The sequence below is a fragment of the Columba livia genome, chromosome 1 (genome assembly GCF_036013475.1).
Source record: "Columba livia isolate bColLiv1 breed racing homer chromosome 1, bColLiv1.pat.W.v2, whole genome shotgun sequence".
NCBI classification, from domain to species: domain Eukaryota; kingdom Metazoa; phylum Chordata; class Aves; order Columbiformes; family Columbidae; genus Columba; species Columba livia.
In genome coordinates, this window is record NC_088602.1 from 73,349,846 (window position 1) to 73,419,808 (window position 69,963).

At 42.1% G+C, this 69,963-nt stretch overlaps 4 protein-coding genes across 12 annotated transcripts in view; 3 read left to right on the forward strand and 1 right to left on the reverse strand.

Moving 5' to 3' along the window:
- The window catches only part of GPR161 (G protein-coupled receptor 161), a 13,087-nt gene extending 547 nt beyond the window's left edge, over positions 1–12,540 (reverse strand). The window contains exons 1-9 of one of the 7 annotated variants that reach the window (XM_065062649.1): positions 12,218–12,356; positions 11,584–11,673; positions 10,799–10,853; positions 10,604–10,695; positions 10,095–10,498; positions 8,573–9,297; positions 6,965–7,069; positions 4,166–4,285; positions 1–2,194 (exon numbers count right to left, since the gene is read on the reverse strand). The exon at positions 1–2,194 is cut by the window's left edge and continues 547 nt beyond it. In XM_065062649.1, the coding sequence (XP_064918721.1) occupies positions 1,947–2,194; positions 4,166–4,285; positions 6,965–7,069; positions 8,573–9,297; positions 10,095–10,498; positions 10,604–10,624 (1,623 nt within the window). In that variant the 5' untranslated portion in view covers positions 10,625–10,695; positions 10,799–10,853; positions 11,584–11,673; positions 12,218–12,356 and the 3' untranslated portion in view covers positions 1–1,946. Of the gene's footprint in view, positions 2,195–4,153; positions 4,286–6,964; positions 7,070–8,572; positions 9,298–10,094; positions 10,696–10,798; positions 10,854–11,583; positions 11,674–12,217; positions 12,357–12,517 lie in introns of those variants that run through there. The other 6 variants (XM_065062645.1, XM_065062629.1, XM_065062665.1 and 3 more) reach the window with 6 other exon arrangements.
- Positions 12,541–14,302: 1,762 nt separating this feature from the next.
- Positions 14,303–25,190, forward strand: TIPRL (TOR signaling pathway regulator). Of its 2 annotated transcripts, none has more exons than XM_005511475.3 (7): positions 14,303–14,663; positions 16,823–17,002; positions 17,841–17,940; positions 19,088–19,219; positions 19,644–19,739; positions 20,490–20,552; positions 22,196–25,190. In XM_005511475.3, exons 1-7 carry the CDS (start codon positions 14,563–14,565, stop codon positions 22,343–22,345), a joined length of 822 nt encoding a protein of 273 aa, XP_005511532.1. In that variant the 5' UTR covers positions 14,303–14,562; the 3' UTR covers positions 22,346–25,190. The 2 variants fall into 2 exon arrangements, with proteins under 2 accessions (XP_005511532.1, XP_021155344.1); XM_021299669.2 differs by having other exon boundaries at positions 14,342–14,490.
- Positions 25,191–25,998: 808 nt separating this feature from the next.
- On the forward strand, positions 25,999–36,841 carry SFT2D2 (SFT2 domain containing 2). 2 transcript variants are annotated; one of them, XM_065062706.1, is made up of 8 exons: positions 25,999–26,180; positions 26,946–27,032; positions 27,342–27,427; positions 28,519–28,600; positions 30,659–30,694; positions 30,811–30,869; positions 31,634–31,663; positions 32,282–36,841. In XM_065062706.1, exons 1-8 carry the CDS (start codon positions 26,118–26,120, stop codon positions 32,319–32,321), a joined length of 483 nt encoding a protein of 160 aa, XP_064918778.1. In that variant the 5' UTR covers positions 25,999–26,117; the 3' UTR covers positions 32,322–36,841. The 2 variants fall into 2 exon arrangements, with proteins under 2 accessions (XP_064918778.1, XP_064918784.1); XM_065062712.1 differs by lacking the exon at positions 30,659–30,694 and having other exon boundaries at positions 26,000–26,180.
- A 7,748-nt stretch (positions 36,842–44,589) lies between these two features.
- Positions 44,590–59,217, forward strand: TBX19 (T-box transcription factor 19). Its single transcript, XM_021299717.2, has 8 exons — positions 44,590–45,055; positions 50,726–50,990; positions 52,886–53,020; positions 53,810–53,871; positions 54,913–54,974; positions 56,166–56,354; positions 57,222–57,354; positions 58,159–59,217. The coding sequence occupies exons 1-8, from the start codon at positions 44,685–44,687 to the stop codon at positions 58,391–58,393; spliced, it is 1,452 nt and encodes a 483-aa protein (XP_021155392.1). The 5' UTR covers positions 44,590–44,684; the 3' UTR covers positions 58,394–59,217.
- Positions 59,218–69,963: the final 10,746 nt, after the last annotated feature.

A 69,963-nucleotide genomic window follows, 5' to 3' on the forward strand; every position in this document is an offset into this window, starting at 1 on the left:
TTGTAATGATAATTATAGCAATAATGACTCCAGTGCAGGGCATTTCCTGGCAAATACTGGGATTTTTAATTTTTGGTTTTTTTTTTTTTAAATGAGTGCCCACAGGTGCCAATTTCTCTAACACACTAGAAGCAAAAAATACAGAAGAGAAGACCTCACCATTATTAGTAATTTCACTCCTGCATTATGCAAAGAGCCACCTTACGGGTGCTTAAGTGTTCTTGCTTTAAGAGCCTGTTCTTAATCAGCAAACCATGTACTGAATTTTAAGCATGTAGTTAAACCTTGCATAGGAATGTAAAGGGATTCAGACTAGTTCATGAAGTCTAGTGGCTTTGTCCAGAGATGGACATCAGCTTGTGCTGAAATATATTTCTGAGTTGGGAACACAGACAAATAGGATGTCTAAATACAGTACTGGACTGAGGCTCTGCCTCCAAAACAGTTTCCTTCTGTGCTTCCAAGTTAGTCACACACAGCCATAATTTAACAAGTGAACACACAGTTTTTGCCGAGATGGAAACATCCTGCCCCAGTCTGCAGCAAAAACCCACACAAACTGCTGCTGAGGAAAGGTGGAAGTATGGGGGAAGCAGACACAGCGCAAACACACACAAATCCTCGGTCCTTAAGTCCATTTGCTACTGACGCACATCCAAGAAATTATCTTACTTATGCCTCCCTCTCTTTGAAATGAGCAGTAAGGCAGGGCTGTAACCCCCACAAAGTATGGAAGGGGCCAGGCCAGGAAGGCACAAAAAGGCACTTCAAGCCGGGCATGCTTGTATGATCCACCTCATCTCTCGTCACCAAAAACCTTTCCACCTTTGCAGCTTGTTTCACTGCCAGCAGCTCAGCTGTTGCTGGGCTCCCCTTCCTTGGCAAGCAGGGCTGACCAGCCCTCTCACAAAGGCCTGACAAGGCAATGTCTGTACAGTGCTGAAGAATATGCAAAGTGCAATACGAAGTCCCCAATGTTCTTATTTTAGAGATTACTGAATTAATACGCCAAGAAATATATGCATTGAGGTAATGAGTTTAAATACTACATTCCCTCCTGATTAAAAAAGTAAGAAACTTGTAGAACTTTTCTCTCTAGACAACATAAATCCTGAATCTGTCACTGAAGTGGTAACACCTTATTTATATCCTTTCAAGCTTATCAGAGCCATAGCGCGCCCTTTTAGTGAAAGCAAAACCGGGGAAGTGAACTGAAGTTCTCTGCATTGAAGAACTCTACATTGATGATGTCCTCAAATACCTTCTCTGTGGTATTTCCAGGACAGGTCTGCTCCCACCCACTACATCCAGTGAAGCTGGTGTGTCATAACACAGAAGCAATGCACAATCCAGTTTCAGCTCTAGCATTCTCATGGCTAAACAGCTAGAAATACCTGCTAGCAAGGGTAAGGAGGACCATAATCTGCATGAGCCCCCTGAAAAGTTCAGGTTTTGTCCCTCAGTGAAGTTCATGCTCCATCATTATGGAGTTTGTGACAGTAAGGCCGTGTGTAGTATCCAATGCACCACCTCCTGCCCATGCACTCCAGCTATCGAGTGTAAACTGATCATCCCGCTGGTCAGAAACAGATCAATGCATTAAGGAATGTAACACTGCACATACTTTCCCTTTTAGATTTCTGTATCGTCTTTGGCCAGTACTGGACCCAAGATTCAATGATCTGGTCGATGACACCAAACCCTGCACTCCTATGCGCTGTGTGATAGATTTAAGACATAGCACAAAAAAATCAATAGCACCCCTAAACCGTAAACAAATACTGCTGTAAAATGCTGATATAAGTACCAGAATCGAGCTGTTTTTCAAGTGTTGAAAAAAACACCAAAAACATCCTGACAAAGTATCCTGGTTCTGTTGAAACACTAACAGCTGTAGTAGGTCCCACTTAGTGGTTTCATTGTGTTTTCTTACTTCAGTGCTCCTGTCAAATACCCCCTTCATCGATGCTCTGCAACTGAAGTCTTTGGCTAGCATGGGGCCTGATGCCACGCCGTGTGTTCATGCTGCTTCCAGGCAGAGTCCGCACAGGGAACAGAGCTCCTGGTAACGCGCTTTCCCCAAACAAGCTGATTTTCACATCAGCTTCAATAGCTCTTGCTAAACTAGATGCGTAACTGTCCAGAGATTTATGGACTTCAGCTTTTACATGAAGAACAGAATTATTTGCCGCTTCTGAAAAAGAACAAAAAACAACATATAAGAAAATAGATGCTTGATCCGAATGGCTGCACAAATGCTTGAAGATAAATATTGATCCTTTCCTACAGCTATGATCATGCCCTCTGCAAAATAACTACCCTACAGAGAACATTTACAAAACCAATGATACCCAGGGTTCCCAAACCATTCTTTGAACACAAAGCTTCAGAGTGACCTTGATAGGTCAAGCAGAGAAAGATTAACTCCAATTCAAGCAAAAAAAAAAAAATCAGACCTGATGAAGCAAAGTGCTTACACACAAATGCGTGTTAAGTGTGTGTTGAATGATTTTCTGAATCTGAACCTATGCACACATGATTTTATTGGTCTGAATTTGTACCCAGCTGAAGTCAATAGCCTGCTTTCTGCTTACTACCTCAAGTCCAGGATTAGAGAAAATGGGAATTGTCTGGCATCAGGCAACAATTCAAGCAGAAGACAAGAACAAACCCCTCAATTTGTCATTCCTCTACTGTAAGCACAACTTACAGCCTTACAGGGGTTCCCAGTGCTTTTGGACTAAGATCTTGCACTTCATAGATATGAACAGTGCAGTTTAAGAGCTATTTCATAACACATTTGAAGCCCAAACACCAGACTCTGTGTTTATAAATTAACAGTCCCCAAATTCCAAGGGCTTCTTCCAAGTAGTTATTAAAACCAGCAGTCTGCTGTCTTTAGGTTTAAATTTGTTCCAGCCACACTGTGGGACCCACTTCCATTTCCAGCACGGAGGCTGTAGAGCTTTCCATGCCAGGAGAGGTTGAAGATTGCAGTTGCAGACAGTGGTATACTTTTCCTAACCTTTTATTACCTTGGATACACCTGCTCCTCAGTGTTGACGTAATTGCTTTGGTAGCATCTATATACTTCTCTACCCACCAATATGTTGGGCAACACAGGTGTTCATGTTAAATGTAATCCTTCAATGAGGAAACTGAAATAATTTAATATCTCTGAGATCCTGAAAACTCTGAGACATACCAGGGAGGACTGCTGAACCTGGGGGACCTTTTGCACTAAGACCTTTCACTAAACTGCAAAAAAATTAAATGCCTGCCTCTACATAATCACTCAGAAAGACAACTGAAAATGTATGGTAATGTATTTGTCCAAAGAAATAATCAGCTTATGCTGGGAAGAAGGCAAGAGTGAGTTTTGCCAAAATGTCTGAAAAGAAGATTCCACATACGAGTCTTCTCATTATTTCAGAATCATAAAAAAATCAGACAGGTTTTACTATTACTTGCTTCTTAAATGCATTCTGCTAATTTTTCTATTGTCCACAATTATTTATTGTTTAGTAAATACAGTTATCATCAAGTGTTCTAATCCATATTTTTGTAACTATCAGCTTAAATTAAACCAACTTTACCATATTTTACAGATGATCACAGTAGCACTTTGCTAGCACAGAATCAACAAGTGAGTTGACTGGGAAAAAAAAAAGTGTATATGGTTCATCTCTTTTCACCCTTTTATCTGCTGAGAAACATACTCAGTAAACTAAGTGAAGTAAAAGTTAAGTTTAAAAAGTGAAACAGAAAGAAATTATATTCAAACCATTGTGGTCTGTAAATGGAAGAATTTAAATGACAAAGCTGAGATGAGGCAGCAAATGAGAAACACTGGGATGATGGAATCAAAGTACGAGAGCAGAAAAATGTGTTCCTTAAGAACAGAAAACAGACTGAAAACAGCCACCAGGTGAGGGGAATTGCAGAGAGGAGACTGCTGTGAAACATAAATGACAGGTATACAGGGAATCCCTGCTTCTGACTCTTGTCCTTGTCTGTGGCTACTTGAGAACTGGAAGAAAGACCTGATCTTACTTTCTGTTGTACCTCCACAAATGGTCAGGTCTGTCAAGGTGAGCAGTGGTCAGATAGGTTTTAAGGCAATATAGTTAGATCTGAGCATTTCCATACTTACCCCTAAACCCACCTTTAATTTGCTCTACTTCATCTTCAAAAGTCACCGAACTCCTCCTTCGAGGAGGATAAATGCAGTGCGGCACATGAAGGCCATCTGAGCTATAATCTTCAAGAAGCATTGTCTCGGTTCCTGAAACAAACGTAAGAGCAAAACAGAGTTAACACCGGGGTACAATCTTTAAGTGGTGGCAAAAACTTTTCAGTCTATAGCAGTTCCTTCAAAGATGTCTAAACCCAGCTTTTGTGAGTAACTTCAGCTTGAATTAAACACTGCACAGAAAAAGAATGAGGTCAGAGTTTTCACAGAAAGGATTTGGCAATCTTTTCTCATTAGCCATCTAAAACCTTGAGCAGCTCCAAAATGCTCAGCTGCAGAGCTTATAATGTCAATGGGACAGCAGACAGAAGTGAAACCTTACCTTCAGTAAATAAAGGGTGAAGTTAAGGGCAACTTTCCCCATTTCCTGAGGAAGACAATAGGCTAACAATGGCTGCCTGAGAGGCAGACAACCATAGCTGCCAAATGTCATGCTTGTAATCAGACCTGGATGGAAATGTGGAGATTTTTTTCTGTTCAGTTCAGTTTGTCTCTAATAACCTATTTTGACTTTCTTGAAGTGTATTTTAACACACAAAAATCCCTTGCTGGTTAGGAATGACTTTTGTCCGATGAGTTATTTTTTTCAGTTCAGGAGTAATTTTTTAATTTCACCTCCCTGCATTTGCTTTGCACCCTTCCAATATAAAACAGAGTTTGCAAGCATGAGGCAATTGCAGCTTGCCATGTCTGCAATGCTTTCACACATACGACAAGGCTGCAGCTTAGACAGCCCTTGCAATGCTGGTCTCTGCTCTACAAGGGAGAAGCAGAGCAAGCATTTCGAGGGGATGCTCAGTGCTCAGGGAAGCTGCTTTTGCAAGACTCAGCTTGCACACATTCGATGTGTGACACTTTACTATCAGTCCGTTTACACCAGTGATGTGACAACAGGCCTAGGACAAAGAGCCTTTGTAGGTTTCATAACTCATCCAGATCCCTCTTCACATCCCTCTTCACCCACTTGACTGCTTTTGATCCCCAAAATTATTCTTTTTGTGACAAGGAGGTGTTGCAGGACCCATTTTACAGAAATTTAAAGACATCGCTGGGGGTTTACCTCTAGACAACATACTTCTCCGTAGGTCTAGCCTTTGCTATATCACAATGAATTGTCAGCAAAGTTATACACTTTTTAAGGTGAAACTTGTGTGTTATGTCATGTCTCCCTCCAGCACACAAGAAAGAGAATGAGCTGCTGCCCTAATACACAGTCCTAAATAAGGTAAAGACTTTGTTGTTCTGTGGATCAGCTGGTTTGAGGCTGTCTACTGGAAACAGTAAACTCCTGCCTATCTCCAAGAGTACCGGATCCTCCTTGGAAATGTAGTGTGCAATGGAGGGGTGGCACAAGGAAGGAGGAGATACTTTCTTCCATGGAGCAGAATTTTAGCACTATTTTTTAATGCCCTAGTTAAGTGCAATTTTTCAGATGGGGCTAGTGAAGAGACTAGCCTTTTATTCTTACAGGGTGGATCTTTGTCCTTGGAATCACTGATCTTAAGGCAGCATTTCTAGCAATTTGGGCTCAGGTCTCAATATTTCGTGTACAGTTGACACCACTCAGATTTTTTTCCTCTCCTACTACTTCATCTGTTTTTCACAACACGAAAAGCCCGGCTTCTGTTTACCAGAGTAGATAAAAACACAACTGCATCACAGGCCACAGGATCAAGTACTGCAGGAGGCAGCACTGAACAGGGCTACAACTTCTTTCTGCTCTTCAGCTCCTCACATTAAAGGCATCCAACGAAGCAGTATTTCACAGTGGATCACTGTATATCCATTCCCAGGTTATGGACTGTACTCTCTCCATAACAAACAGTGGCACTTCTAAGAGCATTCAGTATGTAGTTCGTTCATTTGTTTAAACTGCTCAGTACCATTCCTCACAAGATGACAACACGACACCCTCTTAACCAAGTCAGGTTTACCAGGATGCTGTTCTCCTTTATCACAGATAGCTGCAGAATACCCACAACAGGCATAAATCTACCAGTGTGAAACAACTACCAAGATAAATCCAGCTTCATAGACTTCCTTTACAAAAATAAGAAACAAACCTCTAAAATCAAGCAAATTTTAGAACCCTCTGTTGTCTCTGGAGCAGAAATATTATTTTAAATAACTGCAGTGCAGTTAAGGAGTGGTAGCTGAATTAACTTCCAGAAAAACCTAGCTACAGTTCTGGATAGAAAATTATCATCAGAGCTCTTTTTGCCTTTTCCAAACCATCTTCAATTGAGAGATCTTAAGTAATGATAAAATCATAAGCTGAAACCACCCTAAGTGTTTATGTTTATACTGCAGGATGAACAAGACAAGGTCTCTTACAAACCAGGTAACAGAGAAACACTTCTCCACAGAACTTTGCTGCTCTGTTCCTTGTGGATACAAGGAAAGTCCCTGAAGAACAAAAAAAGCTAGAAGAGAAAGGCAGAAAAAAAAGTGAGTCCTGTTCCCCGGACACATTATCAAGGGAGGGCCATCATTCTTCAGAGTAAACAGTATTTTGCAAGGAAATATATTGAGGGCAAGGAAATTCGAAAAACAACTGCAGCAATTTTGTTGTAACTGCTGGAACAGATGCTTTATGTCATCCACTCACCAAGAGACATCTGTGTGTGTAAATACAGGCTATCCCAGAGAGTTCTGCCAAGTTACCAGTGCAATCTTCTGCCCAAGAAAAGAAAGCAAGAGACTGTTAGTTACCTGAGTCCTGTGAGCAGCTGAAACCTGTCTCTCCTGTGCTGCTGCTGTTTCCTAATGGCCGTCCACCTGCCATGAGGGCAGTGAGATGAGGAGATAGTCCCAAATCTGCAAGAGTTTTGTTCTTGTTACACAATGAATGTTTAAAGGATCTGCAGTAGTAAAAACCCATTCCAGTAATACCCACTCTACTGCCTTAATTGTTATTCTATGTATAGAACTTACCTTGCTGATCCAGAGCACACCGCTTCTGGACTTCCCATCTTAGAAACCCAGACAGCAGCTTTCAGGTATCCCTGGAGTCTTTCCATATGGCAAATATTCTTTCTACCTGCACCATCTCCCTCCCACTCGTTTTGCAATTGCATATGTTTTATCAGCCAGACAGGCTGATAGAGACAGGGATATTTGCCAGACACCTTCTAGAGAGAGAATAACCTGGTAGCCACCAGCAGCTGCAACAGGCCCTTAGCATGGCAGGAAGCTCATGAGCAAGGCTGTAGCACCAAGATGCCTGGCTTCTTTCAAACCCCCAAAAGAAGAAGGGAACGATTCTCACAAAGTTGCTCTCTTTGGATGCCACTTTGAGATTTTTTTTTTGTGGGTTTGGCTGGGGACTTTCCCCCCCCGCTCCCTATCAGCCTCTAGCAAAGACACCTGATAAATTTGAAGCACTCAGCTTCTTCTCACTTGGAAAGAAATTTCCCTCCCCACCTCAGTTCCCAATGTATTCGTCCATAACATACCCTGGACACAGACTTGCCAAAGGAAGAAGTGTTAGAGAGCCCTTGCAGCTTGTGATGTAGCTGCAGAACTTTCATTTAGACAGAGTCCCAGTGATTCCAGGTTGCAGAAAAGACAGCGGATGCCTTGCTGCTCTCCCTTTCCTTCTGCATTTAGATCTTACTTCATAATTAAATAACTTCAGTTCCTGCCACTGCATGAAACATGGCAAGGGACCCCATGAAGATGTCTTATTTTTGGAAGCTTCTCAACAGGACCAGGAAAGTGATTAAAAAAAAATCAGAGTTCCATTGCATTGCTACTTAAAAACAAACAAAAAAACCACACCAAACTGAGCAACTGAAACTCTCAGCCTTCAACCTGGGCAGACTTTCAACACTTCTACTCTTTTACACAGTTTTACTCTATGATCTTTTCTTTACCACCATTAAGGCTAAGAACTGAGTTTATGGAAATAGTAAGACCAGTGTAACTTCAGTGACTCTCAAAGAGTTGCAGCATAAAGCCAGGCATCAAAGAAAAAGTGCTACTATTGGTAGTGGTCCAACCTGGAGAACACAAAATAGTAGGCATGTGAAAAGAAGAAATTCAGAGAGAAGAAAATAAATTATTAACCTCATCACTATGCCTTATCCTGCACAGAAAATTTTACTAGAGTAGGAGAAAGAGGTTAACTACCACAAAAAACAAACAAAACCCCCCCAACATTATTTCAAGTGTCTGTGATAACCCCAACAAAAGACTATGGAAACCACCAGAAACGTCCTACCTTGTTTACAGAGCCCTGAGACATGCCGAGAACATGCAGGCATTAAGCATTACTTACTAGTATTGAGGAAGAATGACTCTTGCAGCCACACGTCTTACCTGTGATCCTATTGGAAATGCTGAATAACCTCGACGTCCTATGCCGCTGAACAAAGGGCTCACGATAATACCGATCCCCAAAGCACATTCCTAATAGTTCCTTGCGCACCGTCTTGTTCCACAGTCCATAAATCAGTGGGTGGCAAATGGCACTGGAAAAGGACAACCACGTAGCCAATGTCTCCACGGCAGGGGAAATACTATTTTTACCCCAAAGCGCCTCTGATGTAATTACTACCATGTAAGGCCCCCATGTAATCACGAAAGCACCGATGACAACCAAGATGGTTATGAAAGCTTTGCACTGGTTGGCTGAGTAGACAACCCCTTGGAAAGCGTTCCTTCGGCTGCCAGAAGAAGATGTGGAGGTGCTGGAGTTCTTCCTCCCATTCCTCTGGGAGTCCTCCTCCACAATGACGACACTACCACAGTGGATTTTACGGGCCTTAATCCTTGCCACGCGGAATATGAATCCATAGCAGATCATCATGACCATGAAAGGCAGCAAGGCACACCAGATCTGCCAGAAGGCAGTGTAGCCAGCCTCTTTATGCCAGGCCGCCACACACATCCACTTGAACTGGTCGAACTCCAAAGATGACCAGCCAAAAAGGGGAGGGAGGCAGCCGATGAGGGAATGTAGCCACACGTACACAAGAGCTACCACTGCTCTGTTGCCTGTTATCTTCATTGGGTAAACCATCGGGTACAGGACAGCATAGTACCTGGTGGACAAGAAAGAGTCAACAGGGGCACAAAAGACACATAGTAAAAAAAGACCTTATTTTAATGATGTTGATATCTAGTTCTTTCCTCTAAACCTCAAAGCAGGCTCAGGGACACTGTTTATAAAAATAATTACATGTAAAAATACATATCACAGAATCACAGAATGTTAGGGATTGGAAGGGACTTCAAAAGATCATCTCGTCCAATCCCCCTGCTGGAGCAGGAACACCCAGATGAGGTTACACAGGAATGTGTCCAGGTGGGTTTTGAATGTCTACAGAGTAGGAGACTCCACAAGCCCCCTGGGCAGTCTGTTCCAGTGCTCTGTTACCCTTACTGAGAAGTTTCTTCTCAAATTTAAGTGGAACCTTTTGTGTTCCAATTTGAACCCATTACCCTCATTATCCATAACCCATAACCCATTATAATTGCAGGCAAGGCTGTAAAGCTTGTCTGAAGGCACACATGCAGCTAATAAATCTGTCTCTATGTGTGCATGCCTGCTTGGGGTATAATCTGGAATTTTAAGTCATTATTTCTTCTTTCTCAAGTAGTACGTTATTATACCACAAATAGCTTAAAAAATACTTTACATGCATGTCCGCATTTTAAATTACTGATGACACCACTTTCTTCTGTATCAAAATTTCACAAGGGGCTGAAGGAAAAATGACACTACAACGGTACGCAGCATTATCCACTTCAGTCCTTCTCAACCTTATGAATAGCCAATGAGCCATTCTATGGAATGACCAGGCAATTCATTACCCTTCGTTAGAAAAGAGCTGCTTACCTGTCTATAGCTATGAGTCCAAGAGTCAGCATGCTGGCTGAGCTGATCAGCATGTAGAGCAGCGCTGAGAAATTGCACCAAACAACTCCAAAAATCCATTCTCGCCTGATGGAGCTGGTGACAACAAAAGGCAGCACCAGTACAGAGAGCAGAAAGTTGGAGAGGGTCAGGCTGAACACAAACTTGTTGCTCAACGTGAGAAGGTAAGACTTCCGATAGAGGGTGACAACAATCACCAGGTTGCCCAAACAGATGAAAATAGCGATGACAATTATAGCAATGGACTCTGTGACTCTGACTGCCCCGTCTTCCGGCGTGGTGAGGTTCCTCAAGACCTTCACGTTGCTGAGGGAGGAATTGCCGCTCATGGTCAGAGCGTGCAGAGCTGGAGCAGCCAAGACATGCTGAGCAGCGAGAAGCAGAACAACGCTCAGAAACATTCAGGCAGGACTTCTTCAAACTCTCTCAAAAAACTGGAGGCCCTTTTGTCTCTGTTAATTAAAATTTACCTGTAGGATGCAGGAAACCATTTTAGACGGTAAAGTGAAGGGGCAGGAAATTGCCTATGGGTACACCAAAGAGGTCAATGACAATGCCAAGCCTAGAACAGAGAAGAAACTGTCAGAAATACAAAAAGAGGTAGAGAGGGAGGAACAAGGAAGAGAATTAGCGTATTTTACTTTAAAATTTTCTATGGATCTTACTTGTTTCTAAGCCATACTTGCCAGCTGTACATCTCACTCAGTCCCTTCATCTAGGCTGTGAAGAAACAAGAAGAACGTCACTATCAGTCTTTGTTTCTCTCACTTTAAAAATGTCACCTTTTTAAAAAAAGTCTGCCTGTCTATCCTGATTGTTGCCATGTATTCTGCCTATGCAACATTTACTAGTGGTCTGTGGATGCCTGGCTAGTCACACCCTGCGGGCTCTTCCTTAACAGTTGCTAAGTAACATCCAAAGACTCAGGGATCATTGCATGAGTTCTCCTAACATGGCCTCTCCACGTTCATATCACCTTAGCTACAGCAGTGATTATATTTTATGGCCAATATCAAAGGGTGGGAGAACTGGCTTTCTGTACATGAGGTCTGAAAGACCCTTGGCACTCTACAGAAACGTTTGAGAACCTTTAACCCCTGACTTCTCAGTGCCAGCGTCCATCCCACTGACTCACAACCTCATTTCGTGAAACCTCGGTATTTCTCCCAATTCCTTAGCAGCCTTTTCCCTGCTGTCTCCAACAGGCACTCCTTCCTCAATCCTCACTCCTTCACTCACTCCTTCACTCAATCCTTCACCCCTCCGCAGGCCAGCAGGCTGAAGAAAAAACACCACAAAAAAATGCATACGTGCACACCAAAAAACTCAAGAGTCCACCAATTAATATAAAGGTGATATTTGCATTTCTTGAAAACTAAAACCTCGGGGAAGGTTTACTAACTCCACCGCTGTGCCCACCCGTGGCTCCCAAAAGGCCAGGAGTACTCACAGAAATGCTTCCATCCGCACAGCTGCTGTGGCCTCAGGCAGTAATGTCAGGCTGGAGAGCCACGTTTTTTCCATTTTTATCTGTGCTTTCCTAAGAGCATAATTAAAGACATTACTGGCCCGTGCTTTGTAAGAAACAATAACGTCGCTCTTCTTTAGCGAAGTTGTCTGCTGTTTGCAAAAGCGCTTCTCCACAAGTTTCCCCCTAGACGTGCCAAACTCCGCTTCTGTGAGCTTTTACAGTGCTGTTTGAGCGGTGCAGGGTTTCGAAAGGCTGCTACCCCCGAGAGGCAACACCGGGGACATCTGCCGCTCTCCGGCCCCGCTGCACCCCGCGGGAAGAAGCCGGCCTCCGGGAGGGGTGGCCCACCCGGCACAAGGGGGAGCATCCCACCCCCGGGCAACCCCGGCCAGGGCTGCCGGCACACACAAAGCCAGAGGCGTCGAGCCGGAGATGCAGTGGGGCGGGAAGGAGGGGGTCGCCATTTTGCCCCCTCGCTCCCTCCGGCAGCGAACAAAGGGCGGGAGCCCCCGCCCCAGGCATCCCTCGCCCTCCCCGGTCCCGTCGGCGGCGAGCGCGTCCCGCCGCCACTCCCGCTGCTGTCCCCGCCCGCCGCTGTCAGCACCGCACTCACCGCCCGCCGCCGCCGCCGCCAGAGCGGGAGGTTTCGGGTTACAGCGCCGTGGACCCCCCGCAGCAGCCGCCAGTAGAGAGGCCTCAAGCCGCGGCCCGACCCTCCCCCGCCATGGCCGTGCCCCTGCCCCCTCTCCCCATCGGCCCGCCCCGCCGCCTCATCCCGCCGCGCCCCCTCCCCGGCCTCCCGCCCGCCATTTTCCCTGCGGCCGCCCCTAAGGCGGGCGGGTTCCCCCGGCCGGGCCGCTCCAGGGCGGGTCTGGCCAGGACCCGGCTGAAGCCGAGCAGCCCCGCGGGACACCTGGCAGCCCTTCTGCGCTGAAAATGCAGGAATCTGGTTAAAAGGGGGTGCAGGGGAATCCATTTTACATAGATGAAGCGACTTGCTCCCGCACACCATGCAAAGTCAGCCACAGAGAGGGGCAGATCCCAATTGCTGGATTTCCTGGACTCCAAAGCGCTATTAAAAGTAATAGAGTGGGTTTTGGGAGGGCTTCTTCCTCACCCTCAATCTGATGCCAAGCACGGGGTGGGCACAGTATAAAGGGTAAAGAGAAGCTGCTAAATTAATATATACTGTGATTAAGTTACAAGACATGTACCCATCATTAACCAACTGACATGATAAATGCTTTCTAACCACATGCAAAACAAGGGGATATTTTTCAAGTTTTAGATCCTTCTGAATGACAAGAGGGAGGCAGAAGATTAAGTAATACATCATTTAGAAGCAGGGTGCTTAGTTTATATTTAATAACTAATAGATGTAAGAAACTATCATATAAATTATTTCTTAGTATAGATGTACTGTATGTCTAAATTTTCAAAAATTGTAGTGCATATGTAATAATTATGTGAATATAAGCAATGCAAGAGCATCCAGTCTTTGGAGCATTTCTGGATGATGATTCCCTAGAGCTCCCCAGCGCTGATAAAATACAGAATACTGCTTAACAGAGTAATTGACTCTGCTATTAATTCTCTGTTACATCCAAGTCTGGCGAGGGACCACCAGGGCTGAAGCGCTCCCTGTGATGGCTCCCACCACCGCACCAGCAGCACGGCTGCAGGAACCCTGCGTTAGCGCCCAGCCGTGCCGCCCGGCCTGCCCTGCTGCCCTCCGGCTGGCCTTGACAAGGAGCCACCGGGGATGCGGCTGGACGCACGGCTGCCGGCTGGGCACATGGACGTTCTGTACCTGCCACTGCAGCATGGTTCACCTCAATCACAGAATCACAGAATATTAGAGATTGGAAGGAACCTCAAAAGATCATCTGGTCCCATCCCCCTGGCGGAGCAGGAACACCTAGACGAGGTTACACAGGAGTGTGTTGCAGGTTTTGAATGTCTCCAGGAGACTGCACAACCCCCCTGGGCAGCCTGTTCCAGTGCTCTGTCACCCTCACTGAGAAGAAGTTTCTTCTCAAATTTAAGTGGAGCCTCTTGTGTTCCAGTTTGAACCCATTACCCCTTGTCCTATCATTTGTTGTCACCGACAAGAGCCTGGCTCCATCCTCCTGACACTCACCCTTTATATATTTATAAACATTAATGAGATCACCCCTCAGTCTCCTCTTCTCCAAGCTAAAGACACCCAGCTCCCTCAGCCTTTCCTCATAAGGGAGATGTTCCACTCCCTTATTCATCTTTGTTTCCCTGCGCTGGACTCTCTCCAGCAGCTCCCTGTCCTTCTTGAACTGAGGGGCCCAGAACTGGACACAATATTCCAGATGTGGTCTCACCAGGGCAGAGTAGAGGGGAAGGAGAACCTCTCTGGACCTACTAACCACCCCCCTTCTAATACACCCCAGGATGCCATTGGCCTTCCTGGCCACAAGGGCACAGTGCTGGCTCATGGTCATCCTGCTGTCCACCAGGACCCTCAGGTCCCTTTCCACTACGCTCCTCTCTTGGTCATTCCCCAACCTATACTGGAACCCGGGGTTGTTCATTCCCAGATGCAAGACTCTACACTTGCCCTTGTTGTATTTCATTAAATTTTTCCCCGCCCAACTCGCTGCCCCTGCGCGCCTCCTGCAGCGCCGAGCGGGAAGGGGCACGCAGCTCCCGCCCGCGCTGTCACCACACAGCACGGCGGTTCCGGGGCCGCACAGGAGCCCGCCCCACACACATCACGTCCTGCCGCCGCACAGCTTCTGGGCTGCGCACCCATGGGCACGCCCCAGGAAGCGGAATTCCATCGAGGCGGCGGTTCCGGCGGCGGTGTTGCCGCCGTACGGGCTGCAGCGGGGAGGTGAGGTGAAGTGAAGCGGGGTAGGTGCCGCCGCTGCCCCGTCCGGCCCCTCTGGCCTGCTCCTCGGCGGGGCCTTCCCCCTCGCCTCCGCCATGCACCCGGTTTTCCAGAGCAGCCGGCGCGACTTCACGTTCGGGCCGTGGAAGCTGAGCGCCGCTCGGACGCACATCATGAAGTCGGCACAGGCCGAGAGGTGGGGCGGGTGGGGACACGGGACGGTCCGGTGCCTCCGCGGCTCGCTGCCCCTCCCCGGGGCGCGCCCGGCCTGGGGAGCGGGAGGAGCCCCCGCGGGGCTGGGGCCTCGCCGCCTGACAGCGAGGGGTTTGGGGCGCTTCGTTCCTCTGCGCGGGAAATAAATAACGTTCCCTGGGCAGGGAGGACGCCGCTTAGTCCAGTATTTCGGGGTTTGTTTCTTTTCGCGAGTGTAAACTTGTTTCTTTGGCGTGAGAAACTGTGATGATTTGGGTTACAAATGGTTCCCAAAATTTTGTTTTTAATGAGTGCTGAAGATTTTGGAGATCTGGGCCTCTGTGAACTGAAGCCTGTGTTTCTTAATTGCTTTTTAGTGGTGATTAACGTTCCTTTAAACGTGGTCTGCAGTCTCTTATAAGCTATTTAATGGTGATAGCTGTCTTAAGATAGAGGACTTCATTAAAAATTTATTATTTTCTCTTTCCTGCTGTCAGACAGTCAAAGGAAGTGCTCTTTTGTGAGCATCAAGTACTTAAGTCAGATTTGCTCATGTAGAACTGAACAGTTCAGCTATTTAGTGCCATATCTGACCTTGGTGGAGTTGAATTTGACAGATACTTCTCTATTTCAGTTTCTGGAATACATACCTGGAAATCTTGTTAGTCTTGTTAAATGCATCTTCATTCACGTTGCTTTTAACTTTTCTGAGGGTGTTTGATAGTCCCATGTCTCAAAATGTTTTGTTTTGTTTTATTACTGTAAACATTAAAATTCTCAATGTAACAGCTTATACCGATTTTTTTTTGTTTGTTTGTTTTTTGAAAACTGGGTATCATAGAACTAGTAAAACCTTTTTTCCTTCCTATATCTTTATCCTACATTCCATGCATAAATAATCTTCTCAAACTGCTTCTTAGTAATGGTCCTTTAGTTTTTGCAGTTACAGGTTAGAAAACTTGAATCCTGTGATTTAGTAATTTTCCTGTAAAGAGGATTCACCTTCTAGCTAAGCTGTACCTATGTCCTGCAAGGGAAGGAGGGCTATTTAGAGTATCCCGTTTTTATGGCATGCTTGTTAAGACTTTTATTTTGTAGGATGCTACCTCTTAAAAATGAAGATCTTTATTCTTCATCAGGAGAATGTTAACTCTCTTTGTTATCTGTAAATAAGAGAGTCTTGAACCGCCAGACTAGAACAGCCTGCTGTACTCATCTTCTGATCTATTCAATTTCTTTAATTATAGCTAATTTAAAATAACCTGTAATCTGTGTAATTTTCAGAAATCACATTTATCTGTTTAGATGTTTTTGAGTGACGTAGAGTTTTTCGGAATGTGTTGAAAAAGGCTGAAAAGCAGTGGCAAGAACCACAACACAAGCTTGAAAGAACAGAGAGGATTTTACAGGGTGGGGAAGAAAAACCCAGATTTAGCTGTTTACCTGCACCTAGCATGAGAACCCCAAAACAATTCTTTCACTTCAAATTTTTCAAGAGCTATCCAGTTGCAGTGCTTTTAGTCAGCTTCCTTTCATAATGTATTGCTCTTGGCATTTTGCCTTTTTTATTGCTTAGTATCTGTAGGAGTTTTATTTCTGATAAACGTATATCACAAAAAATCTCTTGGCAACCTCTGTGGAAAGGTGAAGGATTAAATATGCCATAGCCAATAACTCTTTTATTGAAGTCGGTCTTTGCAGGTCAAGTGGCCTAGGCTTGTAGGCTTCTAAATTTGGAGGTATAGACCACTGTGTAGTGAATTTAAACTTGCTGATGAGTGCTCGTTCCTAAAACTTCTTTTTGGGCACCTGCCGACGTAATTCATGGACCACCCAGAGATTTGCCACAACAGGTTGAAAGCTGCTACTTTGTGCTTATCAGATATTTTTTTGATTTCTCATGTATGAGACTTTTGTATGAGCCTGATGGAGAAGGAATGTTTCAACAACAGTTTAATCATGGAAAAGTCACTTTGGATCAATGACTCTGCAATTCATGTCAAATGATTAAACTGGGAAGACAACTAAGTTTTACAGGAGATATTGATGATGTGTCTTTTAAGTTACCATGGTCTAAAGAATACTTATTCCAAAACAAGGACTGCTTTCACTGAACTGTAGCTGAGTGATCTGTCCTCATGGGATTTTTATTTTTCTGTGCAGATTAGCTGATGAATTACACATGCCTTCTCTACCAGAGATGATGTTTGGAGACAATATCCTAAGAATACAACATGATCGTGGTTTTGGAATAGAGTTCAATGCAACAGATGCTTTAAAATGTGTCAATAACTGTCAAGGTATGATCAAAGTGGCTTGTGCAGAGGAGTGGCAAGAGAGCAGGTACAGTATTTTATTACCAGTGGGCAAGTACTGGTGTTGCATGTGAAACTCTCATGAAGTAGTTAAAAGAACAGACTGAGCTCTTGAAGACCATGTTGCATTTGGTTTACTGTAGATACAGTTGTGATCACAGAAGTCACTTAGCTTTTCTTTGCCATGATCATTCAGTATGTTAAATGGGTCAACTGTATTTTTCAATTGTGTCTTGGCTTTCTTAAAATAAACTACAAGTTTAAGATGGCTTAATGCCATTTCTGTTTATTCAGAATCACAGAGCCTTGAGCATTGCAGCATTGTATCTTGTGGCAGTTCAAAGTGCAAAATGCTACACGTGTTTAAAATTTTAGCCTTAGGAATACAGCAGAACAATTACCTTGCATGATAACTAATTGTACTGCTTAGTATTTACCAAATTAGTTGCAGGGCACCTAGAAATAAAGCACAGAGAGGAATCAAAGCTGTCATTAAAAACTAAGGCAAATAGCAGCATTCATAATTGTCATGTGTTGTCAGCAGATTGCATTCTGCCTACTTTAAAAAAATGGTCTTAAAATACAAATTTTTCGACAACATTGAACTGAGATCTTTATTTCAACTCATATGACTGAGATAGCGTTAGCACAGGAATTCTGGTAATGGTTTTCTAATTTATTATGGGAACATGTTATGAAAGAAGCAATACTGTATGATTAAGTCTTGACATTGTCATTGCAGCCCAGACAATGCTGCTGTTTTACTTCTTGAAGACTGTGGGAATCGTAATACATAATCTTATGTGAAGCTGTAATTTTTTTAAGAATTACTACAAAGCATTCTGTTCTCTCTTTCACTTCTTGAGGAGTGAGACTGAGCACACTAAAGAAGTCGTGAAGCCATATGATTGGACTTACACAACAGACTACAAAGGAACATTGCTGGGAGATACTGCAACATTAAAGGTAACTGTTTTCTTGTTGTTAAATGCTGATTGCATATTGTTTCAGTCAAACACACTTTTTATAAGCTGTCAATTATCTTTCAATAGGCTTCTGTAAAATCTTTCATGCTTCACAGTTTCTGACTTCAGAGTATAGTTTGGGCTTTTCATGTCTCTTAGCATGTTATCCAGATCAAATAATGGCTTGTTTTAATAACTGTTTGGGATTTTTTTAAAAGCATTTTAGGATAATTTAAAGTGGTGCCATTGTGTCCCTTAGCGAGGACTTACTCAGAGAGTAAAGCACATGGGAATCTTCAGGGCTTGCTGGATGGCCCTCCAGAGCCCTGAGCTCCTTACACACAACAGAACTATCAGCTATGTAGTTCTCTAGTACCTTTACTCTCTGTTGCTTGCCTGTTTGTATAAGCAGATGTGTAGATCTGCCTGCCTATCAATGGCTTTATGTTTTTCTGCAATGGTAACTCCCCATATTTAAACTGATAGGCCCTCTCTTGTTTTTATTTACTTTAAAATAAGACTGAAGTTTCCAGCTTCTCTTTACTGTTTATACTAAGCAGGTAATCTATATTAATTCAATAGGATCGCATTAGTTATAGATAGTTGAGTTATACCAGAATTAAATGTGCAGCACAGAAAGAAATGATGTCTTGTTTGCCTGTAGTCTTTAGTGGAAAAGTATGAGTGTATATGGAGACCTTGAGATGGAAAACATACAGGTACTTGATTTCTATGGAATGGCTTTGTTGGAATCCTGTGCAGGGTTTGTAGTTGGCTAGAGATGCTAAGTGGATGGAATACTACTTAGAACCCAGCGCTTCTCATTTGTATGTTAAGGCATCTTCGAATGTTTTCAAAACCAGAAAGTGAACAGAATTGTTTGCAGATGAAACCCTACTGAGCCTGTATCCAGAGGGAAGCTTATTCAGAATTTTCCACTCTTGGTTTTTGCTTTGATCCATTTCCTCTTGAAAATTTTGGTTTTAATTTTAACTTTACCTCTTAGAATTTTGGGATATTTTAAGCTTAGTGCCCTAAAAGTTTTTTCCTTTATAAAACTAGCAATTGCAGCATTTAAAAGATCTGGCCAAAAGTATATAGTGTAGCAACAAACTAATATGCTAACTGTTCTTAATCTTTTTCTTTAGGTTGTTCCTACAACAGAACACATAAATACGGAGAAATTGAAAGCCAGGGAACAAATCATGTTTTTTGAAGAAGTGCTTCTGTTTGAAGATGAACTTCATGACCATGGAGTATCAAGTTTGAGTGTAAAAATAGTGAGTACTGAGAGATGTATACATGACACTTGGTGACTCAGTTGGCTAATGTGTGCAAAATGCAGTCACTTCTTGCATGTTGTTCCTTCTCGGATTCAAAGTTTAAAATGCAGAGTTCTTTATCACCACTTTTAGAAATATAATCTTACTGGAAACTATGTTATCCATATGACTATGACTATGAAATCTGTCAGTCGCTTCGGGTAACAATCTCATCCCTCTTTCTGCATCCTGCCTAAGAGTCTTTTGAGACACTGACTGCCCTTCTGCCCAGTGATAGTTGTAGGATACCAACAGCCCAAATTTTGACTTTACTACTTGAAACTCCTCATACTGTCTTTTGTTGTGAATATCTGATGTAGATAAGTGCATACTTAAAGTAAAACTCTGTCATATGCTGAATGGAACATCTTTATTTTTGCAGAGAGTTATGCCTTCCAGCTTCTTTGTGCTGTTGAGGTTTTTCTTGCGAGTTGATGGGGTACTTATCAGGATGAATGATACAAGGCTTCATCATGAGGTAATCCCTTATTTACCATCAGGAATATTTTACAGATGCTCCCTTGCCGTGTTTCTTTCAGAGAAGACCTGCTGATATTCCTGTAATTTAATACTAGTGTTTGGGGGTATAGAGGTTAACTGAACTGATGAAGTTTCAAGTGTATTTTATTATTGTGGTGATGCTGGAGTAGCAACCAACTGCTGGATGCCATGAGGCTAGGTATTGTATGAGTAGAGTTTGCTACCCCGCATGTGAAGTAATTATTTAAATATATTTGGCAGAGGGATCAGAGAGGAAATACAAGAGGAAAAATAGGCAACACTAAATGGTGTGGTATTGTTCTTATCGTTGTCTCCCAGTAAATGTTTTTCGTCTTGTCTAATACATGAGTGCAAGTTTAAACTTGAAAGTAACTGTCCATACAACATTGAATTCTACTATCTCATAAACAGTACAGAACGTAACAGTTGTGGTTTGCTTATTCTGTCTAGCTGTATTCATACTGATGTAGGAGTTTTAGCTGGGTAAAGATTAATAAGCATTTTCAGTCATAGATTTTTTTGCATGCAGAAAGGTGACTTTTGGGAAAGAGAACATTGCTAAACATCTTTCTCTGTCTTCGTAAATTTGAACGTATGTTCTGCTCCCAGGTGAAAATCTGTGGTCATTCAAATTCAAAAGCTTACTAAATTCAATATATTTAAAATGCTAATTTTGCACTGATACTAGATAATTTTATAATTAATTTTTGCCATTTTTTGCCATTAGGCGGACAAGACCTACATGTTGCGAGAATACACATCCAGAGAAAGCAAAATATCAAGTTTAAAGGTATTGCATTTTTTTAAATCTGTGTTTTTCTGACTGCTTTTTAATATTGTTTTATGGTCAGCATAGAAAATGCAGTGTCAGTAAGTTGTTCTTTCTTAGGTTTGGAATCAATACAGAGGAAGAACCTTTCTGCCTATGCAATATTTATTTTGGTGATTTCAGGACAGATCTACATTTGTAAATGCTCAGATCTGTTGACCACATGGCAAGATATGGGATTGAGTTACTTTTTGTACCTTTGAGTTAACAAGATTTGTTTGTTTGAGTTTTTTTTTGTAGAGCTGTTCAGCAACAACATCAGATAGTCCATGTCCCATGATACTAAATTTCAGGGCTGGTTGTATGCTTGCAAGTAGTATTAGGGGTTAAGATGTGTTTGGTAATAGGCTCATTCATTTTTTTCCCAAATATAATGAGTTTAATAGCCCACCTTAAAACTCTAGTAATGGCTTAGACTAATTCTTGGCACATTTGGAGTTGCATCTGTTTATTCTTGATCCAACACCTGATCTTGGGTATTCTTGTTACTTTTCCTTCTCCCTTGTTTTTCCTTCACTTGTAAAAAGCGACTAATGTGTTATTAGCTTGCATTTTTGCAAAATATTTTTCTTTTTGAGGAAAGGAATACCATATCATTTTTTAACAATATGTGATCCCTGTAAAGAGACATGAGCTTTTAGATAGTTTCATGTTTTTTGAAATATAAATCAGTGATCTAGGTTTTACTTCACCTCATGTTTAAAAGTTACCATCTACACTGTTAAATAATTTTTACTGCCTGTTGTTACAGAAAGGAAATGTGTACAGCTTTTCAGTTTCTTAGATCACCTTGCACAGGTAAATCAAGAAAGATTCTTGTTTCAGTTAGGTTTGAAATAATTGAAACAGCAGTAGGATTCCTCACATGCTAGGAGTAGACAGAATACCAGTTTCATTTGAGTAGCTCTGGATACACATCTTAAAGAATGTTGTTAGAAAGTTTGAAGGTGGTTTGCTCAGTATAGGGGTTTTTTTTGGTTTTCATCAAATGGCTTATATGTGGTGAAGTCAAGTTGTCTGCAGGAATCTCCAGAGAAAGATAGTAACTTAATGAAACCACCTAATTCCTTCAAATATGAAATCAAGATCCAATGAGTATTACTCTTTCATATAAATATCTGTGGTGGACTTCATAAAACTAAGATGCATGTTGAGGTATATCAACTATCAATAGCTAAATCTGAGCAACTCCAGTGAATTAATTGCAATGGCTAGAAGACATTAAGCATCGGATCCCTTGTGGCCATCCTAGTCTCATATAGAACTAGACCATCAAAAAGACTGTTGCATTCAAATGATAAATATATTTATTTAAAACATTGTGGCTGTTCATGAATGGTCTCTGACTTTCTTATGCTCTTGTAATTTCCTGATTAAAAACATTAAATACCTTTCCTTAGCCTATTGATACACAAAAGGAGTAAAAGACTATGTACATTTGAAGTTATAAGGTAAATTTTAATAATCATACCTGACTTCAGGTGTTTAAATCAGGTAAATTATAGATTAGTTGTCTGTAGAAGTTGTAGTTTGGAATACTTTTTTTTTTTTAATTCTCCCCCTCATTTCATTCACTTGTTTTATGTAAAAATTTTGCTTTTTAGCATGTTCCGCCTTCCCTGTTCACGGAACCTAATGAGATCTCACAGTATCTACCCATAAAGGAGACAATCTGTGAAAAGCTAGAATTCCCAGAGAAGCTGGAGCCTAAACCAGAAGCATCACTGGAAACCACGTGTGTTAAGTCTAAATAAATGTGACTTTCTATGGACTTGAAGTAGACTGGAGATAATGTGATCCTGTAACCATTGCCATGGGGGGTGGTTTCACTACTAGTGGAATAAAGAATTTGGCTAATTTTTCTGTAGCCCTGAGAGAAAACATTTCAAGCAAGTTTTGCTAATGGTGTATTTTGTTTGTTTTCTTTTTAACCTGTATCTAGATTAAATGATAGACTGGTGACAAGTTACGGTTTTCAGCAGCATTGGAGAAAAACACAGTTAAGAGTCTGGGTTCTGTTTAGTTCACTGTTTAAGTAGGAGTGTTGTCTGGACCCTCTACCACAAACACTTCTATGAAGATTTTTGCTGTTGCTGCTTCAGATACTAAGAGACTACTGGAATTGTAAAATTGGCATGATTTTACTTTTATTGAAAAATCATACACAGTAAAAAAATTTTTAAAAATATATTTTCTTCTGCATATATTTTGAGCTGTCGGTTCTAAACTACACATTTTACCTGGCTTCCCCTACTGTGAGCTGATAACTAAGTCAGTTGCTTTTTGGAGTCTCTGATCCCAACTTTACTTTAAGAATACTCTTTTCATCTGAGGATAAGTTTAAGGTGGAAAAAATGCATTTGCTTGACACTATACAAAGGCAAAATTACCTTATTTGTGAGAGATTCACTCCAGAGCAGAAGAAAGGCTGGCTGTTGAGATACACACTGATGTCTCTTCACAAATAGTGGTTTAATCTGATGTCAGCCAGATTTCTCTAGGCAGTTCTGGAGACTGTTGCTTGGGGTCTGTATGCTGCTACAGCCACGTACTGTATTTATTGGAAACACATTGTACTGTGTTGACCTTCTGTTGGACATATCAGATGGTGCCTGGCCTGTGTATGCTGCCCTGAGAGTCAAATTGCTAAACTGCAGAGTGGCTTATGACTGGGCAAGAACGTGGTGTTTAGTCTCTTATCCCTAAAGGATGCTGGTATTTGCAGTTTCAGGAACAAGATCCTGTATAGCCTTAAAAAGATGTTAACATGTATTCCAGATATGCAATCTTGGTTTATTTTCTAAATTCTTTGAAGTTCTGATATTAATAGAAGTGTGATCACAGGTACAGTCATGGTTTTAACTCAACACTTGGTAGATTAAGCTTCAAATATTTGTATTGCTTTTGGAAATCCTAAATTACATTAGTGTTTTGGCCTAAGAATGGGGAGCTAGGTTTACTGCTCACACTCATTGAAGTGCAAGAAGCAAATGACTAGCAAAAAGCAGGCCTTGTGGTTTAAGGTGATGGCAGGTAAGAATGTGTACACGTTCTGATTTCTTGGAGTTATTTGTTTAAAAAAAATATTCATATTCTACACTGCATGGCTTAATAGAAACAACCCACCCTAAAACATGGTGTTTAACCAGGTCTTTTGAGAAATGGTTTTCACTTAAAGATGATCTTGAGGTTTTTAGAAAGCAGTCTGCTGCCATCTAAGTGACTGTTTTCATAATAAAACAAACAACACACTTTTCTTCACTTTTATTTGTGGCAGCCTCATCTAACAAATTGATCATAAGGCCAAAAGGCAGGAACTAACTGCAGTTCTCCCTGTGTCACTGATTTACTCAAGCCACAGGGAGGTGACTTCTCTGTGCTTCAGTTCCCTGTATGTAGAAATGAGAGTTAATACGTGCCCACCTCACTCAGGGTTTGTGAGGATTATTGTCTAAAAAGGTATTGAGTTTTTTTTTTTCCTGGCTACACCTTCAGCCTTACCTTTGGAATCCTATGATCCATAGGATAAAATGAGTGAAGGGAATTGAAATTGAAGTCTCTGACCCAAGTCATTGTCAGCTGGACATGACATGGGTGAATGAATTTATGGCCAATTTGAAATAGAGGTGAGGTCCTCTATATTCTCCATTAGAGTCCTAAATTCTGTTGCCTTTTTTCATCTTCCTGCCCTTGTTTACTAAAGATTTTAGTGTCAGAATGAAAAAGGGGCTGCAAATTAATGCAGCATGGAAGTGATCAAAGTTTGTTTGGTAGTAGAATATTATTTAGGTCCACTCCAGTGATAGAGGGATACAGAGAGAGTGAAAAGGAAGGGAACGTTTTGCTGGTGGAAGTAAATCATGGCAGTTAGTTTAAGCATATATTATTTTACATGCCTTAAAGGCTTACAAAAACACACCTTAAAGCTGGTAGTGACTGAGAGGAGGGCTAATGTAGTTCTAGCATGAAGGGAACTATATCTGAATTTGTTAATTAAAATTGTCATTTGGGTTTGGTCAGTGATGCTAACATTAAGCTCCATTGGGCTAAAGTATTGTGGGGGGGAAACCCACAGCATTGACACTTTGCATTGAAACAGGTGTTCTGCATGTTTAGCTTATACTGTGTATTTTATCTTGTCCATCATACATAGCACTTTGTGACCTGGTGATACAGTTGTCTTGAATGGACTTGAATCCTGAACATATAGATATGTAATATCCATCTTATTTTCGGTGCTGTGCATTTAAGTGGGACACATGTTAGGAGAATCACAAGATAATGTCTAGGAGGTTACAGTTACTACAAAGTAAAACTTTGGAGCACTTCGTGCCTCTCTTGTACCACACAGATTATCAAGAAGCAGCAGTATAAACTGGTGTGCCACAAGCTCTCCAGTACAGTTTTTCCACGTAAAAGTACCACTTTGGATACATAATTTTTAGGAGGAGGGAGTGGGGTGATTCTCCAGCTCTTGTTGTGGCAAGGTTAACATGTGGCAGTTTATATTCCTTCTTGTATGTCATTAAATAAAATGTACCAAACATTTTATAGTTCTGTTTTTATCTGAACAAAATAAACTGAAATAACTACTCATAATACTGAATTTTGTGTGCTAGTAAGATGTTGCATCCACGTGCCTTTGCCTCTCATCAGAACACCCCAGCTAAGTATAAAAATAAGGTGAGACTTTTTCAGAACCGGGGAAGAGCCACAGTGGCAGGAGCAAAATGGAATTTATATTCCTATTTCTGTAAGCTTCACTGTGGCCAGGTAACAGCTTCAAAAGTGGTGCGAGGAGATGGGTTACAACTAGAGAAGTAAAACTGGCAGAGGGCATGGAGTCTATTTTCTCAAGGCTGCAAAATATTAATGCTAGGACAGTTTAGATGTCAGCTATCATAGGCTTGGAGAAGTAAGTGCCTGGCTCTTAGGGAAAGTGCGGCTGTTAAAAAACCCTAAACAACCCAAATGTATAAATCACTTTGAAGATAATCCCTCTGCCACACGGACCTGGGAATCGGCGCCAGGCTAGTCTTTGCTAATCTCACAGCTTTTGAAGCTTTGCAGTACTGAAGTTCGTGCACCTGTCGCAGTCGAACTGTCCCAGGACGGCTGGAATGTCCGGGGAGCAGCACAGGACCAGCTACAGCCCGCCCAAGACCTTTCTCCCCTCACCATCTCTGCCCCGACCCCCCGTGCCGGCGGCGCTGCGGCTCGGAGCGCAGGGCTCACCGCCACGACACGGCACCCCCGGGACACCTCCAGCGCCCCCCACCACTGCCCCGGGCGGGGGGGCTCACCGGCAGCTCGTAGAATCCAGGAAGCGGCTGGTTTCCTTCCCCTCCCTGCTGGGGGGCCTCCCGGCGGACTACATCCCCCAGCAGCCCCCGCCGGCCTTCATGTACCTGCCGAGCGCAGGTAGCCCGCGGCGGCGCAGTGCATGCCGGGGCTCGTAGTCCGTGAGGAGGGGAAGGGCAGTCCGGCGGTGCGTGGGGTAGAACGGCGCGGGCCGGGCCGGGCGGCATGGACAAGCTCAAGCGGGTGCTGAGCGGCCGCGACGCGGAGGAGCCGAGTGGCCTGTCCGAGGTAACGCTCCGCGCCGCTGCACCTGCCGCCCTTGCGGGGGGTGAGGGGGCTGCGCGCTGTGGTCCAGACGGCGGTTGGCGAGCGGCGGTTGGTGGGAGCGCAGCGGCGGGGGGAAGGAGGGAGGCCCCGGGCCGCACCTCAGAGCTGCCGCGGCCCCTCGGCGCTGGGCAGTCGGCGGCGGGACCGGCCTGCACCGCCTCAGCTCGTCCGTGGGCCTCCGGCGCCCCGGGGCGGAGCCGGCCGGGGGCTGCCGGGGAGGGCGGTTTTTCTGGAGCCGGTCTCTCGAACTTCTGTTTGTGCCTTAAGTCCCCCCGTGCCGTGCCCCGCAGGCAGCCGCTGCCGGGGAAAGGGGCCCTGGCTGCTGTTTTTGTGGGAGGGGAGGACTCTGTCTCCTGAGGGAGCCCCAGCCGGCCGGCCACGGATGGGCGAGTTGCAGCAAGCCCGAAAATAAAGCGGGGGAACGCGAACGTGCCGGTACACTTGCTTGGTGTGGGCAGGGAAAAAACAAACGAACAAAAACAAACAAAAAAAACCCCACCCCACTCAAACAAACAACCCACCGCCTGTTTGTTTGGCCAATTGTCGAAATAGCGAAAGCGAAAACGTGGGCGGTGCCGGAACCCCCGTCCCGCACGTCCTGCGGGGGGGCTGGAAAAACGGGGATCCCCCGCCGTAGGGCACAGTTCAGTATCTTCTGTGCTTGATAAGTGACAGGATCTGTTAGCAGATAATAACCTGCACTCTTATTTTTCTCCTCGTTTCTAGGTTATCGATGCAACATCACTAGGTTGGGGGACCAGAGTGAAAGGCTTCATTGCTTGTTTTGCAATAGGGTGCCTGTGCTCGCTCTTGGTAAGGACTTTTTGCCAGATCTCGTCGATATTTCAGGAGCCCAAGTAATTACAGCCTTGCTGTGTGCTTTTGCTTGGTTTTTTTTTGAGTCTCTGGGAAGATATCTGACTTAATTCCGGTTAGATAAAATGCACTAACTCTTAGCAAGAATGCCAGTAAATGCCATTTACTTATGTGTATGTGTGATTCTTCGGATTTGGTTTAATTTTTCCTAAGACTTCTTTTGCTTTGTGACATTTCTTGGATATATTTCTTTTGCAATTTAAAACAAATATTATTTTTTCCCCCTTTCTAAATGTTCCTTTTTAGGGTAGTTGCCTCCTATGGGTACCAAAGAAGGGGCTGACGCTCTTCGCAGTGTTTTATACACTGGGGAATATTGCATCTATTGGGAGGTAACAATCTTTTTTATATTACTTCTCTAATAAAGATGAGAAGCAGAATGAAGAGTGGAGGTGCATAAGTGGTAGAAACTGTCGAATTTGTGTGAGAAGATTTGTTTATGCAGATCGTCTCTTGTTGCTGAATTTTAAAGAATAGCATTTCTCCAGTAGTGCCCTGAAATGGTAAAGAAAATTTTTGTTTATTGCTATTAGCAATGCATTCAAGGTGAAAGTTACTAGTCAGTAAAGAAGAATGAAACTCTTGCTTTGGGCATTGAGGTTTTTTTACTTTATTGCTGGGTTCTTTTTCCCCCCTCAAAAAAAATTACTCTTTGCCATTTTGCATTTGGTAGTGTTCTCTGTGTGTTGGTGAATATATTCGGGGCCGTCTGTCAGTCAGGGTGGGCTTTTCTGATGAGCATTTGTGGCTGCTGAGGTTCCTGAAGCGCAGCACCACTGACTTTGTGACAGACACAACCTTCTGTGATTGGAAGGAAACTTAACAGGATATTAGAAGGCACAATGAATGGAATTGGAAATAACATAGTAATGAGACAGAATAATATAGTATATGTAGCAGAAATATCACCTTCGACAAAGCTTTCACCTTGTACAATTCAAGCAGTGTCAATCACCAGGGCTCTAAAAGAGGACTGCAGATCTGGTGAGGGATCAGGAGGTGGATCCAGGCCTGAAAACAGCCCTTTATGTAGGGGAATTGAGCTGGATTACCTGGCAATCCATGCAGAGCCCCTGGCTGGTGTTTTTGAAGAGCAGGTTAAAAAAAGCATCTGTCAAGAAGGATCTAATTGACCCTGACCTTGACCTATACTTCTAGCCTGATAGTTCTGCTCTGCTTATGTTAATTGTAGATGAACAATTATAGAATAAATACGTTGCACAAAAAAAAAGCAGGAATGGATTTTATCTCACTGTATATCCTGTTTCTTTTGTTACGCAGCACTTATTACCATAACAACAATGTATTGGTGTCTGATATCGCTGCAAACAATTCAAAAAAATAACTCCCTCACTCAAGATGCTTACCAAGTTTCGCTTTTGCTTTTCTACCTTCTGTATTCATCTTGTTTTGTTTTTGACAGCACTCTTTTCCTTATGGGACCAATGAAACAGTTGAAAAGGATGTTTGAGCCTACACGTTTGATTGCTACTATTGTTATGCTAGTAAGTATCAGAATAATCAGTTTTAACTCATGCTAACCTGTAAACAATTTCCATTGTAAAGTCTTTTCATATACATTGATCTAACTATGTCTCAAGATGTTTGTGGGTGGTTTTTTTGTGATGTGTTTTTTGGGGTTTGTTTGTTTTAATTAAAACATGAAACATCCTGCATATCTGCTATAGTGGAAAAGTATGTGTAGCACCACAAAAACACCTTCCTGTTATGAAAGACTGATCTGAAGCCAGGTTATTATGCTAAACGAGCATTAAGGGTCTGTGGCCGACGTGTGTGAACCATGCACATGCTTTTTTAGAGTGCCTGAGGTCAAAACATCATATTTTCATGTTGCTTAAAAGATGAAAGATGGGAAACTAGTTTTTAAAAAGTTGTACTATGGAATTTGTTAGACATTCTGTTTTGCATAATTTTGTCTTTTTAAATTCTACCTCATTTGCTTTAAAGAGCTGTGTAGGTGTTTCTACCTTGATAATATCATCATTTCCTGATGAAGCAACTGAAGAATCTCTATGCCATGGTCATCTTGCATTAAAAATACAGAAATCATCCCAGTTGGTTGATATCTTCAGGTTCTAAAACTCATGTGACACAATGAAATTGCAAATTCAACATTCGACTGAAATCAGCCCTTGGAATTATTTTTATATTCAGAAGGTGGAAATTCTGGCCAACCTTTTCTTGGTTGGAGTGTGTGTAAAATTGCTGCTAAGTTTCAGACTCTTTCTTATTTAAAATGCATGTGCTTTTTTGGCTCTTTAACTCTCACATTTTTTCTTGAAGAGTGTAAAATCTGGAAGGTGGTTTAACTTGCATGAAACTGCCCTCCCATTTTCACTGTGGATGTTTTCAGAGCATTCACTTGGCATCAGTGCTGCCTATTTTCTCTTTAAACACCCAGAGAGGTTGTGGGCAACTGATAGAGCTTGAGAAGTTGACTGTGGGTATGCTCACAGATCAGGAGCAGGCAAGAAGCTTACTCTGTGGTGTGTTTGTTTCATATGCATTTAGGATGCCTGGAGTCAGGAGAATGCCTGGAATGTTGCTTACTGCAGTAAAGCCAGTTGTTAGATGTATGATGTATTATTTAGAACAATATGCAAATCACCACCTTAAAACTAATGGAAAAGCTACATTTAACGTCAACAATTATGGTTGGGCTGAAGTGTATGATTTCTTTGGCAATGCATGTGCTACTGTCTTGAATATGGAGTACTAAATATCTTTTTTACTGAAGCAGAAGAATGCACATTATAATCTCTAGTAGCACAATGGTGCATGTGTATCAAAAGGCCGAGTTAGATGTTGATGAAGGAAGATCAAGTAGCAGCATCTGTCACAGCTAACTGAACTGTGTGTCTTAAATCAAAAACGAAAACTTGAACTAAAAGGAGGCTACTGCTAAAATTGAGGATTAAAACGGAAAATAATCCAAAATTACCTACTACACCCCAAGGTTTTAACTATGGTAAAGGCAGAGTGCAACTCTGAAAAAAGAAAAAGTACCAGTTTGAATGGACTTTATGTTAAGAAAGAGAGCTGCTGAGCAATAGCTGGAAGGTCTTGAAAGTGTATTGTTTCTTTAACTGGTAAGAATACAGTAATGACATAACTGCAACCCCATGACAGCCTTGAGAATCAACAGGAAATGTGGCATGTACAGAAGCAGAAAGGCTAGAGCTGTAACTGAAAAGACTTACACAAAACTATGAAGTGTGGCGTATACCTACAACACCAAGAAGTGTGTGTATTGAAGCAGGAACATGCTGATGTTGCAAAAGAGCTGTAGGAACCTATACTTGTTCCTTTGCAGCCATAATATTATTTTCTGGAGATATTGGGCTAATATTTTCTCATTGCTTTAATTCACTTCAGAAATGTGATAGTGAGAGTGTTTTAAATACGGGAAGCTCTTACACAGAATTGGACAAAACTATGATGCAATCTGTTTCAGTCTCTGTGAAGGAACCCAGTACAGTGTTATAATGTCTATAAACTGGGGTCGTTTGTATGTTTAATAGAAATTGTTTGTTTCCTTCTAGTTGTGTCTCGCACTAACACTGTGTTCTGCTTTCTGGGTGAGTATTCGAGTCCTATATGTGTATATATAACTGGAGTATATTGTAAAAATAAGATCCTTACATTGTTGTCTCTCTGTGTGCTATGTTTACCCTGGCCCTTTCTCTTCCTCCAGTGGCGTAAGCAAGGACTCGCGCTCCTTTTCTGCATCTTACAGTTTTTTGCCTTGGCGTGGTAAGTGATTTCCTCCCCACACGCTCCATTTTTGCTTATATGTAACTCAGTAGCAGAATTGTGGGTGGATTTTGACCTTGCATGAGTTAGAGGGAAGGAGAATTTTTACATCACCATTCCTCTAGGTGCAAGACAATGCATGAATGAGGAGCTGACTTGTGTCCAGTTTTTGTTCTCTCACACCACTTCAGAGGCTTTGGAGACAGAGCCTAGGGCTCCTTTTCTGGGGAAAGTTCCTTTGAACGTGTTTGATTTCTGTGAGCTTGAAGTAAGACTGCCTTTTTTTCTTTCCCTTTTAAATCAGTTTGTTGCTTACTGTCTGGTATCTCTCTTTTACACTCTCCTGAATTTGTCTTCTTAAAAGATCATGATGTTCCAATCAAATTAAGCATCAGTGTTCTTTAAGTTAACATGTGCTCTGTGTAATGTCCCAGAAATAGTGCAGAAACTTATACCAAACACCTAGCCAGCTCTCAAGACTAATCTTACCTGCCTGTAGGCATTGGAGCATCAAGAGTTAGGTGCTGGAGAATTGTGTTTAAAACGCTTCTACAATATGCCCCTGATTTTGCCAGAGTGTTCCACAACGTGGCTGGGCTAAGGTGACTTGCAAGGATATTTGTTCCTGTTGCTCACAGACTTAAAGCTTCATTTTTGTTGTGTATCCTGCAGTTACCTGTATAGAGCATTAGAGGGGTTGTTCTTCTTGTTTGTGACTAATAAAATCAGACATGAAGAATAACTTTAAAAATCTTTCTTCTTAGGTACAGCATTTCCTTCATACCATTTGCAAGGTAAGCGTCCCCACTCTCTTACCTTTTGTTATCTTGAGGTTTAATGACAAAGCAGGTTTATAGAAGCTTTGTAGCATATGGCTTTAGAAGTTCTTCCGTGGTGGTGTTTTATAGGGGAGGAAATACTTGTGGTTAAACCTGAAAATTAAACTAAGCATCTTCTCTAGTGGGAGAACACAAATATAACAAAATGAGAGGACTTCCTATAAAAGTATGTAAGTGTGCTGACCACATGCTAAACTTAAGGCTTGCCTCTGGAATGCTTTAATGTTCATCCAAAATGTTACTAGACGCGTGTCCCTTTTTTCCTGTTCTCCTCTGTGAGCACTACTCTGTGTTTGAGCACACAGTTCTCTATCCTGCTCCAGCAGCCCCACTTTTCCTCTTCCCACACCACCTCAGTACAGGCTTACAGGTGTCGTTTCCCCTGCAGCTGGGCAGGTGGAGGGTGAGCAGACCCCCTTGTCTCTAATGCATTCCTGTAGTCATGCAAATTACATAAGTGAAACTAGTATGTGGTCAGTCCTCAGTGTCAATATGATAGCAGCATGGAATGAGTCTCATCAAGCAGCAAAACTGAGGTGACTCTGTTTTATTTTTTCTTTCTCTTGCCTGTAGGGATGCTGTGAAGAAATGTATTTCAGTCTGTCTGTCCTAACAGGAATACTGGATGCTTCACAAAGTTCTAGGAAGTATAGTTGAACTATGTTAGGATCGCTCTGTATGGATTTTCCTACTTCTGTCTTCAACGTGTGCCTTTCAGCTTCTGGTTAGAGGCTCCTTGTGTTAAATCCAGCATATGCAATTGCTTGGTTTTGTAAGCAATGGTGTCTGTGGGACAAGGTGTTTGACTAAATTAACTTCAATCTGGCAGAAGAACTGGGCAGAGATCTGGAAATTGTAATGATAATTTGTAAGTAAAATCATGTATTTGTTTGGTTTGGCAAAATTAACAAAGTAATATGTGAAGTCTGTAAAGTGGAGACCTCAACACTGATGGTACTATGCCAGTCTAGAGGATTTCTTTTTCAAGAAAAAGAAATCAGTTGCCAACTGATTTCTTACTGAGAACTTGTGGGGCTTTTTTCTAATAACCTTATGTCACTTAATCTTTGCACTGTTTGCCTTGGATAATAGAATACTGGTATTCTTTCTTTTCCTGCCTCTCTTGCAAAATTTTAGGTTTATGGGACTTCTTACAGATTTCTAAATGAAAAGACTGTTTTGTAATAAGTATGATATATTCCCATCTTTAATGAAGTATTTAATTTTCAGTTAGACTGATAGTGTTTCCCTGAAATAGATGAAAGAGATGTTTTCATTTGTAAAAACTTGTTCCTATAGGAAAAGCTTTTGCAATATAAGGTTAATAGAACTTTTCAGCTGCTAGGAACCTGAGTTCTTTGCCTTGCTTAGACCTAGTGGCAATATATACAAGGTTAGAAATGGAACTTTTTCAGGTGAACCAAGGTGCTTCTCTTTTCCCCCAGCTGTAGCGTAGGAGCAGTGCAAAGCTGAGGGTATGATGGGTAAGCAAAGAAAGAATTTATGTATGTCCTTCCTCAAAGGACAAACTATGTTGGTAAGGTGGAAGTGGCTATTGTTGAAGCAGTTTGGGCTGAGGAGAAGACACTTTTTTCTGAACTTGTAAATAAGTTAAAACTCCAACTTTTTTTTTTTTTTAAGTGGGATCAGTTTTGTCTTTCTTAAAGCTCTTGCATACACTAGTGAACTTCCGCTTTGAGGAGAAAGTACACTTTTTCTGCTGCCTGTCTTACCAAAGAATGCCTGTAACAATCTAGCTGCCAGCTCCAAACAAATGCTGAACAGTCAGTGTCCAAATTCCAAGGCCACTCTACATTATCTTCTGCGCTAAGTATAATCATTACTCCCAAACCATTGCTGTGGCCAGTTGTTTAATATCTGAGCACAGATTCCTGCTTCTGCTATGTGGGATACTGTTTAACTGGTTTCACCCTTCCTCTTACCAAACTGTCTTGCTGGAGTCAGTGTCTATGAAGACGATGACCCAATGGGCTTTAGTATGAACTGAAGCCCCCTTTCCTCATCTTCCAAGAGTTTAGTCATTTAACTGCATTGTGTTTGCATGCCAATTATATCCCTGACTTGTACCACAAAGATCTTAACGTAGGAAAAATCTAGACCTACTTGATGTAAAGTATAAGCCCACAGTGAAGCCAAAGAATTCTATGGCTTCCAGAAAGTTGCTAGAAACTGACTTAATTCAATATCTTAAACTCAAGTGTCCTTCTGATAATTTATAAAGCACAGTACCATCTGCTGTCAGGATCCTCTTAAAAAAAAAATGCCCTTTTGAGGGTAGTGTGAAAGGGAAATTTTAACAGGCTTTCTGTGGATTCTAGCTGGCTAGAGTTCCTGTTACAAAGGTATTTGAATGGAAAATGCCACCTTGAAAACATGGCACTGATGTTGGGATGATGGGATGAATCAGTTATACAGGGCGATGTCCTGGTGCTTTCCCCCTCCCTGAGGATTTGGAAGCTAGTATTGAAATAGCTAGCTTGACTATTACTTTTGTTGAAAGGAAGAATTAGTTTAATGCCCAAGAGGGACTGGGAAGTAAAAATACTGATGCTTCTTTTTGCTGACTGATCTAAGTACCTAAACTGCTGCGTGTCTTCTTTATCAGGGCGTAGGTTCAAAACCTAATTTGCATCTGTCAAAGGACCTGTGTTAGTCTTTTATTAGGACTTTGATAATGTTTACAGAATTCCTTTGTATAAGGGCAGTTGAAATCAAACTCTAATGCCTTTTACATTCCAATATTTCTTTAGTTTTAACATCTCTGAACATTCCCGGAAAATTCCGTAAGTACAGCATATACATTTCTCCTTCCTCTTTCCAGGAAAGTAATATTAACTCCGTTCATCATTCCAGGCTCATCAGCAGTCAACATAAAGGAGTTTGATTTATGGGGTTCTTTTTATTAATAAAAACTCAGTTCACGAGGAGTAAAAGGCGTTTGCTTACTCCTTGACTATCTTGTACAGGATTGTGGTACCCTGACTCTAGCAGTTCCTCTGGTAGAGCACCAGATTTGTGTATGCTGAATATTTTTCAACTTGCATACTAGCTAACTGGAACCTTTCAGCTACTTATTGTGAGCATAACCACTTAGAATTATGAAATTTAGAAAGCTACCAATAGATAGTGAATAAACTTTAATGGATTTCTGCCCCCCTCCTCCTTTTTAAAACTGTAATTCCAGCTCCACAGTCTTCTAAGAGAGAAGAACAAATCTTAATTGGACTGCATAGCACATAAGGCTAAGCACCTGTGCCCATAAAGGAGGGGGAGCCCAAGGGGAGATGGCAAAGACATAAGGATCACCAGGGTGCCACTAGGGTTTGTGTTGCCCTTTGGTGTTGTGTTCTGTTCCTGTGAAGGTCAGACATTAGGAGAGACCTGCCGTATTCTTGCCAATATGTGGAATATACTCAGGGTTTATCACTTCATCTACAAGCGGTTTTGATTTAAAATAACTCTTCTCTATCAGAACAAAACTCTTCAGTTTCTTACTCACTTATAATTAGTTGTGTTCAGGCTATTGCCAAATTTAGCAGCAAAAGATTTTCCACTTCATTAAAATACATAATGATGGAGTAAACTAGTATATAGGTGTTCCTTTTTGAGCAGTTTCAATCTGAATTAGATTATACCATATTTTGCCATTAAAACTACTTTGTGTTAAGTTTTGATATCATCAGCTTTGGTTATCTGCTTGGCAAGAAGCATGGTGGGCATTTCTGAAGCCCTCTCTAGCTTTCTGTCTTAATGTCCTTCAAGGCAGGAGTGTTTGTTGTGTGCGCTATGCTGCAAACAGAGACATTTGTGTTTTAAATCACAAAGCTCCTTCTTTCCCAAAGTTCTTGCTGAGTTGCCTACAGCACTTAAGGCTGACTTTTCTAAAGAAACTTGTGTGATGTTGGATGGCATTCTCAGTAGGATTTGGTGTTCTACCAGGAAGTGCCCAGCCTCACTGTTGGTCAGCTTGCCTGTCCCCTTTTTTTTACTTTTTGCAGTACAGATAACATAACCTTAACCAAGCAGCCTTAGCATAAAGTTCTAGCATGAAGTGTGCATATGTGGGATCAGCTGACTTTACAGATAGAGTAGAAATGGAAACAGGGGGTGGTAGTCATCTGTTCCCAAAGTACTGATATACTAAACATGAAACTACCCGATGTTTTTCATGACTTCAAAGTTTTGCTCTGTTTTACATGGTGAAGTCTATTGTCAATACTGGTACTATCTGAGATGGTTCTACAGTGATGATGTTAACCAGTTTCATCTCTTTTAGTATCTACTGTAATAAGATTGTTCATGAGTTGTTAGAAGAAATTTCTGCACCAAGTTGGAAATCTTTTAAGAAATAATGTTTAAAAAATTTTTTTAAAAGTGTGTTAGGCTTTATGCATGAATACTTATTGTGCAAGCTGGGGGCTCAGCTGTGGCCTGGCCTCCAGCAAGGTGCAGGTTGACAGGCCTGAATCAGTCATCACTTTTGGGTTGATTGCAGCCAGCACGTGGTGCATTGGAGGCTCCTGCACTGCTGCGTAGGTGCCATCTGGCACTCGTGTTCTGGGAACTGCCTTGCAGAGCAGCACGGGCACTGGAAGCTCATCCCCTTTTGCTGTGTGTTACGAGATCGGAAGAGCCTCTCTTGAGTTTCTGAAAACAGTCCTTGCCTAGTGTTGGTACTTAATCATGTTAATGAAAGTAAGATCACTGTTGCTATTGCAGACTATCAAAACTGAGGAGGATGATGGTTAAACACACATTTGTCTTAAATACTGATGTTTACAACCGCAGCAAATACTGACCATGTAGGACAGAAAGCACACAAATGGTGTATATTCTTAAAATCACGTGCCTCACTGTTATTGTGACAACACTAATTTTTTTTTTAACTGCTGTGGAATTCTTTTGTAAAATAAAAACCAAACTCAGAAATTCTTCACAATGTTTTAGACTGTTACTGATTCTGTTTCCTGTTGTGCTTTTTCTATGTATTTACACTGATTTCTACTTTAAACAACTTTCTTCCTAACTTACAACTTTCTCTGTAATGAAGTGAAATCTTTACTTACAAGTGTTGTATTTTTTTTCTTTCAATAAAGTTGTAATTGCATTAAACGAATTGCTCTTATGGTTAATATGGAGTTTTTAATGATGCTGATGCTCCAGATGATGCTGGAATTGTGTGGGTTGGTTTGTTGTTTTGTTTGTGTTGTGTCTGATTTGTTTGTTTGTTTTGTAAGTGATTGTCTCATCCTTTCTTCCTTTGCAGGAACACAACAACTTTGCAGTACACACCAGGTACTGCTGAGGGGGGTTTCTGTGTCACCACTGCTGTGCAGTTTCTTCACCCAGCATGTGTCTAGCTCAACCAAATTCTTATTGGCATAGTTTCATGCACCTAGACAACTGGTTGGCACAACTTGAGTTTTTAAGGTGGAGGTGATATTTTTATTATTACTTATTTACCTCGAGCGTCAACCTGGATTTGCCAACAAACTGTTGGCTTAGTCCATGCTACAGAGTGAACAATTCCTGATGCTATGCTGTCAGCAAAGACTAGTGCTCTTCTTTGTGGAATAAATAAACTCTGAATACTGATGTATGCTGGAAGTAAAAAGCCAAAGATTTATGAATGTGTGTTAAAATTAGAGGCAATTATTTTAATTTTTTTAACTTTGAGAAAGCATGTCCATTTAAGTTTGTATCTAATATGCATCCAAACACTTGCTGTGGTTTTAACATTCCTTGGCAGTGTATAGGGCTCTGCATTGGGGTGTTCAGAGTACATTAAACTTTCTTCTGATGGACAAGACACACCAAAGCAGTTATATTTTTTTGCAAGGGTGGTGGTGAGACTTGTGTCCTGTGGGAGACTCTGTTTTCAGTTATTTTTTTCTTTTTTATTTTTTTTCTTCCAAGCAAGTTCTGTCTCAAAGCTGAATCAACTGAAATTTCTCTCCTACAGGAAACTCCAAAGTTTTGTTTGAAATAGAAGAGACAGCCTGTCTTCCTGTAATATAAAAACCTAGGGGGTTGTATTTTATGTTTTTGAAAAGGTTAGAGCTTTCAAGGAGTGTCAGGAGAGCCTGATATATCTATTTCATATCAAGACAGCTATGAATCTGAGTCCTGAAAAGGCAATAAATCCTTTCTATACTTAATAGCTTAGAGCTGTTTTGCTTGCCTAGTTCAACCTCCTGCATAACAACAAAATTGTTGAACTTGGCCACATCATTTTCATGCTGAAGTCTTAATACCCGAATGATTTTTATTTTTTTTTAAATAAATAAAATTAAGTCTTCATTTGAAATCTCTAAACAATGGAAGATCAGCTGTGCTGGTGAAAGTGTATTCTGTAGGTAAGTTTTCTCCTAAGAAATACTCCGAAAGGGTTTATCAGTTGTGCTACAGCGTCTAGTCCCCTGAATCCCATTTAAAAGTACCAGGGCAGAATCATCAGCACCACAATGAAATTTGGTCATGACACTCTTTGAAGGGTGCTGTCCTTATAATGCCTGCTCCTTTCTCCTTCCACAGGGCCCGATTTGCAGGAAATGAAGTTTCCTGGATGCAAGAAGTTCAAAGTTGAGGGCTGAGATTTATTTCCTTCCCTTACTTGTACCTTTCCTATTGTGTTCGGTCTTGGTCACAGGAGGAGTGGGGGCACGGGGTTGTGACTGCCCAGCCATGAGGGGCCTAAAGGGAACAAAATCCTCCATTCTGTCATTTTTCTGAAGAAAGCTGGTGATGAATTACAGATGGAATACTACATCCAAGCTGCCAATCTTTGGGATTGATGTTTTAAGTTAGCCTATTTGAAACCCTTTTAAGTTTTTCTTGGGTTCCCTTGTGGCATCCCTAAGAGAGGTTATTCCTGAGAGTTTCTGCTCTAAAGTCTGTATGGAAGCAGGTATGGAGTAACACTAATGTAGTGAAAAATTGATATATTGCCAGTACTGGCTGGCCAACATGATTTCATTGCAGCTCTGAAGGGGTGTCACTTCCAAAAAGTGATGAAGTGTGAAAACAAATTATTTTATCATGGGCACATACTCCTGTATTTTTTAGCCGTGTGTAACAGGATGCACCAGGCTCACCACTTTGGAGAGAATCAAATGCTTCAACCAAGTCTTAACAGGTGTTTCAAAAAGATGGACCCAACTTCTAACCTAAACCAATTTCAAATTGGGTCAATCTTCTTGAAACACCCTGGATTTGCAACTTGGTAACTCTCATAGTGAACAAAAAGCTTTAACTTACACATCTGAGACGGAAGTCCACGTTTGATTTCTCCAATATAAACACTGAACCCTTTAGTTTTGTTCTGAGATGTTGTAAATAGAATTTAAAGCTTGTTTAGATTCTCTTAAATTCTTTATTTTTATTGTTTTCTGAGCTTAAAACTGGGGAGAGTAATAGTTTCTTGCTCTAGGTACTAATGCATGTCTGGAGGCAGCACTAGACATCTTAAATTATTCTTAAAAACAAACTAACTTATGTTTATCACCAGCCTGACTACATCAGGGTTTTTTTGTGTGGTCTTTTTTGCTTGTTTTCTTTTTTAAAAAGAAAAAAGGTTGATCTGGAAAGTCTCCCATGCTTTCTGGGCTCAGAATTAATCTCGGTTATATTCCCAATTATAACACCAGGTAGGGTGGTACTGCGTGAATAAGCTGTCCGTCTCACTGCTGAAAACATGCCTGGTTAAAGTGACTGAAGCTGCGCCCTCACCTCGGCAGTAATGAAAAGGCTAATCTTCTCTAAGTCTCTTTGACCCTAGCAATCTCTTAAGGGGCTGGATCCATGATTAAAAAACAGAGGGAAAGCAGCTGTCTTTTTATCCTCTTCTAATTATTCCTTGGTAGTTGATAGGTGTTGATTTCCTGGGAGTGTCATGGTGATGGAGGTTACGTTTCCCCGTGTTGCTGGGACTGGATGTTCAGAGGGGGGCCAGTGGCTTGAATGCTTCAGTGGGAGCTTTGGAGGTGGAAAGAGTGAGTGTTGTTCTCTGTGATTTCACCTGATCAGGCAGCGCTGCCTTTTATTTGGAAACATGTGCCTAAAGGCCAAAAAACAGCTATCCAATGTCAAGGCAAGGAAGGCCTCTTTAATTACCTTTTTTTTTTCTTTCTTTCTGCTGTGTATCACCAGCTGGTGGCCAGGAGGGGTTTAGAATGAGTTTAATTAGAAAGCCAAAAATAACATCTTGCTTTTTCCTGCTGTAACTTAGTGAATAAACTCCAGTAAGTGTTACAGGATCGTTTTTTCACTGCTCTCCCAGGTCCTCGTTGCTTTATTTGCTTAGGAGTTGGACTTGATGATCCTTGTGGGTCCCTTCCAACTCAGGACATTCTATTTAAACATATGAGTCACAAAATTCTTATTAGCAAATCCTGGATGTGGCTGGAGATGATTGAGTGTTGTACTTACATTTTTAACTAGTATGGATTAGTTCCAACTGGCTATGAGCCGCAAGTGTCTGATCCCTGCTTGGAAGTGCCCAGCTCCCCAGCAGGGTTTCAGGGAAAGCTTACAACATTATATGTTTCGCATGAGCATTTTCTGCTTCCTCCAGTGCCCCTGCTGATTTGCTTATTTAATTACACAGGAGACAAGTGCAAGATGGGTTATGGTCACAGAATCGACTGGGTTGGAAAAGATCTCAGAGATCATCGAGTCCAACCCTTGGTCCAACTCTAGTCCGTTTACTAGATCATGGCACTAAGTGCCATGTCCAATCTCAGTTTAAAAACCTCCAGGGATGGCGAGTCCACTACCTCCCTGGGCAGGACATTCCAATGCCTGACCACTCTCTCTGTAAAGAATTTCTTTCTGATATCCAGCCTAAGTTTCCCCTGGCAGAGTTGAAGCCCATGCCCCCTTGTCCTATTGCTAACTGCCTGGGAGAAGAGACCAATCCCCACCTGGCTATAACTTCCCTTCAGGTAGTTATAGAGAGTGATGAGGTCACCAGGTCCTTCGGCCCTGCTCTGTCCCACCTGCAGTGACAATGGTTGTCAGTCACTTTGTTATCGTATTAGCTCTGTAAGTGCCATTACCTTGTCTTCAAATGTCAGGTTCAGGGAGATGCGCCATCCAGCCAAGAAATAACGCACCTGACAGCTGAGAAGGGGTTATTCTCAGTGCCCCAGCAACACCTACGTCTGGTGACATTAAACTATTTCTGCCTTGGTTTCTGTAGACTGGGAAAAATTCATCTTGCAAGAAGGTAGGAAGGAGAAGGAATGTTTGGGAAGTATTCAAAGTTGTTATTTAGGTGAACAGAGGAACAGAAGATTGGAGGATGTCTCTTACTTCTAAAACAGGCTGCGTATTCAAAGTAAAGATTTCTACCTTTTTTTTTTTTTTTTTAATGAAAAGCCAACAATAAGCAAATAACTTTGACTGCAAATTGATCAGTTTGATTTTAATTCCTCAGTCCTCTCTTATGGCAGCTGTGTGAAGCAGAAACAATATACAATGTGAGGAATCCCGATGTGTGGGATGGGATTCATATGGGTCTGCATGTGTATGTTAAAGTAAAATCTCAGGCCAGATTGCATTCAGCTGATCATTTGCTTGTGTGCATGGAAACTTGTTATTTCTTTGGCTGATTCTTCTAGGCTGGACAGTTGTGTCAGTGGCGAGCTGTGTCTTCTGGATGGCTCTTCTCGGTGGCAAACAATGATAGGACAAGGGGTAATGGGATCAAGCTGGAACACAAGAGGTTCCACTTAAATTTGAGAAGAAACTTCTTCTCAGTGAGGGTGCCAGAGCACTGGAACAGGCTGCCCAGGGGGGTTGTGGAGTCTCCTTCTCTGGAGACATTCAAAACCCGCCTGGACATGTTCCTGTGTGACCTCACCTAGGTGTTCCTGCTCCAGCAGGGGGGTTGGACTAGATGATCTTTTGAGGTCCCTTCCAATCCCTAACATTCTGTGATTCTGTGATACATCATAAATTGCTCTTAGTCTGAACTCTTACAGCTGAAACAACCTTCCCCGCGCTGAAAATAGCAACTGGGCTATTCCCACTAACCAACCACAGTTAACTACTGCCATTTTGCAAAATGTTCTGGTCGCAGGCATCCTGAGCTATGGTAACACAAACTAAAATTCAAACTGTATGAAAGTCAGGTATTTTAAGATATTAGATTTTTTTTTTTTTTGGGGGGGGGGGTGTTTGTTTGTTGTTTTCTTTTTTTCCTCTGGGAGACAAGACTTTCAAGCATCGTGCCCCTTGTGTGAGTGATAACCCTAAGTGCCCAAGTGTGAATTACTTTTAGTATCTGAAAGTGCATTTTGTTATTGTGGAGGATGCAAGTTGTAGTATGGTGCTCCAAGGAAAATGCTTTCATGCTTCTCCCTTAGGGATGCCAGGTATAAAAATATCCAGTCTTATTGATTAAAACCTTGCTTCCAAGCCTGTTACTGGAATGGGTCCATTATCCATTCCTTCCATATATCCAGCTCTGTCTCAGGAGTGCTTTAGGCCAGCAATGCACTCAGGGCAGGGCCCCCCTTTCTTTTGCTTTGTGGCTGTCTCCATTTGCAATTAATCTTTGCTGGACATGCTGTTCACCTCTGGGGATTCACCTGTGTCTGCTGGTGCGAGTGTTTCACTTCCTCATTTTGAAACCCTTACTCCAACATGAACTGTTGTTGCTTTGTGCATGTTTTTGATTTCAATAAGCTCAAAGCGTCCTGAAGAAGGCAGATTGGATCTGTTATCACTCGAGAGATGGGCAGAAAGTAATTCTGAAAACCACGCTGCTACCCTTTTGATTTGTCTATAGAAAGAACTGTGCACAACTACTGTAATATTACTACTTTTGTGACCTGTTGTCTCTTCACATGCCTCGACTTTGAATCTCATGATTTCTGAACAACTAATTATAAAAAAATCTATGTGGAAATAAGGCTTTAACAAAAAACAACAACAACAATATCCCCAGATACCACAGATGTATTTGGTTTAGAGCTGTCTGAAAAGCTGGTTATTGAATCGAAATACACAGTACTTCACCCAGCTCTGATTTCTGTGTTTATTTACACTTATAGTATAAGACAACTAAAAACCTTCTTACATAGTCTCCTATGTGTTTGCTATGCCATTTGATCACAGGCAGGGAAAAACCTACAGTTGTAGCTTCTCTCCTCTTTCAGCATTTGAAAAGGAGAATCCCAATATAAACATATTCCATGTTACACAAACATACTACTTGAGATGCAATTATTTTTCCAAATGTGAAATGGCACACTTCCAAGCACCTAAATGTGCTACGGATTTTAAAGTACATTCTTCAGTTGTTCAACAGGGAAAGTGGGCAGGATGTTAACTAGAAATTGCTATTTGACACCTTCCAGTGTAACTCACAAGGTGAGTTGACTGATAATCTGATTTTTATGAGTTGACAATTCAAAAAAAGGTACATAAAGGCTCAAAAGGAGAGAGGGAAGATGCACAGGAGGAGTGTGAAGTAGCGTGATTGGGGTTACCCAGATGCAAAAATACCTCAGACCTGTCTGGTTTGCACCTTCTGATAGTGCTGAGATTGCTGGGAATTGAGCGTTCTCTCATAGAGTCTCCCATTCTGCAGAACATCACACTTGCAGTCCAGCATCCTTACTCCGTGTAGGGCTGGAGGGATTAGTAGGACTGTTTGCCAAACAGGGAGGTGTACAAGGCAAATAGGATCGACAAGCTCTGGCTCTTGCTGCTTCAGTAGATGATATCTCTTGGGGTTTTGAGCTGCGAGATCTGTTGAGCCATGTCAAATGACAGATTTAACTTAAATCCTGTTTTATAAAGTTTGCCAGACTCTCTATAAATCTTTATAAATCTTATCAGTGATCCACCAAGTCATTTCATCTTCTGGAAAGAACTGGAAGCACAGGAATTCAACAGGGGCTATTGAATTAAATTAATGCAAAGGTCTCAATAAGTAGCCAGAGAATATATTTCTCAAAAAAACATTTCCAAACGTATGTTTTCATAATCAAGCCCTTGACTACGTCATGTCCAACCGACCAGAAATTTCAAATGCTATTTGAGCTAGATGCATCAGGAGAAATTAGGCACTCAAATGCCTTGTTTTCTGCCAAAGTCCAGTGTTTATGGGTCGCCAATATTCATGTGACCTCCACTTTAACCCTTTAGCATGGGACCAAACCCAGGTCTCTCAAATCCTCGGCTGGGTGCCAGAATTGTTAGACTTCTCAATAGAATGTTGGTTTATTTATGGGGGGTATGTGCGGTTGGATTAGGCCTGTCAGAGAAGGTCTCAGCCTGAGGCAAGAGGGAATGCCTGTTTCTGGGATGCTAAGGGAGCTTTGGTACAGGATGGATCTTGAGCAGGTCAGCAAGCAGTAGGGTCCCACCCAGCCCCAGAAGCTTGGGGTCTGTCCCTGGAGATGCAGTCAGAGAGGAGTTCAGCTGCTTGTAGGGTGCAGCAGGAGTTTTGTGAATGACAGTGGGACGAAGGGATGGACACAGAAGGCATAAGCGGTGGAGTGTAGGGATGCCACCTGCTCCTTGTGCATCAAAACCTCAGCACAGAAGGGTCTCTTGCTATTGCATTTTGATTTGTGAACACAGAGGAACAAGGTTAATGCGTTTATTCAACATGGCTGGTGAAAAAGATTTAAGACACTTCTCTGTGTAACTATCTTGACTGTTAACCAGCTCCTTCAGTTAGAGTCGGCATCAGCATGAACGCAATTTCCACGCATTGTTTCAATCTGGAAATGAAACAATTTTCATTAATGGAAACCTGGTTCTCAAGCAGAACAATTAGACCCACTTCAGGTTGAAAAAAGATAAAAGCATGCTAATTTGGATGGAGGACTCTTCTTTCAAGGCAGCCAATTGAGTCATCAGCCTGCCACCCACCTGACCGTCTGACAGGTAATTAGGAGATAGTCCTCTTTTTGTGTAGAGCCTGTGCCTAAACCTCCGCATGCTGGTGTCACTGCCCATCGGGACTTCCAGAGGAAAGCTAGTCAGTGGCAAAAGAGCGCGGAGAGCACCTTTGTCAGCCTGTGCCCAACGAACTGACTTGTTTTCATTCAATTTAGCTTATGATTTTTTGTCTTTCTGGCAGCTACCTGAAATTTCTGGCAGGAAAGTCGTCATGGCAGACCTGGGCTGCAAAAAGCCCAGCGACTGCACCATCTCCAGGCTACTCAGCGTAGTGGAGAGCGAACTCCGGGCAGGGAGAGACAAAGGCGACCCAACTGAGAAACAGCTCCAGGTTGTCTTGGAGGATGCGACGCTCTGGCAGAGATTCAGGGAAGTCACTAATGAGATGATCGTGACCAAGAACGGCAGGTGAGTGATCTGCTCAGTGCTGTGGGCTAAGTGTGGGTGACAGCCGGGGGGGTTAAGAGCTATAAGAGTAAACTGTGTGTGGAGACTCAAAAGAATCTCAATGAACACATAGTAGTTTTGTCTCTGTAGCCTCAGAGTCACCTAAAACCAGCATATGGACAGAACAGGGTGTTCCTGCTCCTTTTTGGTCACTGCTAAAGCGTTCCTGCCACCTTTTATTCCTGCTGGTGAAACTTGCTGGGGAAATACATTGACTGACTTAAGATTACACAAAAAGGGAACTTTTGCAAGGGAATAGATGGCACTTCTCAAAACCTTTCAAATGATGTCTTGTACCAATAATCATCAGCTTTTATTAGCAAGTCCTTACCAGTAGACGTCAAATTACTGTACAGAAGTAGATTGCTGTTGTTATCCCCAGCTGCAGTTCCTGTCTCTCTAGCCTTGGGTATTAACAGCTTCTACAAACAGCTTGCACTAGAAAGGGGTACAATAAACCTGTGCCCTACGTGGCACATATGTGCAGTCTGGATTGCATGGTCCCACAATTGTATTGCTTCATAGTTGTTGCTTGTGCCCTCAGAAACAAGTGTGGAATATTGGTTAACACAGTTTTAGTAAGACAAAATGTTGTGACGAAAATAGATCACATGTCTTACTATTTGGGTAACGCCGAAAGGCACAGGAAAAGAGTGCAAAGCCTGACAAGAAGGATGTTAATTCTGAATCAGATGCTGGATTGAAGGAGGTTCTGCAGAGAGATTCTGCTCTGAACTGGACTGACAACAGGGTCCAGCCCATATCAGACAGGCAGCTACTAAAATAAGGTTCACCAGCAGAATGATGCTAAGGTTTTTATTTCATCTACCCTCACCTTTCCTCTACTGTTCCTCCCCCCACCCCCAACAGGCACACATTTCTTTTGCGAGACATCTCAGGAGATCTGCGTAGGAGAGAGAAATTAAGAGATGGAGAAAAATATTTACTTGTATGGTGTGACTTTTGTTAATTTTGCAGACTTTTATTTAGCAGAATTTGTGGAAAATATCACTGTTGATTGTAGATTGGCAAAGGATGCAGGTGAAAGCAGTTCACAGAAAAAATCTGGTCTGTTGGCTCAGCAATGTTATTCTATTGAAAGAACAGCTACCTTCCCAAAACACAAGCTCTTGCTGTAACATTGCCTATCGCCGTTCTGATTCCTCCTAATTACCCGCAGGGTTAGAAATCTTCTCCCGAGATTCTCTTTACACCGAGAAGCTGCTTTTGCTTCATTTAAATTGCTTTAAAAGCTGTTGTTAGGCTACAGCAAACTTATGAGTGGACCTTTACTTAGTGTGTGGTAGCTTGAGCTGACTTCTTAGCAGCATGAGTGACCAAAAATGAGGTAAGATAAGTTTGTCTCTAATTGATTAAATTGATAGAAAGAATTGCACCTTACCAACAGGGTTCTTTCAGTTTCTTTCATCTAATGTAAATAATTATTACATGGTGATACCAGTTTCTCTGAAATGTCTAGGTGAGTGCATAGATAAAATCTTCTTTTTATGATGATAAAGGAATCTTTCATTATTTGAATATGCCTGGTTACTTTCTATTTCATTGTGTAAACTTTCTAATTTTTCTTTATTCTAACTAACATGTTCCTTATCAGCTCGATCCTACTTTTCCTAAAGCCAGTGACAACTCTAGTGATGTCAGTGAGGGAAGGAACAGGTTATTTACAATCAAACTACAGCAATCTCAAAATAAAAATTTATAAAAGTATGTTACACTGTCAGCTGCATAAATCCGTTTAACAAAGTTACTGTAGCATCAGAGACTGTGAAAAAGCATCTCTTGCATTTCTGAAAGTATCTTCCATACCAAACGCATCAGCACACCGAAAAATGGAAACAGAGGCAGTAGCCTGCAGCAAAACTCTCTAAACATCTCAAAAGGAGACAAACTTGAGACAGTTTCCTGTGAGGGCTGATGTGGGTGTTTTTAGGTTCAGGATTTTTAAGTGATTGTCTCCAGAGGAATTCTCAACAGAAAAAATATTGATCTAATTCTGATGTTGTTCAAATCAGTAGGACTAACTCAATCATTCTTGCTGAAAGAGATAAGGAAGCTTTTGAAAACTGTGTTCTATGATTGACGAGAAAAGCCAGTCTGAGCTTTTGCATGAGGAAACTAAGGCAAGTTTTTGTGGACACATTGTTAACAAAATTCAGAAATTAAACTGAAACCTGATGAAGGAGCATCCCAGAGAATGAAAGGCTGATTGATTAGTGATCCTCATGTGTAAAATCCTAGCATGGACAATTCTATCTGCTGTGATTGAGCCATCTCTAATTGGTACTGGAGTCCCAAAATGTTGTAATTAGATCAACCACCTTCAGTGTTAATACATACATAGCTCTCTGTTGCTGTATTGTACTTCATTATAATCATCACCTGCCATAGTAATATGCCTAGGTGCACAGGGAAGATGGACATATTCTGAACAGGACAGGCACCAGAGAAATTAAACCACATGCTATATCACAAAATACATCCCAACAGGTGCAGCTGATATAATTGGAATCAGTCTTCTATTTTACTCAGATTCATTGTATTGTGTTGGCATTTTAATATCAAATACTCTGTTTTCTGATTGATCAAGTTGTCTCTCCCAGTGTTTATACCATGTTATCTATGTAGTACCCTCAGACTTCGCAATCCGCGTTATTGCCTGAAGGCAGGAAGGTGCCACTCCTCCCCTCCAGTGGATCAGTGCAGGAAAACGTGAGTGGTGGGTAAGAAGCCCTTTCTAGACTTAAATGCTAAAGCAACTTTACTGGTTACTACACATTCAAGTTTGATACCAAACATCTTCCCACTCAAGTTCTGTGCTGTGGAACAATTGTGGCAGATCTACTCCACATAAATTGAAAAAGCTGAAGTGCTCAGCTGTTGCAGTAGCAGAGATCACGTGTGCACAGACCCGAGCATTGAAACCAACATTCTGGCTGAAACAAATGTGAAGAAATCATCATGTGCCATGCTAAAAAAACAGGTAAATGTGATTATAACAGTAAAGTCACTTAATCAGCAGAAGTGAGGTGGTACGTTTTCCCTTGTTAGAATCTGTACCGTCGAGACATGCTGGTTCACGTGAGGTGGGGATTAAATGTGTGTGAAGCAGAGGTTAAGGCAGGGAAGTGCTATAATCTCTGTGATACGGGAGGTTAGGGTTGATGATGACTGCACTCTCTTCTGGCATTAGTCTATAGGTCTTTTGGGGATAAGCTCAAGCCTCACAAGTAGAGAGGCAGAGAAGTCTGCATTGTGGGCAGATGAAGTAACAATCTATATGTAACACAAATAGTTCTGAGAAATCTTGTGAAATTAAATTTTTATGTGGATGAATTTCCTCTCTACTTCAATTTCAGCTAAATATGTGTTACTTTGAAGACTGACTGTAGGGGGTCCGGGAGGTACATGGAGCAATGCATCCATACTTTTTATCATATTCCAGTTTGATAGATGGTGCACCCTGGTCAGGAAGACACATTAAACGTAGCATAGAAATCCTTGGGTAAGCTTCTATTTAATTAGAAAGATCATGATTCAAGATATTTTTCTCAATGTTGCACAGGCCCTACATCACCAAGTATTGATATTAGATGAAAAATCTCAGTTTTCTCAAATAATATATTTTCCTGTGAGCAGAAGGTGTTGAATGTATACAGCAAGAACAATATAAAGGTGTCCAGAAAGGTAAGTGGTGAGTGGGATTTTGTAGGAGCACAAGAGACTGTCAGCAGCTGAGGGCCGCTGGAAAGTGTGGCTGTGGGAACAGAGGCTTTTGGTGTCCCTGGAGACAGTTTGGAGTTTCTGTGCTCTTCTGTATTTTGGATGTCTTGGATTGCTACCTAACTAAGCCTAGAAATCTACAAACCTCAGGCAATTGCTGTGGTTGTTTGGTGTAACCAGTCTCTCTGCACCCATTGAGAAAAGGCGCTTGAAGCTTCATTGACCTGTGTGTAAAGATGTGGCACGGCTAAATGACAAGTGCCAGGAGAGGTTGGTACGGAGGTGTCTCGGGCAGGGAGGCCTCTTACTCATGTAAGAAGAAGGTAGGAGGTGATATGTAAGAGCTACAATAATCCTCCACATAAGCTACGTGTATTCTTTGACAAGCTAAGAAACTTAATGAATAGAACTTAATGAATAGGATACCTCTGTTGGGACACTCCTCTGTTCTGCTAACCACAGTTTTTTCCCAGTTCCTGAGACTATTGGAGCCCTACTAACTTTTTGGCTGCAGACTTCCAAGCACCGAGATGCCCATTCAAGGCTGTGTGGTGTGGATCACAAGTACTGGGGCAGACAGAAAACTGCTGAAGGCTTAACTGAGCTGCTGCAGATCTCCTTTACAAGAGAAAAAATAATAATTAAAAGGGGATTGAGAAAATGTGGCATTCGGACCTTTAAGCACAAAAGGAGCATTTTCCCAAAACTAAACAAAGGCAGGGTTTCAGTTTTAAATGCACAAGATGGTGGGAAGGCTGGATGATGGATGTCTAGAGCTTAGTACAGGACAACATTGCATCTGCGGTGAAACTAAAAGCAGAAGAATCTGAACAAGCTGATAAGGTCAGGGAATACGGAAGAATAGGACCAAATTACTGAAAGAATTGCCAAGTGCAAGGTCTAATGTCAAGGATTTTAACCAGACTTCTCAAACTGGAGATTTAGGTAACAATAGTGGGACAGCAGGTGAATGCTTGCACTTAAGAACGGGAGAAAACACATTTCAGCTAACTACAGGCTTTTAAATATATCCCTATTATAAGAATTCAGGATGTATTTTGAAGGAAAGAGTAATTAAATATGTGGAAGACAATGGAAAATTAGATAAAAAAGCATTTTATTAAATTTAAGTCGTGCCAGACTAACGTGATACAACCTTGATAAAGTAAAAAAAGTATTTTTAGACAAGGAAAATGTAGCAGACCTATTAGGTCTTTCAGAACAGAAGGTCATTTAGAACAGCACTACCTGGAAACCATCACTCAAGTGGGAGACATCAGGGAAGGAAGAAAAACCTTTTGTATAGTGTAGTATGGTTAATAAGTCTAACTGGAGTCTCATGAGTACGTGGCTGGGATTATGTCCTGGGTGCTGGAGATTGCAGGATCATTTCAGAAGATATATCCAGCATCAGACAAGGTGGGAGTTGGCTACTGGTTAGAGTATGGCGGCATGCGTCGGGGGAATTCAAGAACCAAAGAGGTGCGCTTTATAACAGGATTCTGCAGTTAATGCAGTAAATCTGTGGTTCAGCTCCACCTTCTGTCATTTTCAACTCTGTTCGATCCTGTTCATGCCTTCTTGTCCCACACCTAATGATGTATTTAGCATGTCCAGATGCTATACACAGTTCATCATGTTCGTAACTCTTGGCATGATCAAGACCTTAGTGCCCTACTTTAGAGGTAACATGTTTGTTTTTTTTTTTTTCCAAATGATTGAACAAATAATGAAATGAAGGATTAACCTTTAAGAGCTTTCTTCAGATAGATGGAGGGAGGGAAGATGTTTTTTACATTGACCTGGTCAACGATCTGGTCACAAACATAATGAGCAGTCTCCAAAACCAGTTTCCAGCAGTGTCTCTATTTTTTTTTGTTTCCTGGCCAGACGGATGTTCCCTGTTTTGAAGATCAGCGTGTCGGGCTTAGACCCAAACGCCATGTATTCTTTCTTGTTGGACTTTGCCCCAACTGATGGCCACCGCTGGAAGTACGTCAATGGAGAATGGGTGCCGGCTGGGAAACCAGAGCCACCAAACCACAGCTGCGTCTACATCCACCCAGATTCTCCCAACTTTGGGGCCCATTGGATGAAAGCTGCCATTTCCTTCAGCAAAGTCAAACTTACCAACAAGCTCAATGGGAGTGGGCAGGTATGGCCTGATGTTTCCCCATACACCTCTTGGCTTCAATTGCAAGCACCTACCAATCAAGAAATATCAAGGGTGCATTTATGTAATTATAGAGGCCCTTACAGGCCTCTTCACCCATAGATGCCAATTATTCTCTGGAGGCCAAATGTAAACAGGAATAAACAGGCCTTAATTGGCGCTTTCAGATTTTAATGGACTTCTTGATGTTAAGAGAGACAGAGTGCTGTGGTTTACTTAATCATCAGGGGGCTTTTCAGAGTTGGTCTTGTGTGCTGGGGATTTTTACATAGGACTTCAGAGAAGGAGGAAAAATGGTCATGGGTATTAGGTTTTTGTTGTGTTCCCCCATGTTGTTTGGTGTAAGTGGAATGTTGGCAGGAGTCAGATAGCAGAATAAAAGGCTGCTCCTAAATGAAATAATTACTATGTCTGCTTCTGCATCATGATAATTATCAATATTCTATTGAATCAGCTTTGGCCTTTGGAAAGAAACCACATGTACCAGAAATAAGTGACTTTCTCTTTGAACCCCTTAAAAATGCAAAAAGGAAAATTAGTTTTGTTTTGTATTTTATTTTTGATGATGCATCTAAAGGTAAAATGTTGCACAAGACCTTTTGTTTGCTTGTTTGTTTTGTACAAAACTCCCACATTGGATGATACTTGTCAGCCCAGAATCAATTCCTTTCACGTAAATATTATATGTACTCCATCTGCTATTTCCATTAGGTTTGTGAGGTACCTCCATAAACCTAGTACCCTAATTAGGTAGGAAATTATCTCAGTTTTTACAGACTGGAGAACAGAAAGATGACCTGACTTTTCCTAAGTCACACACGGAATCAGCACACAAGATTTATTGTGGAACATAGGATGGGATCTGAATTTGTAAATTCTTGTCCTGCATCCGGCATCGCAGAAAAGTCAAAGGCCTCAGAAAAGTATGCATAGGGGTAAAAAAGCTACAGGAAATCAACTTGGAGGGTCAGAGATACCCCGGGGAAAAAAAAACAAATAACAAACAAGCCACAGGGGAACATGATGTGTATATATGGTGAAGTCAATAGGAAAAAAAATAGAAAGCAAGGAAGGAAAAGCCATATGAGAAGCAGAACCTAAGCAAAAGTCACTAAGTAAATATCACTAAATAGCAAACATCTGAAGGTCTCCTGGATTTCTTTTGAAGTCTTGACAACAATGTTAAGGTAAGCCATGTACTCGCTCTGTGCTTCAGCTTCCCTTTTTGTGGTGTTACTGGAAGGCAAAAGCTAACTATCAGTGCTTTGTGCCAATGATTGTGTTCTTCTGCATATATGTGCACACAGCAGTTCCAAAAGTACTTTTTTTTTAGTATCTTTTTTTCTGGCAGTAGAGAGAATTAAGCAATATAATTGACTTTCTGAGAAAGGTGTGTTTTGGAATTGATGCTGTTCATAGCTTTGAATGCCAGGTTATAGACATCCATCGAGGCTTGTTTAGGTACACTTCGTCTTGCCCCAAAAAGATGACAAGGTGTGTGCCTCAGCTCTCTCCTGGCCTTGATTTCTGTGATGGTGATGCTGAGTCTTTCAGAAGGTAGAAGCAGGATGGGGATTGCCCCTTAAACTGTTTCAACAGCCTCTAGTACAGTGGAAGCCCAATGGTTTAAAGGCCGTAGCTGCTAACACAGATATTCACTGATGCTGCTGTATCAAAAGCTTTAAATCTAAACCCAGTGAAGTTTCATTCTGCTCAGCCCTGTGGTTCGTCAGAAGGGAGGGAGATGCCTGTCCTTCTGCTCTCAGTGATCACAGGCTGGGGAGGTTGAGCAGTGACATCTGGTCTGTTGTAGAGCCAGAGGATAATAGCAGCTGTGGGTGGCACTGAGGTCTGTCTCTCTGTTTCGTTTTCTGCAGATCATGTTGAACTCCCTGCATAAATATGAGCCCCAGGTACACATAGTTCGCGTAGGAGGCCCCCACCGGATGGTGATGAACTGCTCCTTCCCTGAGACACAGTTCATAGCTGTGACTGCCTATCAAAATGAGGAGGTAGGTGGACTCCATGCTGTGCTCTTGGTCACCACTAGTGAGATATATTTAAAAGCTTATTAACTACCAGATCAGCATGGACAGACTGGTTCTTTTCTTGTTTCCCCACCAGTCCCATGCACTATAATGCTCCATCCATTCTAACACTCTGTCTTTTCTCTGCAGTAGAACATTGTCTAATCTAGTGTCTGGCTGCAGTTCTAAGCCAGGTTTAGCTTAATATCCTGCCACAGCTATTCCAGACTGGTCCATCTGTCCTGGCATCCCAATCCCTTTCCAGAAAAAAAACCAAACCCCTACATTCAAGTCCAGTATCTTTCTGCAGCAACAACTGATAATTGTAATGATAATCCTCTCTCTCCCCACTCTTTGTAATACACACAATTGCAGAACAGTGCAATCGTGCATGGGAAAATTTAATCCAAACTCCAAAATTGTAACTGAGGGATGCTTTGGTGTGTGACAATTACTAACTTGTGTGACGTCCCTTAACTAGTGTTGCTGCAGATTTGATTCATACTTGGAGTGAATTCGGTGTTTAAACTCTCTTGAAAGGGTCCAGCATCGCATGGGCTTTCCCAGACTGGACCATGCCATGAGGCTGCCCCAACGGGTGTTCTGCAACGAGCAAAGTGCTCTCACAACCACCCCTGGAAAACATCATATGTGGGGATATATTTTTGTACGGGTAACTGTGTCAGTTCCACTTAGATTACTCTGCAAGATATTTTGTCAAGTCTCTATTCCAAACTGCCTTCACTAACATGCCTTGTTTTCTGTAAACTCAAGATAACAGCTCTCAAAATCAAGTATAATCCCTTTGCCAAAGCCTTCCTGGATGCAAAAGAAAGGTTAGTCCTTTTTTTTGCTGATTATATGGTTAAAACTGTGGCATCACAATGTGAAAGATAAATAATGTAACTTAATTTTGTTTCTGCTGTCTTAAATCCTGAGTCACTGCACTGAAATCAGTGGGAAGACTCTCTGTATAATTATTACCACAATAGCGTCTGAAATGGGTGAATATCCTTCTGGGGTTCCTAGAACTTAGTACTGTCTACACAGGAAGCCAGAAATAAGTTGATGTGAATTTCCCCAGCAATGTTACATACTGCATATGTTCACCACTTTGTACTTACACTCCAATGAATCCCATAATTTAATAGCTCAGGGAGAATAACAGCTAACTGCAGATGTCAAAAAGCATAACTAAAGTGAAGTTGCACTGTAACTGTAGCATAACTACACTGCTGTTGTTAGACCTGTGTGATAATGTATGATGTATTTATTAGAAATAACCTATAGCTGCTCACTATATAAGACGTTAGAGGTGCTTCCATCAGAAACGAATTGTGGTTTACCTTTCACAGTGTTACTTGCCATCAGCCATGCTAATGCAGTGGGGCATCTAAATGATGCATTCTGGTCCATAACTGCTAGTAAATTTTGTTTCGACCTGCTGCATCTTCTGACATGTGAAGTGTCCCACTTGCCTGCAGGAGAATCCGTGTTTCTTTCCATACCTTTCAGCACTTAGGAAGCTGCCGTGTCTCAGGGTCAGGGTTTCCAGCTGCTTTGGTTTGGGCGGGAGGCCAGGCTTAGCCTGGTGGCACAAGCAGGAAAGGTGCCCACAGGTAGATTTAGAATTCCAGGTTCTGCCACCAAATTTGGTGCAAATTTAGGAGAATTTTTATGCATGCCATGAAACATAAGTCCCTGCTTCTAAATGGAACAGTGCAGAAGAGTCTACTGCTGCCTATCAAGTGGTTAAAGACAATGGAATTCCCTCCTTTTTAGCTTACTTTCAATTTTTTTAGGGATTAGTTCTGGTTTTAACTATCTTTTGTATTTTCTGAATGAGAAGTTTTACCAGTAAGTATTTTGCTTTTCAGAAACCACCCCAAGGATGCTCCAGAAACAACCTCTGAAGGTCAACATATGACATATTCTCACTGTAAGGTTTTTATTTACTGGGATGGAATTTTTGTGTGATATGATAGGTGCTGGGAACCTGGGACTTGCTTAAATGGGTCATACTGATTCTTTACTGAGTCCTGAATCGTGATCATAGAAAAGGAACTTTTTCTAAAAGAAAAAAAAAAAAAGGAAAAAAATGCAATAAACATCACAGGAAGAAATAATGCAACAGTTTCTGCAGAGTGATAGATTTCCTTATATATATGTAACTTTCCTGTCATCCATTTTTTCAATATGATGAATAGAGAAACAAGATAATATATGACATTTTTAAGGATTTCTCCCCCCCCCTTTTTTTAATATCAGTGAATATTTTTAGTCACCTATAAGATTACCTTTCACTGGCAAACAGGTCAAAAAAAATGGGAGGAGGAGGGGTTGTGTTCATTTCAACAGAATCACTGAATCACAGAATCGACTGGGTTGGAAAAGACCTCAAAGATCATCAAGTCCAACCCTTGGTCCAACTCCAGTCCATTTACTAGATCATTTACTAAGTGCCATGTCCAATCTCAGTTTAAAAACCTTCAGGGATGGTGAGTCCACTACCTCCCTGGGCAGGCCATTCCTATGCCTGACCACTCTCTCTGTAAAGAATTCTTTCTAATATCCAGCCTAAGTTTCCCTTGGCAGAGTTTAAGCCCATGCCCCCTTGTCCTATTGCTAACAGCCTGGGAGAAGAGACCAATCCCCACCTGGCTATAACTTCCCTTCAGGTAGTTATAGAGAGTGATGAGGTCACCTCTAAGCCTCCTCTTCTCTAGACTAAACAACCCCAGCTCCCTCAGCCTCTCCCCACAGGTCTTGTGTTCAAGTCCCTTCACCAGTCTTGTTGCTCTTCTCTTTTAATGATGGTTCATTTTTCTTCAATTTGTTCTTTCACATTTATGACATTCTCTGTCAGTTGTTTTTAGGGTTGGCGGTTTGTGTGTTTTTGCAGGGCTTTTTGTTTGTTTATTTGTTTGGCTTTTTTTGTTTTGTTTTGTTTTGTTTTGTTTTGTTTTGTTTTGTTTTTCTTTGATTGTCAGTTAGTTCCATAAGGCAGTATTTTGAAATCTGCTTGGTATTTTTGAGACAGAGCTGATTCTGCAAGAAGGCTGGTTGGTTTCTTTATTGCACAGCAGTGTTTCAGAGCAGTAACAGTTTTCCTGTCTCTTTTCCCTCCAAGTGAGTGGCTGGTTGATTTCCAACCCAGAGACAATGTGTGCATCAGGCAGCTCTAATTATCAGTATGCTGGACCTTTGCCTCTGCCAGCCCCACACACTCCCCATGGCTGCGAGCGATACTCAGCACTGCGAGGGCATCGGGCTGCTCCGTACCCACCTTCCTACGTGCAGAGAAATCATTCACCTACAGGTACGACTGTACTGCTGCTTTGCTTCCAAGGAACAGGTGTTCTCTGCCTGCCTGACCCTTGCTTTAGGTTAGTGTAAGCATTAAAACATGCAAGAGCTGAGGCTAGGAAACAGTATGACGAGCCTCTGTAACAATCTGCATGCACAGAGTGAGTTTAAGGCAGCAAAACAAGAGGTACAACAAGGTGGGTGCACTGTAACTGTTAATTATAAATTAGAGCGAATGACCTTGCTCAAAGTACAGCTCCCAATTATACAAAAAGAGCATTGCAAGCTTTCTGTCGAGGTTATGGCATGAAGCGGTTGTGCTCTCAAGCTGAAGCAATCCTTGGGAACAAGGCAGCAGCTGACTTGAGATGAGGGTGTTTTGATATTGCCAGAATGTCTTCTGAGGCCCTTTCACTCTCTAGATCTGGGTGCAGAGTTCCAGAAACTGATGCTACTTTGATCAGAGGAAATTGCCCAGAAACAAGAGTAAGGATAGAGTAGTCTGTTTACTGATTAGAATTTAGCAAGGCATCATGTTTAATGTAAATATTTAAGCTCAGGTTATAAGGAAATCTGTATCAAAACATTGCCAGTAAAATGGCAATTATCATTAATGAAAAGACTGTCAGTCAGACTCGCAAAAATGCATATACTATGTCTATCATGGTGTACCTTCCCATATATCATACCTGGAATTACAATGCCACCTTGCACCTCTCTTAAGAAACACATGAATTTTGTCCTTTTACCTATGGTTAGGAACCTCATGATCAGATTGCTTCCTTAGGCTGACTCACGTTCTGTTGCTATAAGACAGTGTCTCTGTAATAGTTACTGAGGATTTGTTTATTGCTTGCTATGTATTTTTTTTTCCCCAAAGTTAATTTGTTGGAGAGCTCAAGCAATAATCTTCAGGTATTCTCAGGACACGACAGCTGGGCTTTGCCATCCTCTCCACATGCTAATTTGCTCTCAGTGCCACACACGAAGGGAGCTGCCAGCCCCGGACCCAGGTAAGGTTATGGGAAAACTGCTGGCATCAGGAGCAGTGAGGTTTGTAGGACTGCCCTGGTGATTCACACTTCGTTCCAAGCTTTAATCGGCATTCAGGATTTTAAACATATCCTAATTGCTCAACTCAAGATTTCTGGACAGATCTTTCTGACAAGCTAATTATCTCCTGCTCTGAAATCAATGGGAGCTTTGTTTTACCCCAACACTACTGAAAACCAGGATCTTGGAACAGCCAGAGAGAACAATGGCATCTACAATCTGTGAGCGTTTTAAAGCCAAATTAGTTTTCTCTGTATGTGCCTTACTATTCACCTGCATGAAATGAAGATCCTACTCCCATGCAGGGATGTAAGAATCTAATTCATGTTCTGTTATAAAAGTATAGTTAAGAGGGTAGTAAACAGTTCTAGGAATGGTTGGAATTTGGACCTAGAGAGTCAATCAATTATCACGTATTTCCCCTTCTTTTCCCAAAAGAAATGCTCACATTTCTTCTCTAATTTAGGTGCCACGAGAATCAGCTGCAATTCTTTAAAATTCATAACCATTAATGAAAAACATCTTTAAATCTTGAAACCTCACATGTATTTATGCATTTCTCTCCATGTCTTTCTCCAAGGCCACAGAGTCTGATGGTTACTCATGGTTTTTCACTTAAGATCTGCAAGGCTGATTTAGTTTATTAATTTGATTTGGATAGCTGCCTTTTAGTAGATAATGCACTTGACTTCACTGTGGTGAGTCTTGTGCAGGGGAAAATGCTTTGAAACAAATAATTCAATTTATACTGCTTTTTTTCCCAGCCACTACCCTTGCCTGTGGACAGTGAGCAACACTGCTGTAAATGTCGCCAGCCCGGGAAGCGAGGTGAACAGCAGCCCTTCGAGCGTGTTTCTGAGGGGTAATGTCCCCTTACCTGCTTCATCATCAGTCCAAATCCCTCTGCAGGGAGCGGTGTCTGGCAGCATGGAAACGCAAGGGGAAACCGCTCTGGCCAGACTGGCCGACCCTGCCTGGACACCCTCAAACTCCTTTTAACGGAGAGGCAGCTCACCAGAGAAGCTCAGCCAAACAGAACTGACACAAGTGGCAAATGACCTCCCAGAATTGCAGCTCAGGGCAGGGATGTGTATGCAGAAAACCGACTTCATCAAACATCACTTTCCATAATGTACCTCTCATGTGCCAGAGAAGTCAAAATGCATAATGCAAAGGCAGGAAATGTTATGTGAACCAGCTTATTACTATAACCTTATGACCTTTATGTGTCGCTCAGGATATGATGTTCAGAAAGAATCTTTTAAATTAGTTTTGCTTCTATATTACATAAAAAAATGGTCAGAGACATGGGACTGAGTGAAGCCAACATGGCAGCTGGTTATTTGCTTGTCATTTTGAGTCTTTTCTGTAACTAACAGCCAAGTTCAGGGGAAATTGTGAGCAAGTTTGCAACTGATAATTTGAAGGGACAGCGCTGCTGATTTTCTGAATCTCTCGAATGAAGGTTTTCATAACGCCTGCAACTAAACCCTTCAGGGGATTAAATTAGTCTGAGACCCTAATGCCACCTGCATACAGTATTCTCTGTCCCCTCCCCTTCCCCAGTTCCTGTTTGCTGTTTGTGTGCGATAGGGATAGTGGACACAAGCTGAGAAAGTGGCTGCATTGTAGCAGCAGGGTGAAGGGCATCTGGTTGAGCATTTATAGTCTGATGTGACCGTCTTTGAAATGAAAAGTTCCAATGTTTTCTATATGTGCTATTTTTGACAGGGTGGAGGGAAAAGAATTATAGAAAAAAGATTCAGCTTGCATTTCCACTTTGTTTCAGGTATAGAGCTCAAATAAAATATGAATAAATGGTGTATTGTCTTCTCAGTGCCTTTCCAAGGTAAAAACACAAATACAGTCTTCTTCATTTAACAGCCTCTGAGCAATTTAAAGCAGCTCTGCCAGAAACAAGTCGACAGGCCAGGAATTTTCTATTCCTTGGCCAGTGACTGGCTGTATGATCTTGGCTATGGTATTTCATGTCTTCTTACCTGTTTCCCCTCTGAACTTTTGTCTGTTTCAGCTTCCCTTTTCAGGCCACAGCTTTTCCTATTCTGTATGAGCGTACATCATCTGGCATAGTGGAGGCCTGATCCTGTCTGGGATTTCTAATTGTAATGTAGATAATAACAGTCATCCCTCAATCTTCCTTGTTTCTCTCATGGACCTCCTCAGGCAAGCCCTATCAACTTCTCAGAGAAGAGTCTGACATTTAATCTCTTGTAGGGGTGAAGAGAAAATTGCTGTATAAGGAAATGCCCAGCAGCAGTTCAGTTCTGTTTACAGTTATGAACATTGACAGGGACTGGATAGATAGCCCTCAAAGAGGAAATTCTCAATGTAGGTATAGAAGAGAGTTCTCCAAAGCTCCTGCAACCTGGTGTCCCTACACAGGTGTTTCTGCTTCTGCCAGATACAGCAACTCTCCCTTTGAGAATACTTAATTATTGCACACAGTCTCTGGGAGCAGGATTTATTTTGGGTAAATATTAGGAGCAGCAGCAAGGAGGACACTTACTCAGGCCATCAAAGGTGCATCTGCCTCGTAAGGTCAGCAAGCTCCTGTTTCATATTCTATAACTCTGCCCTGAACCATCTCCTTAGGGTGCTCTCATTGTTATGCCTTTTCATGACTTCTCCATCTTTCAGATTCGCTGCAGGCAAGACAATGTGAACATTGTTAGTTTTGCTGAGTTGTGCTGCTATCCCCTAAAAATAAAGTCATGAAGTTGCTTTGGATGTGCATTTTTATTAATAGAGGTATTGGTCAAACAGGAGCTAACAGAGTGCAGAAAATTCTGTAGCCAGTGATCAGCCTAATCCTTGTCAGTTCTGACTGTAAATCTGGCTTTCCATATTTTGCCAAAAGCTTGGTGATAAGTTTCTCAATTTTATGTTTCTCTACCTTGCAGCCAGAAATCCAAGTAGGTGTTTCTCTCAAAAATAGCTCTGCTTTACAGATGAGGCTTATTAACTAACTAATGCTACCCTCTTCTGGCTGTTCAGCTACCCACATACACACCACATGCTGAGCCTATAAAAGATAGCTATAGATGCTGAAAGAGGAAAGTGGTGGCTTGTCTGTGTTCCAGGACTTGCTATGCTTCCTTCATGGTTAATGAGTTGGATAATTTGTTAGTTTCCCCTTATACTGCATTACAGTAACAGAAGAAGGATCGTAAGATTTTGCACAAATTGCATTTTTATTGCACAAATAAACAATCTAGGAGAAAATCCAATTACCTTTCCTGATAGTCCTGTAGGACTGAAAGGATAAAAAAAAAGATCAAAATGAACAGGCAGAGTAATATTTTTTTTTTCTTATCACTGTAAGAGCAGCCATGACTCACGTCATAGGAGGCAAAAAGTTCTGAGATGTCAGAAACAAGCTAATTTTTGTCATTGCAGACAATCTGATTTAGCCAAAGCCTGAGAAATTACATAGAGGGATAAAAACACCCCAGGCTTGCTCACTACCTTGGCATTTTGCTACTTTGACAAAGGCTTTGAAAATTGGTATCTGGCTTGGACAGATCACTTCTAAGGAGCAGTGGGAGCACTGAGGAAAGCTTTTGCCACTTGATCACAGGAAAAGCTGCTGCTTTAACTTTGCATACCTCTTTTTCCAGCACAGTGGAATTCCCCATAGTGCAGTAACAGGCTGGGATGCTGGCTGCACCGTTCTCCCATGAGAGGCAGATTCCATAAAACTATAAATGGAATGTTTCCCTTCCGATAAACCGTTACTGTGAATCTGGTTTGGCACTCATAGTGCCTTTGTTCCCCAACAGATTTCTGCTTGCCATTAAAAACCATGCAATAATAATTTCTGACTGAATATTTCACTGGTTGCTATGAGCAGTAACTGAAACTGCAGAAAGAGAAGCAACCCCCCCCCCAATTTTTATACATTTTGACAAAGTCACTCCTTGATTTTGTCGAAGAGAAACACATCGCAAGACTGGAAAAGCTCTTTTGAAGTCTCCAGGGCAAATGTACTACCTGGTGTTAATGACAGTTCATGTTTTTTATCTTAACCAGATTATGGAGTCTCTTGGCCCATGAAACATGGTAGGTCTTGGCCGGACTGAGAAGCAATGCTGGGCACATGGGCAACCATGCTGTACCCATACACCTGGACAGCCAGAGGGCAAGGACCAGGGGCACATCCCGATACAAATCTTCATGTAATTAGAGGGAGGAACCATTTGTTTTTGGTTTCTGCAGGGCTTTAGCAGTGTACTCTGATACTAATTGTGAGGTTGCAAGGTGGTTTGTGTGACACCTTATTTTAATGTATAAAGAAATGATGGGGTGAAAGGGGTTAGTAAAAGCAGAATATCTAAAGGGTAAAAACAAAAACACAAACCAAACCCCAAGCCCAAATCTTGGCTGTTTTGCCTTCAGTGCTGCAGTTTCTGGTTTGTGGTCTGCAGCTGTAAACAGGGCCCTCAGGCCCCAAAGGGACTCACAGCCAGTGCTGAGCACTCTCACCCTCTGTGTCCCCGCTTCCAGCAGTGGTGCTGGGCAGCCTGGCAGGGCTAGTGGCTGGGTGGGAAAGGAGACTGCCCTTAGTGCCTTTTAATGCCTTCTGTAGGCTTCAGTGGCCATTTAATTGCAGCTTCTCTTCAGCTTTCCTGCTCCCTCCTGACATCACCTGAGCATGGTGTGGCAGCACTCCAATGGCTGCTGCTCTTCTGTAGCCTGGGCGGGCGACATGTCCGCCCAGTGAGGCTGACACACCCTTCAGACCCTTGTCCTGCCCTGTTCCTGCCCAGTGGGCTGTGACCTGCCCTCCCCAGGAGATCGTGCCGCTGTGTCACACCGGCCCCCGTGTTGCTGGTCACCACCCCTGCGGGTCTGCTGCTTCATCTGAGTGTGCTTGACTGGGATATTTCTGAGTTCTCAGATCTTCAAGAGCTTTCAGGCTTACAAATTTTCAGGTGTTTTGGGGATTGTTCTGCTGCAGAAATACTTTAGGATGACTGCCTAGTTGTCCTGGTTTTGTTAAAAACAAGTTTCTCTTTTAGTCAATTTGCCTGTCAGCTAAAGTTTTCATATTAGCTGCTTTCCTGAAAAGCCAGATACATGTTTTGGTAGACAGCAATGGTATGCAAGGTCACTGGACTGGTAAGGATGGATGAGAATTGATGCACATCTCATGAGAGGGGCAACGAGAAACAGGTGACCAAGGAAATGACCAACTGAGTATCATATCCCATTCATGTGAATACTTCATATAAAAGTGGGAGATCATGAGGATCTCATCCCTTTTCCTTATGGCCAACATTAGGAGAGGACCTTGCTAATTGTCCCTGCGAACTGAGGCCTAGTGACAGATTGAATCCAGCTCCGGTTGGCTGCAGAGTCCAATCCAGGACTTCGGGTGCTGGCTCTGCAGTTGCTGGGACTTTCAAGATTGGTTTTGTATATTTTGTATTATTTTCTCTATTCTTACTAGTAGCATTAGTAAAACATTTTTAATTTTTCCAACTCCCTTCTCTCTGTCCTTCTTTCCCTCCCGATCGCCTGTCCTGAGTGGGAAGAGGGGAAAGGGAGGAGGTTAACAATACATCTGCCAGGGTTTTATTGTCACCCTTCAATCAAAACCTGGACACCAGTTTTCCCTGGTATACACTGATGCCAAAACACACAGGCATTTTGAGACCGGCCTTTGTAAAGGCCACTTTTGCCAACAAAACTCTGTGGCACCTTCTGTGCTCAGCTGGGCTGTTGGCTCAGCACTGACTGAGGCAGAACGGTGCTCCACAGTGGATCTTCAGCACGGCTGTTGGGACAATCTTAATTTATCCGTCTCTCTGTGACTCACTCTGAACTGTTTTGCTTGCCTCAGTCTGTGATGCTCACACTTATCAGTCATAACGTCGAGGAAATTCAGAAGTCAGCAGTACTGCTGGTGAACCATCCATCCATCCACCTCTTTTCCTGTCAGAGAGACAGCTCATGAAGGACACGCTGTACACCATGCTCTTTGTAAGTTCTGGCCTTGATTTTTTGTTTGTCAGGGTGTCTTCTTAAAAATCAGCTCGTGTTAGTACAGACTATCCTCTAGGAGGACAGTTGTATATTGTAGTTGAGAGATACTTTGCTATAATCTGTGTTCATCCTTATTTTCCTCCTGCTTTCCCAGTGTGGGCTCTCCACAGTAGTGTAACAGTCCCATTAAGGCACCCTGGACTGAGATCTGGACTTGGGTTTTTTTTGCATTCCACATTTCTAGAGTATCTACAACTTTGTGCTCAATAAAGAGATGAAGTAGTTTTGTAAAATATAGATAATTGTTTGAATCTGAAATGCCATGTGGTTTGCAGGGTAAGCAGAAGAAATTTGCTTCTGTATTTGGATTCAATCAACCACTGGAGCAATCACAGATTTTCTTTAGGACATGGCAATTTTCCACAGTCTTAGCTGTTAAAAAAAGTTGTGTCACATATCCGAATCTGTAAAATGACTTGGTAGCATTCAGAAAACTAGGCCTAGTTGCCAGTATTTCAGTTTTCTCCTGTTGTTTTGACCTCTGCTGCCATGAAATATCTATTCTCTGACCCTTTGTTGGCTGGAATTTAGCAAATGCAGAAACAGGGAAAGAAGTACAGCTGGTAGTGCAGTTAACAACACTTTAAAACCTAAAAGAATCTGGAATTTTATTATATTAGAAAATACTTCTGTCAGTTTAAACTTAACTGCTGTGGTTTGTCCACGCTGAGGTGTGACACTTGCTTCAGCGCTCAGGTGTAGTTTTTTCCTGAAGCTGGTTCTGGGTTCTCATTCTTCGGCAGATCCTCTGCACAGCTCATCTGGGTTCTGTGTTTCTGTTTGCTCTTAAGATGAGCACAATAACAGCTGATAATACTTAACCATTTTTATATTCTAGTCATATATTCTGATTATGCAAGTACGTGGGTTAAAAATAATCCTTCTAAATACAACACACTGGTACAAAAACACTGTTTCCACCTAATGGCTGTAGCTCTGATGTGTCATAGCCTGCTAGGCCTACAGCAACAATAAATAACAGTCCTTATCACAGAGATGCTAATGTTTACTATATGATTTGAAAGTCTCTCATTTAAGATGTTATTGCAACATAAAGTATGAGCGATTTTTATGGTCAATTGAAGGATACACTCAGTTTTTAAATTAAGAATTGTGGGGAAAGAGTGAACTAGGGGAGGATTTGAATTATCTTGACCAAATGCCTATAGTTTTTGTAGACTTTCTGTAGAACTTTGCATGTATTATTTACAACCTCATACGTCGAGTGCCTGAGCATCTTTTTTTGTCTCGGGGCAGTGTTGCACCAGGCATCTCATTTTCGCATCTGAAAACTGGGCATTTTGCATTTTCTCTCAGCCTCTGTAGTGGGAGATCTGTGGGGTAGGAGTACCTCTTATTGCACATCCATACAGCACTGCCAAAATGAGGCATTGTCTCACTGAGGCCTTTCAGCATACTCTTATACATAAAAGTTATAGAGCCTTGAGTGTTTGTACATGTGTCACCAGTTGAGGCAGCAGTCACAGCACTGTGGTCCTAGTACTCTAAAACCTGTGAGCTGAGCGCTGAATAAGACATTGCTGGTGTTCCCAAACCACAACTTGACTCCTAGAAGCAAGCAGTCCATCTAAGTAATCTGCAGTGCTAGATGATGCCACAAAAAAAAACCTTTAAAATGTTTTAGAAATCTGTTTGTGAGGCAGTGACACTGAGGGAACGCTGTTTTCTGTCTTTCTAGGTTGCTCTGTGAAAAATCAGGAACTCTCCTATGTAATTTACCTCACCTTTACTTTTGTGACAAATTTGAAACTCAGGGCAGCTTCAGACTCACTGGCAGGACCAGGCCAAATTCGTGGGCTTTGCAGGTTGCACAGAATCTCACCCAGGAGCAACAAACACTGGGAGGACAGGCAGGACTGGAGCCCATGTCCCCATGTCACTGTAATCTCTGCAGCTGTAGCTGGTGCAACACTCCTAGCAAAAGGGTGAAGAGTCAAACTCCCCAGACACAGGGTGCTTGTTGGCTGCTCTAGCCCTTACCTCCTATATTTTATATTTCTGCAGATAGGTTGTTTTTCAGAGAGCATGTAGTAAAAGCAAAATATAAAAATATAACTTCGTAGTGTTGAGGCATTAACGAGGCACCTCATTTAAGCCACAAAATTATACTATAACCCTTGGTTTTTCGAGAGCCCTGGGTGCATTAATGAACCTTAATTGCCCTGCCCAGCTTCACCTGGGGCCTCCACTCACACCCTTGCCCCCGGGGCCCAGGAGCCTCATTTGAGGTCAGCCTGAGGGCCTTATTTTCTGTTTGGGCAGTGTTACAGGGTTCATGCTCTGACTCTCTTCTTGAGTTGGGGTTTGGCTTTCCTGGACCTGGCTTCTTGACTTGTCTCATGCTCGCGGGGCTGTTGCTAGGATGTGTTTCCATCACAGCTCTGCTTTGTTTGCCGGACTGGGGCACAATGGGGTTACGCCCTGCTGATGAGAGCACTGCCTGCACTGTGGCAGCCTGTGTCTCCCCATCCTTCGGCCTACAGCTCTGCTTTTGCTGACCATGACAGGTATGTAGCTGCTTAATTTCTGTCTTTATGTCATCCCCTCTGGTGAACACAGAGCTCAACACAGCAGGCTTGATGTTGTTCTGGCCAGCTTCAAATGTGCATGGATTTTTCTCTGTTATGGTTATGACACTTGAACCATCGGAAGGGTGACATTTAAAATGTCTATGATTGTGAGGCGTTAGCTGAAGGGCAGGCTTGTATGGTATATACAGCTGAAACTTTGATGAGAGGGTGTGATCCCTGGGAAAAAACTGATTCACGGTCCAAATCCATATCCTGTTTGGTTAAGAAGGGTTGTTCCTTACTTGCAGAGTGGTATCTGTTGAGTATTGGTGTACTCTGAGAGGCAGATTTCCAGGGGAACACAGGAGAAACAGGGATGAACCTCTTTGACACCTGTGTTTTGTCTTTGCTTGTTTGTCCTCCCTGTTCAGGCTGTGAACTCTCCTGAACTGGGACAGTCTCTCTCCCATTTTTTTTCTTTTATTCCTGGCTGCTTTTTTGGGAAAAAAAAAATAGAGCTTTTAGTAAAAAATGTAACGATAAGTAACTGTAGTGGCTTAAAAGTTGCATTTACTGGTAATATAACAAATTAGGTGCATATGTATGCAAAGAGATGACAGTTTTCGTGGCCAATATTTATTGTTGCTACTAATATTAAATGTTAGTTTTGTAAAAATCAGAGTTTACTTTTCAGGGAATGCCTGTTTTCGCTGATACTTTAAAATTGTTTCGGAGAGGTTAAAGTGTTGCTTAAAATGTTCAGAAGGCCGGTTGAATGGTACTGTTTCAGCTAAAACTGACCTTCACTTTGAAATTCAGAATAATTCTGGTTTAAAAAAACTAATAAAAGCTTATTTTGAGGGTACTGAACTCTTAAGTTGAGATGTTTGCTATAATTTCTTTCCACAGGTACGTCTTGCATTCTCTTTCAATATGGAGACCTCTAGGTGATTTTTTGGGGGTCAGGGAAGAAATAAGCAAATGCTAGATTTGCTAGAACTGTGTGATCTGGTAAGACTGAAGTAGGATTATACTTCTAAGGAGTATGTTATTTTTCCAATTAACAGCATACTGTAATCATGAAGGATAAAAATCTGTGAATTTTACGAGTTTTTGGAAGGACTATGTTCTAGCAGCCACAGATGGGCAAATCTGAAAGAAAGACATAAGTGTATATGGTCATTTAGAAGTACTTCTGCATGAAGCTTACTCTTCCAGCAAAGTCAGTTAGAACAGATTAAAATTTACAGCATAAATTTTTCAGCAAGTAGTTTCCTATAATTCTGAAGTGCGTACTTATGCTTGGTTTTAACAATACAAACAACTTTTCCGAAAGTTCTGCACTTCTTCTTTTTATTTTATTTATTTACTTTTTTTTTATTTCCCCAGATGTCCTGTCTCTAAATGTTTTTTGTTCTCCTATACTTACTTGTTGTTCTGGAGGGCAACATAAAATATGGAAAGTACAGACTATGTCTTGCCTCCAGAAGGGCAAGATGTTATTAGGGCAGAAGTAGGACAGTTTAACCAAGGGGGAGAGTGAGTGTGAAGAAGGTATAAAATAAGCATGTGGGCACATGGCAAGAGGAGGTGAGCTCCTGAAAGCAGCTGTCATGCTGAGACAAGTGTTCCTGCTGGTGCAAACCAGCTTCACTTAGAGAAGCTGACTTTGCACTGGTATAGCCCACAGTGTGCTATTAGCACAGCTTGAATAAAAGCATGTGGCTGTCCTTGCCTTTCCTGCAGCCTTGGCCTTCACTTGCCCACAAAGTTGGTGAAGAGGTTAGAGGGGAAACTATATGAGGAGGAGCTGAAGTCACTTGGTTTGTTCAACCTGAAGAAAAGGAGACTAAGAGGAGACCTCATGTCAGCTACAGCTTCCTCACAAGGGGAAGAGGAGGGGCAGGCGCTGATCTCTTCTCTCTGGTGACCAATGACAGAACCTGAGGGAATGTCGGGAAGATGTGCCAGGGGAGGTTTAGGTTGGACATTAGGAAAAGTTCTTCCCCCAGAGGGTGGTGGAGCACTGGAACAGGCTCCCCAGGGAGGTGTCACTGCCCCAGGCCTGACAGTGTTCAAGAAGCAATTGAACAACACCCTCAGACACATGGTGTGAACTGTGGGGTTGTCATATGCAGGAAGAGGAGTTGGACTCCATGATCCTTCTAGGCCCCTTCCAACTCAGGGCATCTTATGATTCTGCGTCCACTGTTTGTGTGGGCATTTCTCCCGAGGCTCAGCCTAGGCTACCATCCCGTTCCCAGCCACAGCGTGAGCTGGGATTGGATGCTGTGCCTGCAGTACATGTGGTGATTGGGAGGAGACGTGTGTGCGCTGCGCAAATGTAGTAAACTGTGAATCTCTGTATGTGAGCAGGAGAAAGGCCTTACAAGGCACTTCTTCTGACGGTGTCTGCAGATTCCAGGGAGCTGCATGGTTGTACAGTGGTACTTCTTTCTCCTTCCTGATTGCCTGAATACATGGAAGTTGCCTCATCTATTAATCCAGAAGTTCAGAAGAGTGTTTAGTCTAATGGAGTCCTGGTCTTCAAGGGGTCTCGCTCTATATGAAGTAACTGTGTAACTTGGCAAGGTGAAGGGCTCAGCTGACTCTACTAAGGAATCAGGAAATCACATTGTCCTGAGGCAGGCTTTCAGCTACTGTGAAATTCTGCCATGCTAGTGAAATGGGTTTCACCAGCTGAGCATCTTCCTTTTGAACCCTAATGTCTCCAGGCTCATCAGTTTTAGCCCTAGGGTAAGCTGTGTGTATGTGTACCCATGGATAATCTGTATTTGTAATCCTTCTAATAACAGTAGCTGGCAGACAGGAAACCAGCTGTGTTCTCTGTTTTGTGTTTGAGTGTCCTCAGGTCCTTGCTGTCCCCTGCTATAAAAGTTCCTCTCTGCACAAGTAAACACCCAGAAAAAAAATCAATTTCTGTAACATATGTTGGTCAATTGAACCAATTTTGCCCTGAGAAGTCGGATGTCCAAAAGGGACACATCGCTTTTGATATATTCTGTCAGCATGCAATAAAGTGCTTTGTCCAGATTTATTTGAATGTTTTGTATGAGTCTCCTAGGGCAGATATATCTATATATACATTTACTTTTTTTTAAGCAAGAAATCCATACCCTTTAAATGTTTTCAATATTTTTTTTCTTTTAGAAGTGTTGATATAAATGGACAATTAAACTAGAAGTGTAGGATTGGCAGGGAACTCTAGGAGCATGTTCTATTCCCCTGTCACTGGAAGGAAAACGTCATCAATTTTTTAAACTGATTAAGAATATCTTAATATTAATTGAGGCTTAGGACCCAGTTGCCCCATGAGAAGACTGACATTTAGATAGCTTATTTCCAGCCTAAATGTGTTCATGATTAATTTATCAACATTGGTTCTTGGGCTGGCATTGTACCTTAGCTGAATTATTAATTCTTTCTGGTTTTGTTTGGTCGGTTTGGATTTTTTTTTTTTTGTTTTGCAACCGCCATACCTCATAAATTGCTCTCAGTTTTACATTATGCTTCATTTAATCTTGCTCCTGCTGAAAGAAGAGATGCTTTTGCTTTGCCTTCAGCAGCTTTGCTTTGCCCTGCTGCCTCCTCTGTCCAAGCCAGTTGTGCTGCAGCAGCCGGGCGAGCTCTGTCCAGCTCCTCATTTAAGTCCCTTAGCACAGGGGAGGCAGTGGGACTGGGGCAAGTGGGCCTGCCCTTCTGATAGCAAGCTACTGCTAGATCAGAATAAATATACTTTGAAACTGCAATCCCAGCCTTAATTTTGCTGGATAATCAAGCAAAGGTTTGGGTTGATATCACACCTTCCCCTCACCCCCCTTCAGGTATTTGGTTTTCTATTGCCGTGTTCATCCTAAAGCCCTTTTCTGCGCTGATTCAGTTGAAATTCATCCATCCCAAACCTGGTGAGCAGAGCTGTCTGCAGTATTTTGGAGGCAGTCTCACCAGTGT

What these genes read in the sequence shown, in the direction of transcription:
- TBX19 (XM_021299717.2), top strand. Translation starts at nt 44,685, where the DNA reads ATGCTGGTGTCACTGCCCATCGGGACTTCCAGAGGAAAGCTAGTCAGT. An exon ending in ATCGTGACCAAGAACGGCAG is followed by an intron (nt 45,056 to 50,725) that starts GTGAGTGATCTG and finishes TTTCCTGGCCAG; the next exon opens with ACGGATGTTCCCTGTTTTGA. An exon ending in CTGCCTATCAAAATGAGGAG is followed by an intron (nt 53,021 to 53,809) that starts GTAGGTGGACTC and finishes TGTAAACTCAAG; the next exon opens with ATAACAGCTCTCAAAATCAA.
- SFT2D2 (XM_065062706.1), top strand. Translation starts at nt 26,118, where the DNA reads ATGGACAAGCTCAAGCGGGTGCTGAGCGGCCGCGACGCGGAGGAGCCG. An exon ending in AGCCGAGTGGCCTGTCCGAG is followed by an intron (nt 26,181 to 26,945) that starts GTAACGCTCCGC and finishes CCTCGTTTCTAG; the next exon opens with GTTATCGATGCAACATCACT. An exon ending in TCCTTCATACCATTTGCAAG is followed by an intron (nt 31,664 to 32,281) that starts GTAAGCGTCCCC and finishes TCTTGCCTGTAG; the next exon opens with GGATGCTGTGAAGAAATGTA.
- TIPRL (XM_005511475.3), top strand. Translation starts at nt 14,563, where the DNA reads ATGCACCCGGTTTTCCAGAGCAGCCGGCGCGACTTCACGTTCGGGCCG. An exon ending in GAGATACTGCAACATTAAAG is followed by an intron (nt 17,941 to 19,087) that starts GTAACTGTTTTC and finishes CTTTTTCTTTAG; the next exon opens with GTTGTTCCTACAACAGAACA. An exon ending in GCAAAATATCAAGTTTAAAG is followed by an intron (nt 20,553 to 22,195) that starts GTATTGCATTTT and finishes TTTGCTTTTTAG; the next exon opens with CATGTTCCGCCTTCCCTGTT.